The following is a 70228-nucleotide window of genomic DNA, read 5'->3' on the forward strand; positions in this document are numbered from 1 at the left end:
GTAGCACCTGGCAGTGCAGAATTGCCAGGGACTCCTGCTCCTGAACCACTGAAGACAGTGGTACTTGGTTATAACAAGTGCACTCCTAGAAGAGGCACTGGAGAGCCTTGAATCTACTTTCACAGACTCTTGCAAGACAAGCGTCAACAAGCACGGCATGGATACAGACAAGATCAATGAGACATGAACTAAGGAAAATATTGCAGTTACAGGGTGTCTTGCAGGACTCAAGGTTGCAGGAGAAGACATAGAATGCAACTTCCCTCAGAGGTACTCAGGTTCTGAGAAGCTGAAAGACAGAAACTGGAAGACACAATTTCATCAGCTTTTCTGCACAACTACACCACACAAGAAATCAGTTGCAGCTCCTATTTAAGGGGTGGAAACCGCAAATCACATGTTGGGAGCACTGAAGGTGCCTGGTTTTAGAAGCAACCAGCCACCTGAAGCAGGATGGAGAATGCATGAGAGGGTTCCAAGCACCAACAAAGAACAGCAAATGTGCTCACATTCAGAAATGAACTTGTTGGATTTAGTTAACTCATTCTCAGGGGTTGATGGCAGTTTCTCCATTAACTTGAATCCCTTGGGGAGTCCTGCTTTCCAGTTTTCTTGAATTCAGAGTGATTTGAAGGAAAAGACTTATCTGCACCAGTCAAATAAAGGCAAGAAGTCTAGAAAGGAATACTGACAAAGTGAAATGCAGAAACGCAGAGGAAGTGCTACCAGCTGTGACAATACAGGAAGAGAGAATTAATCCTACCAGAAGTGGGATTCTACCTGGGCAGAATTAAGGAAGACTACAAAGCCCTGGGGGTGCAAGTGGAAAATATTGGTGCCCAAGTTATCTTATCCTCCATTTTACCAGTTAGAGGAAAGGGAGCAGCCAGAAACAGACGTATAATGGAAATCAACTCTTGGCTTCATGGCTGGTGCTGTCATGAGGGTTTTGGCTTTTATGACAATGGGACACTCTTTGACAGCTATAACCTCTTAGGGAGGGGTGGAATCCACCTGTCTAAAAGAGGCAAGGGAATCTTTGGCAGCAGGCTGGCCAACTTGGTGAGGTGGGCTTTAAACTGAAGAACTCGGAGGGTGGGGTCCAGAGTGGCAATGCTCATGCCATCGCTTCCAATGGAGGAATAAGCCAGGCCAATCAGAACAGTGAGAAATATTCCTTAGCTGCCTCCCAAGATGGGAATCAGAAGGCCAACCACCTCAAGGGTATGTCTAGATATGGTGGATCCTCTTGCATGTCTCCTGGGCAACCTGCATACTTGACTACCTCTCTGAAATGCCTGTACACCAACACCTGCAGCATGGGGAATAAACAGGAAGAATGAGAGATCTATGTGCAGTCGCAGGGCCATGATCTCATTGCAATTACAGAGACATGGTGGGATAGCTGACATGACTGGGATGCTGTCGTGGATGGGTATGTACTTTTTAGGAAGGACAGGCCAGCAAGGCAAGGAGGTGGAGTGGCCCTTTATGTCAGAGAGCAACTGGAATGTATCAAGCTCTGCCTAGGGGTGGATGAAGAACGAGTTGAGAGCTTATGGGTAAGAATTAAGGGGCAGGCTAATACAGATGACACTGTTGTAGGGGTTAGTACAGGCCATCTGACCAGGAAGAGGAAGTAGATGAGGCCTTCTACAGACAGCTGGAAGTAGCCTCACAATCACAGTTCCCGTTTCTCATAGGGGACTTCAATCACCCCGATACCTGCTGGAAAGACAACACAGCTAGGCTCCCACAGTCCAGGAGGTTCCTGCAGAGCGTTGACGATAACTTTTTGACACAGGTGGTGGAGGAGCCAATGTGGAGAGGTGCGCCTCTAGACCTTGTGCTAACAAATAAAGAAGGTCTGGTTGGGGATGTGAAGGTTGGGGGCAGCCTTGCCTGCAATGACCGTGAGATGGTGGAGTTCAGGATCCTGCGTGGAGGAAGCAGGGCAATAAGTAGGATTACAACCCTGGACTTCAGGAGAGCTAACTTTGGCCTCTTCAAGGACCTACTTGGGGTTATCCCATGGGTTAGGGCTCTACAAGGTAGGGCGGTCCGAGAGAGCTGGTTAATGTTCAAGCATCACTTCCTTCAAGGTCAAGATCGGTGTGTCCCTATGAGTAAGAAATCAAGCAAAGGGGGCAGGACACCTTCATGGATGAGCAAGGAGCTTTTGGCAAAACTTAAATGGAAGAAGGAAGTTTATGGAATGTGGAAAAAGGGACAGACCACTTGGGAGGAATATAGGAAGGTTGTCAGACTATGCAGGGATGTGACAAGGAAGGCTAAGGACCACTTGGAATCAAGTCTGACAAGGGGCATCAAAGACAACAAGAAGGCCTTCTTCAAGTACATCAGCAGCAAAAGGAAGACTAGGGAAAACGTGGGCCTGCTGCAGAATGAGGAGGGTGCCCTGGTGATGGAGGATATAGAGAAGGCGGAGCTACTGAATGCCACCTTTGCTTCAGTCTTTACTGCTAAGGCCAGCCCTCAGGAATCTCAGGCCCTGGAGGTAAGAGAGAAAGTCTGGAGAAAGGAAGACTTTCCCTTGATCAAGGAGGATCAAGTCAGAGATCATTTAGGCAAACTGGACACCCACAAATCTATGGGCCCCGATGGGATGCACCCACGAGTGCTGAGGGAGCTGGCAGATGTTATTGCTAAGCCACGCTCCATCATCTTTGAAAGGTCATGGAGAACAGGAAAGGTGCCTGAGGACTGAAGGAAAGCCAATGTTACTCCAGTCTTCAAAAAGGGCAAGAAGGAGGACCCAGGAAACTATAGGATGGTCAGCCTCACCTCCATCCCTGGAAAGGTGATGGAACAGCTTGTTCTGGATGCCATCTCTAAGCATGTGTAGGAAAAGGAGGTTATCAGGACTAGTCAACATGGATCCACCAAGGGGAAACCATGCTTGACCAATCTGATGGCCTTCTATGATGACATGACTGGCTGGGTAGATGAGGGGAGAGCAGTGGATGTTGTCTACCTTGACTTCAGGAAGGCTTTTGATACTGTCTCCCATAACATCCCCATAGGAAAGCTCAGGAAGTGTGGGTTAGAAGAGTGGACAGCGAGGTGGATTGAGAACTGGCTGAATGGCAGAGCTCAGTGGCGCAGAGGCTAGCTGGAGGCCTGTAGCTAGCGGTGTTCCCCAAGGGTCAGTACTGGGTCCAGTCTTCTTCGACTTATTCATCAGCGACCTAGATGAAGAGACAGAGTGTACCCTCAGCAAGTTTGCTGATGATACAAAACTGGGAGGAGTGGCCGATACACCAGAAGGCTGTGCTGCCATTCAGCGAGATCTGGACAGGCTGGAGAGTCGGGCAGAGAGGAACCTTATGAAGTTCAACAAAGGCAAGTGTAGGGTCCTACACCTAGGGAGGAATAACCTCATGCACCAGTACAGGTTGGGGGTTGACCTGCTGGAAAGCAGCTCTGCAGAGAAGGACCTGGGAGTCCTGGTGGACAACAAGTTCACCATGAGCCAACAATGTGCCCTTGTGGCCAGGAAGGCCAATGGTATCCTGGGGTGCATTGGGAACAGTGTGTCCAGCAGGTCAAGGGAGGTTATCCTCCCCTTCTACTCTGCCCTAGTGAGGCCACATCTGGAGTACTGTGTCCAGTTCTGGGCCCCCCAGTTCAAGAAAGACAAGGAACTACTGGAGAGAGTCCAGCACAGGGCTACAAAGATGATCAGAGGACTGGAGCATCTCTTTTATGAGGAAAGGCTGAGAAAGCTGGGTCTGTTTAGCCTGGAGAAGAGAAGACTGAAAGGGGATCTTATCAATGCTTACAAATACCTTAGGGGCCAGTGTCAAGAGGATGGGGCCAGAGTCTTTTCAGAGATGCCCAGCAGCAGGACAAGGGGCAATGGGCACAAACCGAAACATGAAAAGTTCCATCTGAATATGAGGAAAAACTTCTTTACTTTGAGGGTGACAGAGCACTGGAACAGGCTGCCCAGGGAGGTTTGGAGTCTCCTCTGGAGATATTCAAAACCCGCCTGGATGCGCCCTGTGCAACGTGCTCTAGGTGAACCTGTTTTAGCAGGGGATTGGACTAGATGATCTCCAGAGGTCCCTTCCAACCCCAAGAATTCTGTTATTCTGTGATTCTGAAGTTCTTCCCAATGTGCCTGTTTGCTTTGCACCTTCAAGGACTGAAGACCAGCTCCACAGTCCTGAGCCCCAGCAGTATGTATGAGAGTGCAGCTAACAGAGGCAGCCAGCAGGCTTAGCAGTTTGTGCAGCAGTTTCCAAGCTTTGTTTTCAGCAGCAAAGTACAAGCAATCTAGGAGGTTTCTGGACTGCCTTGATGATAACTTCCTGACACCAGTTATGAAGGACTTGATGAGGAGATATGCTTTTCTGGATCTCACAATAACAAATGAGGAAGAATTGGTTTGGGATGTAAAGGCTGGGTACAGACTTGGCTGCAGTGACTATGAGATGTTGGAGTTCAGGATCTTGTGAGGAGGGAGCAGAGCAAAACCCAGGATCACAACCAGAGACTTCAGGAGAGCAGACACTGGCCGATTTGAGGATTTGCTTGGAAGGCTCCTATGGGAAGTCTCCCGCTTACCTGATGTGCTTCTGTATTGATCACCACCATGTGGAAGCCTAACCCTGTGCTGGTGTCCTTGCTTTCATTCCAGGACATCTGTTCAGCCAATATGTAGTAGCAGCATTTTTGAAAGCATCTCCAGCCCATCATGCAGCACATCTAGCCTTGCACTGGGTAGCGATAGCAGGCCACAGAGTGAACGCTACCAAGAAGAGAGAGAGGGAATATAGCCTGTTTTCTGGAGAGTCACCCAAGGCATAAGGACAACACTGGATTGTTCTCTGTAGGTTATCACCCAGGCAGCTGACCATACCACTAACCACGTGTCCAAATAAGCTACAGGAAAAAGCCAATCTCATTGCAAAGTCAGTGTCTTTGACAGGCTGCAGTAATTGAGACAAGCTTCCTATGCCTTGAAAAGGCAAATGGAGCATCTTTTGGAGCATCTTTCATATGAGCAGAGGCTGAGACAGTTAGAACTGTTCAGCCTGGAGAAGAGAAGGTTGGTGCTCACCAACTGCCTGACCGTATCCCTTCCACTCAATATTCCCACTCAGTAGAGTGAAAGCTGCAGGCTCCAGCATTCATACCCGTTGCAAAAATCCTCTTTGTTCTTGTCAGGTCACTGCTGATCTCTCAGTTTTACTCAGGATGAGGTTTCCTCCATTAGACAGTTGAGATGCTGCAGCTTCAGAAATTTGAAGACAATGGCTCTCATTCATGTGGAAGACTCTTCCAGCTCTGGTGTACTTCTGCCTTCCGGTGGATTACAATACATGCTTCATCATTCACATTAGTCAGTTTCCATAGCATCCAGAACTGGAGACATGTTACCTTCCAGCGTGGCCTTGTCAAGCATTGCAGGGAAAGGTCAGGTCCAGGGCTCAGAGTAATACGGAGATGGACTCTTCCAGATGCTGATTCATCCAGAAACCCCTGGATGAATAACCCCTATCCTCCTACTTCTCTAATCCCACTGGCATCAGTCCTACATGGAAACCTGTCTTCTTCCTACAGCCAAGACAAGAGAGACATGTTCAGACCTGGCAGGCAGTGCTGCTCACCACAGGTCACCCCAGGCTCTCCACACCCAGCAGAGGGAACTGCTGGTCAGCTCTGTCATTCAAGGGTTTTAACACCTTCAGCTAGCTTTACCACTGTAGGCTTAACCTTCCCTCTCTTGGTTTGGCTCTTTTCTGGAGGAGGAAAGAAAGGAAATCTGCTCTTTGTTATTCTTGTGTGCTAAGAATTATCGCAGACTGAGGGTTAAAGGGGAGTCCTGAGCAGCAAAAGCCAGAAACTAGTGGGAACATTGCTAAAGGCTCCAGACAAGGAGGTCCCCTCCAGGCAGACCTGAGCCCAGGACCCCAGGATGGGGTTGAGAAGAGCTGTGCCACTATAGAGGATACTTTCTAGCTCGCAGATGAAGAGGCCCTCACTTGCAGGGCCAGGAGGAGGTACTGTCTCATGTCACCCTTCTTGAAATAACAGTGCAAAAGGCCAGGCAGGACCTGGGTCTATGAGAGCTCATCTTCTGCATGCTTCAGGAAGAAAGCCTCACCCCAGGACTCCTGTGCAGGAAGAACTCTCAAGGAAGGTGGAGAGCCTATCTGTGAAGTGACAGGATGCAGCTGGATCACCACCACTGGGTTTCTTTTGCTCCCTATCTAGTTTTTCAGGGTCTATTCAAAAGGAGGCAAAACATGTGCTATTTCATTTCACTAATGCAAAACCAAAAGCCCCATGAGGAGGAAAAGTCAATAACCAGTCAAAGAGCAGGAACAGCAATGAAAACTCGAGAAGGGACAAGTCAAAAGGACAAGAAACAAGCTGGGAGGACAAGTGATGTGGAAACTAGAGAAATTAACTAAAAACAGAGAAGATAAAATCCTTGGAAGGCAGACGCAGACCATTACACCATGGAGGAGAAATTCAACATGGAAATAAACCCTGGGAGAAGTGGCTAAAATGCTGCTTTGCAGGGGTGAGTTGGGCCCTCATAAAACCACCTAAAGAAAGGAGGAAACTTTTTGTCCGACAGTGGGTCTCCAAGGGAGGCATATTAACTCTAGGGCTAGATGTACAATATAGGAAGAAAGAGGTAAATTGTGCTGTTCTGCTCACAGCTAGAGCATTGGGCTTAGTCAGAGCCAGAGGGGAATGGTGGGAGTCCAAGGCAAAGTAAGCAAAAGAGTGAAAAGAAATCTGTTAAGTAGGACCTGTGAGGAAAGCTGAGGCTTGGCACTGGGAAAAAGCAGTTGGAAGAGGGGAGGAGAGAAGCATCTTGGCCACAAAGAGGCTGTGAAGAACACAGTGCTCATGTATCCACCAGAGGACACTGGAGGACATTAACTCAAGTGGCAGGAGAGAACATCTTTTGAGCCTGCTTATACAAAACACCTCAAGCTGAGAGAGGGAAAGAGAAAGAGAGAGACACACACAGCGCAGAGACTTTTTCATTGGTCTAATATTATATTTTTTCCTGCATAAGAATTTGGTATTTGTTCAACAAAACAGCGCAACTAGGGGACTTTCTCTGCGTGCCTCAACAAAAAGCAGACACCTCTGCTCAAGGAGACAAAGGAAATTGCAGCTCTGAACATGTGTCTTCCATTCTTGTGTCTTCTTCCTGGAGAACTCAACCTCTTTTCAGTCAGTGGCTGCCGGATGCTCTCAGAGAGAAGAGGACACAAGAGTGCAGCACCTGCTTTGATGACCCTGAGCCTTCATGTGTTAGCTGAGTTGATATGTCCACTGGGGATGCTGGACACAGGGTAATGTAACTTCCACTCGCATCGTCCCACTCAGCACAGTGAAGATGCAGGCTCCAGGGCCCCCCACGCCTCCCAACACAGCCCTGCGCTGTTCCCAGCTCACTGCTCATCTCTCAGTTTTACTCAGGATGAGGGTATCTCCATCACACAGTTACTGCTGCAGCTTCACAAATTCGATAATGTCTCTCGCATTTGATATCGTTCCAGTTGTTGGGTATATCTGACTTCGTATGGATTACAACACACTTCTGATCATCCGTATCGCTTGGTTCCCCTCTCCGCCAGAACCTGAGATGGAGACAGACATGTTACTCCTCAGCATACCCCGTAGAGCACTGCTGGAAAAGTCCACAGCAGGATGCGAGGCTTGGAGGGGAGAGAGCAAATTTCCAGATGCAGATTCACAGACAGGAGCAGTACCCTTCCTCCGGCTCTGCTACCCCACTGACACCAGTCTTATGTGGAAACCTGCCTTCTTCCTACAGCCAACACAACGGGGCCCTGCTCAGTCCTGGTGGGGGTAGCTGCTCACCACCACTCACCCCATGCGCTTCACACCCAGCAAAGGCATGATTCTGCCTCTGGGACAAGTTTGTCCTCCAGAAGGAGACACAGCAAGGACAGCCCTCGTCATCTCACCCTGTGCCAAATCTCTCCCAAGCATCACAGCACTGGCCTTGCCCATGCATACACATGCACATCATAGGCTTGGTGGGGGCCATATGGAGGTCAGGCAAGGCTGGTCATCTCTGAAGGGTTCTTCCTGCTGGCGAGGTGCAACTTATTCTGTGCCTACAGCATTGATGGCCACATCACAGGTAGTTCATTAATAACCACTAACCAGCATGGATGGGGCCATGTGAACCTCATGTCCTACACAGCCCTCTCCTGCTCCATCATTGTCCTCTCACAAGGACTTGTCTTACCTCCCTCTCATGCACCAACAGACACCCTCACATCTCTCCTACTTTCTTATACTACCAGCAGCCACACCAAACACTCTCCATCCGGGGATACTCACGCTGCTGTCTCATTAAATGGAGTCTGGTCCACCCATTGCCACTGGCCCACCTTCTGTGCGCTCAGACCGATGTAGTAATTCTCTCCTCTTGGAGATGGTTGTAGTAGCTTCTTAGAGAGGAACTCCTGGAAATCAGGGAGAGTGCAATGTCCATGAGGTGCAGGACTGAGCAGAGGGAGGTGGCAGGAGTGTCCGTGGGGTGGGGCTGGTGGCAGAGGGGAGCTGGTACTGAAGGGAAGCAGAAAGGCCATCTTCCCTCCCCTGCAGGACTGAGGAGGGGCTCTGAGTCCCCTCCAGGGCCTGGCACTGTGTCCCTGGCTGCTGTGCCCCTCTCTCGGCCCTGCACCTACCTGCTCTGCTCTGCTGTTGATCACCACCAGGTGGGAACCCATCCCAGTGCAGTTCTGCTCACTCTCAACACTGGACATCATATCATCCGACAGATAATAGCATCTTTTTTGAAATTGTTTCCAGCCCGTTGGGCAGCACATCCAGCCTCGCCCTGTGCAGGGAGAGATCACAGAAATGAATGGTATTAATGAGAGAGATGGTGCCTGCCAGGGTCCCTGTTCTCCAGGGACAATGCTCACGTTCTCCTCAGATCACTTTTCCTGACAGAAAGTGCTTGCAAAAACAAGGATAGTACAGATATTTCTTCCAATTGCTTTGGGAAAGGACCAGGGAGCTTTGTATACACAAATCCATGGTGATCCTTGCAACGTGATCTCAGGTCTTGACACAGACAAAGTTATGTTGGTGATCTGGTTTGACTTCTCCTTGTACAGTGTCCTTTAGGCCTTTAGCCCCAGGGAAGAGGGAATATTGCTTCTTTCCATGACTAGAGCTGCACTTTTATTATTGCTCCATTGTTAACCTTCCTGTGCCTCTGTACGCTGTCCCTTTTGTTTTGTCAGTGTTCACAGCCACCCTGCCCTCCCAGGACGTCATTAACATGGCCCTCTCCTCCCCTGAGCTGTTAGCAGGAAATCCTTTTTCTCCCCACCTCCCTCCTCTGGAGACAGTCTGCTCCCACTGCTGCTTGCTGTCAGAGCAGGCTCCAGCATTCACTGTCCCTGTCCCAAAGACCTCCTGCACCCCTGCCAGCACTACTGACCTTTGTCTTGTGGCACCGCCGAGACGCACCGCCACTCTGTGAATTTCTGCTGCAGGGCTGTGGGTTGGTCACCGCTATGGGAGAAGGGAGCGACTGGAAAGGGAGAGGAAAAGCGGCAGGATTACCTCTTCCTCGTGGCTCCTCACACACCATCTCTGGGCTTCACTCTTTTTTCCCCATTTCCCCACCAAGCAGTCTCTCAGCATCGCCTCTCCTCAGGCTGTCTCTTTGCATTTCACAAGTGGTAACTGCCATCCTCTCAGCAAAGGGAACAGGCATTTCTGCTCCCAGCATCCCACAGATGCCTGCAAGGACTCCTCCACCCACTGACTGACAAGGTCTAGTCAGGATGAGCTGGCCAACAAAGCTAGAGAAGCCGTGAGCCACCCAAGCAGTGCCTGGTGGCCGTAGCCAGCCTGTGGTTTGTCAACAGAGTCTGTCCCAGCACCAAGCAGCTGACATCAGGCCCCCTCAGGTGCTGTGGAGCTGAAGGTGTGGGGTTAGTGTATCCCTGGTCTAAGGCTCTGAGAAAACTGGCCCAAACAAGTGGTATGGCTGCCTTCCTAGGCAGAAAGAGACAATCTTCCATGTCAGAGAGCAGAAGGACCACTGGGAGGACATCACACTGAGGACATGCCAGACACAGTGGGATTGATTCCACCCAACCACAGGCATTTACCATGTGCATACCTACAGCCAAGCTGCCTGTCTAAATCTTTTTACAATCAGTGAATAAAAAGTAGCCCTTCAGTGGCACATCTCTTCCTAAGCTAGACATCAACAGTAGTTTGAATGAGTAACACATTAGATGGGCCTATTTCATCAGCAACAAAAACAGTCCAGGTCATGTTAATCACATACAGCTAGAGCTGCTGAAACCAGGCTGGAAGGTAAACTCATAGGACTTACTAGCCAGTTTATGGGGAATAATAATGTTGGTGACAAGTGTCAGCAGGCCACACCCACAACCTGAAGGACTGTAGAGTTATCACTAACTCAAACTCACAGGGATATTGACTGGAAGCTGATCAGGGTGTGCTAAGTAATACAGATGTCTATTTTTATCAATGTTTCATTTAGAAATATTGTTATCAGTGAGGAGGGCAGAGCAATCATAGTGGCCTCTGTGCTTGATGAGTGAATTCCTATAACAGAGGAAAGCTCAGAGGAGATGGGCAAGGGTGATGCGTGACTGACCACACCTGTTGCAAAGAAAGGTGACCTCATCTCAACACACAGGGGACCATACAGTGGCCTTTGTTCTAGGTCAGCTGAGTGAATCAACCAGTTGTATCAGCTGAGTGAATTGACCAGCTGTGTAACTCTTCATCCCTCTAAAAAAATCAAAAAGAGGGCAATATCTTCCTAAGTTAGCCAGACCAGCATGGGTCTATACGTGGCTCAGCCCAAAATAGTGTAAAAAACAGAATGACTAACAAAAACATCTCTGAAGAAAGCAATGGGCCTGAGCTGGCTTTAACCCACATATTCCTTCTGGGTCATTGGGGACTCCCAGTGTCTTGATGTTGAGCATATTGCAGAGACTAGTAATGAGAATCATATTTGTATTGTGATTCACCTGTGCATTGCAATTGCTACCCTCTGCTAAGTGCAATTTGTACTTGTATTTTTATTTAAATGCATTGCTGTATCACTCTTCTAAATCATGGACAGACATGGACAAAATCAGGGCAGAAAAGCCTGAGACCTTACAGAAAGTCCAAGCAACCCTGAAATTCAGAAAACAGCCATGCTTCAAGTAGGGCATTAGACTAGAGACCTCCAGAAGTCCCTTCCCTCCTAACTCTTTCTGTCATTCTAAGAGGATGTGTACAACAGAACCATCTGGCATAATGCTGTGGTAGTCCTAGATCCCGCATACCAGCTGCGCAAAACACCTGGTTTGGCTGGCCTGCAAGAGAGAAGTTTGTGTCATGTTGCAATGGTACCCTTAAATCCCCAATGTTTAAGTACTCAGAGAAGATTTTGCTCCTAAACATAACTTTCAAATATTCAACATTCAGGTTTTCCAAGCCCAAATGTTGGCACTTGCATACTTTCTCATGACAAAACTGTTCCTGAGTAAAAGCTCCCTCTTGGTTGGAAGACGTTCCCCTTTGGGCTCTGATTTCTCTGCTTTTCTCCCAGCATTTCCCCCAGACCTCTCTCCTGTAAGCAGCCTGCAAGTACTCACCAAAGAAAGCAATAACGAGGGCAATGCACACAAAGAGAAGCAGCAGTGAGATCAGCCATGGGAGCCAAGGTGGGTATTTCTGGGGATGGTGCTCTTGCTTCTTCGTCTCAGGAGGTACTAAAAGTGAAGGAACACACCAAACACACCACCACAGTCAATTATGCTTCAGTCAGCCCACATACCAAGGATGTATTCAAGGGAGAGCTGCTCAAAAAAATGCAGTTTCATTTCTGATGTGGAAGTTACATAGTGTGGGAGAGGGGCAGATAGGGACAGAGCAGGGGACCTCTGAGGTTTCTGGAGAAGGTCAGGTTCCGTGACACTGTTCACAGCCGCAGCCCCACTGGTGAGCTAGCAATGCTAATTGCTGGTGTTTGGGGGTGAGGCCTTCACATGGCCTCAAATTCTGGAGTGAAACCGTGTCTTTCTAGATTGAGCCCAGAGCTACCAAATACAACATTGCTCTATCTGATACTTCAGACATTCACATGAAGATTTCATGTTGACTTCTCCCCAGAAAACTTTCTACGCCTGCTTCAGTTCCTTCTTAGCTTTTTGGACTTTCTGTGTAGAAGGTGGCTGGTGTAAGCTGAATGAGGGCAGGAGACAAAACATGTGCAAAGCAATGATGGCACGTAATCACTGGAAGAGAAAAAAATTTTTTACCTTCCATCTCTGCTTTCCAAGTTAGGGTTCAGAGATTTGCTGTACCCATACTAGGCTGTGCTAGGCTGGATGCCTGGGGAGAACAAAGGGCTGTGTCCAGCAGCCCAAGTAAAGTATCCCACTCAGATACAGACTTGCCAGGGCCTGACTTTTGTCTAGAGGGATACTGCCAGTACTGAGGAGGTTTGGGAGCAGGCAGGAGAACAGGTCACAGGGAAGGAAAAGCAAACACTTGTTAGGAGACTGTTCTAGGTTGTGGCAGGTACACAAGCCAGGGCAAACAGGTGGGTAAAGAGACAGCAGCACTCACTGCAGGACAGGAGTAAAGAAGTTTTGAGAGAGACTGATATTAATGATAAGATTTAGAGAGACCTCATTCATTATTAGAAGAGGCTTCAGCATGGGAAAAGTCAGGTGAGCTTAGACATTACCAACATGGAGTCTGCGTGGCCAGAGTAACCACTCAGAAGGACCACAGAGCAGCAAGACTCTCTCAATCTTTCAGTAATTTTCAGTCATAACTCTTGTCCTATAGGCATACCATGAGGCTGTGAGAGACATTAGCACTGTATGCAATGGTACTACTGGACACTTCTGTGAATTCAAAGTATAAGCTAAGCGTGTGATCCCTTGGATAGATGCACTCAAAGACAGATCCTGAGCACACACCCAAACCTATAGCATGAGCCTGACGTGAACCCGGCATCAGCAGCTCAAGCAAACATGGCTGGATCAGGTGTCTTTGGAACAGGTCATTGGGAACTCAATGGGGAATGTCCACCACCCTTACCTCACCATGATGGAAATGCTAGCTGTAACCAGAAACAGCTAATCTTGGTGCATCAAAAACAGTGAACTTTCAAGCCAGTCAGGAGTATGTACATTCTTTATTTCCATGACTCATGCCTCAGAGCAGGCAAGGAATAACCTGGAGCTGATGCCTGCTCTGTTTGGGATCGTAAAACTGAGGTAAAGCAGTAAATAGGCAAGTTAATATCTTTAGCAGCAATAATAATTTATTTATTCATTCATTCATTTACGCAAACATACTTTCACCCTTCTGGAACCTGTTGTTGTGTAGGGTCCTGTATCTAAGGGTGGAAACAATGAGCCATACATGGAACATCTCTATGTGTTCCTACTTGTGGCATAATTACTACAGAATACATACTGATCAGAACATGTCTTAAATTTGCATGAAGCCTAGTAAAGGCACTATTTCACAACTGTGATTTTTAATAGCAATAAAAATTTGTTTGGTGTGTTAATTATTTTTCAGGAGTGTAGACATCAATCACAGAATTGGATCTTCCTCCAGATCTTAGATAATTCTTCCTCTGTCTATTTAAGGGTGTTCTGATCAAGCCTATTCTTCCTTTTAACTTTTGTGTCTCTCTTCTCCAAGCACCATTTCTCAGTCAACCAAGGACAACGGGGCTATAAGTTTTTGCAGCCAGTAACAGCTCTCATGAAGCTGCAGAGGGCAACAGACTGCTCTACTGCAAGGAGGCATGTTGATTCTCTACTTCTGCTCTCTCCATAAGCAGGAATCTGTAGCCTCACTCTCTCAGAGGCAAGAGCAGTAGCAGACAGGGCTTGGGCTTATTTGCTGCCATTTTCTGCCCTGGGAGCCCCTCCACTTTTGTGACAGATCAGATTGTTTGTAATAAACCATAGTCTCTATTACTGGTACTCAGTATTTGTCCAAAAATGACTCATCCAAGACTAGATAACACAGAGAGATAGCTACTGCTTGCATTGTACCAGAGCTAAGCACTCATCCTGGACCCTCTATCATTCACCACTGTTGGTGTTGCAACCAGGAGACTAAGGGAGCCCAAATATGTTCCTTACTGAATGCTCACTTGAAACCTACTGTTTGTGCTCCCAGAAGTCATCTTTGTTCATGTTACAACTCCAGCTACCTAAACGTTCCCACCTCTCCTCTTGTAGACATTCCTTGACCCTCTTACTTCAAAACTCCTCCAGTCTCCTGCTCATGTAGTGGTAGACAACTCCTTTTTCTCACCAATTTGTCGAGACCAGGTAGGAACCAGAGTCACAGAAGGAAAAGTCTCCATTCCCTGTTCTTCAGCCCCCTGCCCTCCAGGTCCCTTTCCCCTGAATAACCCACCCATTCCTTACCTTTGACCTCTGCAGCCGGTGATGCATTCTTGAACTGCACCTCCGCGTAGGTGATTTCTGATGCCATTTAATCACAGTGTGATCACTGATCCCTGTCCTTAGTTTTGCTATGTAAAAGGTGGGCCTTTTTGGTCCCCGGTTCCAGAGGGAGACACTAATAAGTTACTGAGCCTTTCCCATCTGCTCATTCACCCTCTGTCAAAGAAGGCTGGGTTGAGCACTGGAAGCACAGGTGATAACCTGAGAATTCCTGGGAGCTCAGAAATGCTCTGAACAGATCTTCAGTTTCTTAGCCCAGGAAGTCAGACCCAGCACTATGGAAACTTCTGAGAAAGAAAAGAAAAATGAGAAGCTAACAACGGAAAAGGAAGTTGCAGTCCTCCTTCCCCATATCAGATTCTCAGCTGATAGGTTTCCTTTTTAAGATTTCATGTTTTTTTCTTTTTTTATCCTTCTTTTTTTACTCTCTCTCCTTCCCTTATCTTCATGCCTTTCTTTGTCTGTTAGTAACTGCCATTGCTCTTAGGTTTGCAGCTATCATGGGTCTTAGCCCAGTTTAACCTGCAGCGCAGACCAATACAAAATGCATTCTGCCCTCACTTGTCTTTTGTAGTAAAACTGCATTTGCTACGTCAAATATTGCATGCTATGTCCCATGCTGGGAAGTCAGCCCTAGTTGGCAGCTAGCACTAGAACAAACCTTAAATGAGGAACTGTTCCCGTAGAAGTGAGACTGGGGAGTCACAGCCTTAGGCAGAGGAATAGAAATAATCAGAAGTTGGATATATCCAAGGAGAAACAGAGGAGGATGAGGCCAGGGTCGGGGAGGAGAACAAGCAAAGTGGGGAAAAAAAATTGTGTCGGTGGTTTGAGAGGTTATTGGGAAAAGCACACACAGAGACCTCTCTATCAACCTGATTTACAGCTGTGGAAGTTCAGAGCAGTGCTTGCTTCAGGGAGTCAGGCTCCATTTCCGAGGCTGAAAACGGCTGGTTTATATTTTTTGCTCCAACACAGTCATTTATCTCCCTTTCCTGCTTTCTGGTAAAGGGTGCTGATATTACCTTGGAGAAAATGTCAGACTACTGTTTAGTCTGATTTCAAGCTGGGGCAGATGTCGAAAGGAGACAGTCAAGGGAAATGTCTGCTGAGATACATGCTGAATCAGAAAGACTTCTGAGAAGAAATGCCAATGAGTCAGGATACCCTGGAGAAAAAGGGTGAGAAGAGTTCAGTCAGCAGATAGGACTGAGGAATCACAGAATGGTTTTGGTTGGAAGGGACCTTCAAAGATCATCTAGTCCAACACCCATGCTGTGGGCAGGGGACATCTTTCACTAGATCGTGTTGCTCTAAAGCCCTGTCCAATCCGGCCTTGAACACTTCAGAGGATGGGGCACCCACAACTTCTCTCGGCAACCTGTTTCAGTGTCTTACCACCCTCATCTTGAAGAATTTCTTCCTTGTATCTAATCTAGATCTAGCTTCTTTCAGTTTAAAACCTTTGCCCCTTGTCCTGTCACTACAGGTGCTGGTAAAAAGTGTCTCTCCATCTTCCTTATAAAAAGTCTTTCTCTATCTTCTTATAAGCCCCCTCTAAGTATTGAAAAGCCACAATAAGGTCTCCAAAACAACCAGAAGGAAGAAGTTTTGCTTGGTTAGTTTGGCTGGCTGGAGTTTCCTCAAGGCAGACCAGAATGGCACACTAGCAGGACATCCAGGGAGCTAGCACATAGAGTACACAGGGCAGAGTTGGAGGTGAGGTAGGACAGTGCAAGGAAGAACATGCATCAGACATCAGAGGAGAACAATGTGGCAGAAGGCAAAGGGCAAGGGAGGATGTAGTGGGTATCCGAACACAGGTTATGGAGAACTGCCCCTAAACAGAATGGGGCATATGTAGATGGATTTCTTTGCCAAGGAGCCTCCTCATGTCTCGTGTCCACTGATCTGGCTTCACTTCTCCTTTTTGTATTGTGTGCAAAGAAGGTGACTTTTATACAAGAGCAGCTGCAGGAAAGAAGCCTGGTCCCTTGAGAAGATACATGCTGCCTGCTTTTCTTTCCAACATCCTTCCAGCACTTTCCTTTGTCTTCAGCCTTGGCCCTCTCACTGGAATTAAGCCTCCCCAAGTGTTTGCTGAAACCTAGTTATGCCCTCAAATTTTATACTGAGATTTCAGTCAGAGTAATCCTCTGCTTGCTTCCCCCTTGCTTCCAGCCAACCAAGCCACATGAGACTCACAGTCTCAAGGGGAAAAGGCTTACTTCCTGGCAGGGTTTCAAACTTTCCAGTGTGAAGAAATGGGAAATACAATCAGCACACAGAGAAGGAAGTCACAGTGTAGCTTCATGAGATTTTTGCCATTGAAACACATCTCCAAACACAGCTGAAGCATTTCAAATGCAAATTCAGGATCTAGCTGCTGATTTTATTAGAATACACTAGATATTGAGCTGTCTCCTGATGTTTGAGCACAATTCTCTCTTCTCAGCCAACGGAGTTCCTGCTTGCTGTCAAAATTCAACCCTGAACCGTGCATCCATAGGATAAAATGCTGGGCTCTTGTGCAACAACAGTGAGGTGATATTCCTGAGGGCAAAATTTGTGCTTTGAATTTCATATGCACTGATGGCATGTAAATGGGTGGGAGATAGGGAGAATTGAGCCCACCAGTTAGTTGCAGGGCTGAAAATAGAAAAAAAAAAGAAAATCTTGCTTAAAAAAAACACCAAAACTCACACTTTGTTTCCTTGCATTCCCACTGCTGTTCCTCAGTTCCTTCCTTCCCCCTCCACCTGTGTTCTGCCCACCCCGTGCAGTACACCCTTGTCCTCCCACAATACCTGTGTTTCCCCACAGACATCTTTATCTCAAACCCACTCAGCACTGCCAGGCACCTCCCATGCTCCTAACTCCCACGTACCTCGCAAGCCCCAGCTCCTTCCTAGGACTCCATATGTTTGCTCACTACAACAGTCCTGCTTTCCCTCCTTACTCATGTTCCAGCTGCTGCCTTTAGGTGGTTGCAGTGCAAGCTGTGCAGGCACCATTTGGCTAGCTGACCCAAACAGAAGGCAGCACAGGCATTACTGCTCTTTCTCCCCTACCTGTCAATGAAGTTGGAGTAAGTATCTGCAAGCCTTTCATCTCACAGCCAGTTTCACCCAATTTAGCAAGCAAGTTCATGTAACAACTGATGAGACAGCACCATTGCACCTGCCTTAGTTCTGTTGAAAATCAAGCTGAACCTGCTGAGTTAAAATTAAATTCATAAGCAAAGAGAAGGACTTGAATCATAAAGGTGTGATCCCACACATTCCAAAAAAAAATCCCCTTTTCCAGTTGAGCACAGCTGTGGTGGGAGCTGCAGGGAAGTGGGACACTTGTTACAAGCCAGTCAGAATGGAGAGAGGCAGCTGAGGGAATTCAGTCATCACAGGTGGCAGGGAGGTAACACAGGGACATCACATTGGCAGCCCAAAGCCAATACCTAGCAGCTCTTTAGAATATTTGACAAAAGGCAAAAGGAAGCCGACGGCTAAAATGTCGAGCCAAAGGGAATCCCAGTATGCATTCTTCAAAAAGCTGACCTTGCATTCAAATGAGGAAAATTGAAATGACCATGATCTCAATTAAATATAAAACCACAACAAAGCAAAAGTAAAAGAGAGTCTGAAAAACAACTAGCAGAAGCCATCAGAACTAGTAATAAATCCTTTCCTATAGATCCTGAAAGCAGAAACCTTTTCACAAGCTTTGAGGACAACTGAAGAGCAGGGTATGAAAGAAGCAGTCAGAGAGAACAAGGACATTGAAACAAAGCTAAAGTAACTATTTGTGACAGTGGAAGAAACTGGAGAAATTCTCACAGAAGAACCCTGTTTTGTGAGGAACTAAACCAAAGGACCTGTCCAAAATAAAAGTTATTGTGCAAAAGGTATGGAATTAGCAAGTCTGGGCAAGATAGTCCCAGAGGTTCCCAAGAAACTTGGGGGTGAAACAGTGCTAAGAGCAATGGATGGCCTGTTGCCTTAAACCGCCTTTTAATTACCGAATCACAGGATGGCAAGGAATATACAAAGAGGGAGGAGGGGAGAAGTCTAGGGAGATTTAAGAAGGTAAAAGTTTGACATCTGCAGTGGCCAAGTTAATAGAAATTATAACAAAAGAATAAAATTAATGGACATGTCTGTAAGTGTCATGTACTTTGGGAAGAGTCGATACAACCCTTGTAAGGAAATCATGCTTCTTGTAGTTCTTAGAAGGGGTCAATAATCACATGTGTGAGAATAATCCAGCTACCTGTGAAGTTCCTCAGCAAACAATTCTAAGGAACGTGGGCGGCCATGGGATAAGAAGGCAGACCTTTTCATCATAAGGAGACAGGAAAGTTGTCTAGGAATTAACGGTCAGTTCCCTCAGTGGACAGAAAGCACCTACAGAACTCTACCACATCTGTAATAGGACCCTAGCTGCCCTAGCTGATAGGACAGTCTTGCCATCACCTGCTCTTATGGCACCTCTAGCTAGTGCAGTCCCCCAGGTCACTCAGCTAAAGACAGCCTAAACCCAGTCCTGGTTTTCTGTCCCTATACCTGGGTGAGGAGAGCATCAGAAGTTAATACATGCCACCCTCTTGGTCTTCCCTCCCCACATCACCTTGCTCCTCTCCTAGGGATTAAGGCAGAACTGTCCATGGAGGTAATAAAGGGAAAGCAGAGCCCTTGCAGGCAAGGGAAGAGCATAAAAAGGCACTGAAGCATGGGGAATGGGGCCCCCAGGCCTGGCACTGAGCGGTGAGTAAGGGATGGCAGGTATCAATCAAAGGGATTCAGGCAGCAAGATCTCCTTGAGAGCTCTTGAGGAATTTGGCTGGTTAGAGGGGATATAGCAATAAGTGATCCCACTGTGTACCCTGCTACAAGGAACTGGCTAGGAAAGGGAGGGACAGGATGCTGCAGTTCTCACTGCAGGAGCTGAGTTCCCCAGCTCTAAGGGACAGTGTGAGAGCACTGCAGCCTGCTGGGACCTGAGAGAAAAGCATCCTACACCCTTCTCACGCATGGCTGACAACACTGGCCAGAGGTGCAGGGAGAAGAGACCTTCTGGGAGGCAGTCACCCCTGCCGATGACAGAAGGTGAACCAGGGTGACATACAGATACACTAGGACGTCTACAAAGAAATGGGTTATATGGAGCTGTGAAAGCTCAGAGAAAAGGACATTTGAGCACCCAGGGGTGAAGGGGAAACTGAGAAAAACTGAATGGAAAGTGAGAAAAGGAGATGAGAACAAAGAGTGGGAGGGATAAAACAGGAGGTAGCACTGCAAAGCCACACTTATTTCTGGCAGGTGGCAGCACATCACCACAGGCAGTCCTGAGTCAGCAGCAACACTTTGTGTCCTGAACAGAACCACCTAGAGTAGCACTCTAGCATTTTGTCAGAGCCCAGCATCTCCCCAAACTGCTATGGTTACAGTACCATGGAGAACATGGTGGAAGGAAACAAAAGTAGGAAAAATGAGAAAGAGATGTTCCTACCCAAAAGGGTTTGTGCATTCCACCCCTACCCACATCTCTGCCAAGTTTCAGGAAGAGCTGAGGGTTTCAAGCAGAATGCACCATGTCCCAAAGCTATCCAAGCTGAGGGAGCTCAAACTCATTTAGCTTCAGAAAGGGAAAGTCATGTGCTCACCTGTGATGACAGGCTCCTGAAATTCTTCAGGTATAAGGGAAGGAATAAGAGAAGGAAGAACAGTATCCAGGGAAGCTTCAAACAGACAAGAAATCCCAGCCCACCCCTTTACATATACCATTAGCCCGGGATTGTTTCTTCAGAAGAGAATTAACAAATTATCCAATCAAAGCCAACAGAGGACACATTCAGATGCATTATCTCACATCTTTGTTTCATGCCATTACTGGGACCATCACACCTTCACCCCCTTCTTCTTTTGGGTCTGAGACACAAGTCTCGAGGCCAGAAATTGTTGGAGATCAGTTCCAGATACTGTGGTTGCTTGCCACAGCTGCACATCTGACTCAAAACCTGGGCCAGATCCAAGTCCTGGTCAGACCCAGTGGCCTGTTTCAGAGGCAGGGCCATGAAGTTTAGCTTCTTACAGTTCGCTTCTTGCATGAACAAGCTGTGGCCACGTAACACCTCCCCACAGAAGCGATCCTTCATGCTTCATTGTCAGTTCTGTCCAACGATCACACGGATCTCAACGGGCTTGAATTCAGTTTGGCTACACCTCTGCTCAGTGAGATGAATGCACCTCATCTCTCTCTTTTGAAGGGGGAGCGGAAAGAAAAGCACAAAAATGGACAACAATCAATCACAGTCACCAAGCAAGCATGGGGGCTATCAGGAAAGGTCACCCAGATCCTTGCTGTAACCTTGGGGCCACTCTTATTTGATCTCAAGCTCTTTCCCTCCACATCCTCGCATCCTCTCTGTGCACATGCAGTAAAGCCTTCTCAGAGGGAGGTTTTTGAGCAAGCTGCACTGGTTAGGCTGTCCTGCCAGATGGCACTGGGACAGCAGCCCAAACCTCCCAGGCCCTGCAGCGCTTGCCTCAGCGCTGGCATGGTGTGGCTCCCTCACGCTGCTCCTATTCTCAAGGGTAGATTTATCAGGAAGATTGTAAATGGCCTGTGCTGACCCTTACCCTGTGCCCTGTAGCCAAGAAGGCCCTGCATGCCATTTGGAGCTTCTGTGCCCATCACACACTATGCTCTCACCGTCCTGCAGCGGGGCGAGGGAGACCACCAGCCTCCAGAGCAGCACAGCCGTCCTACGTGTCTAGCCAGGATGGGACAAGGCAAAAGCCATTGGAAACAACTGCAGAAAGCTGAATTAAACCCAGGGGGTACAGTCACCTCAGTCGGACACCCCCTGGGACTTCATCACTGAAATACGCTGGGGACATTTTAATGCCAGGCAGCAAGGGCTCTGGCTTTGGGGTTCAACCGCAAGCAGGAGCCTCCTCACGACATAGACGTCAACGCAGTCAGATGGGGAAGGACACTTTTTGTTCCTCTCCAGGTGCCTGCGTCAGCCGCTTTTACCACGCTATGGCACTGAAGTCAGCATCAGCACAGTAAAGCAAAGGGTGGGCAAACAGTGCTTCCAGGTGCCAGCCTCCAGCATGGAGCCGGTGTTGACTCAGAGTGCAAAGGGCCCCGGCTGCTGCCTCCCTGCAGGCCCTGGAGGTGCCACCTGGGACTGACGCAGAGGGCAAAGTGATCCTTGCTGACTCATGCTGGCGTGCACCACCATGGCCCACGCCTCAGACTCTGCCTCCAGTTCACGTTTATTTGCACATTTAGCATTTTAAGACCAGGCAGGCACAGCACACCACGCTGGTCCTTGCACAGCCTCTGCCCTTCCTGACCTGAAGGAACACCGTCAGACCTCAGCATTCCCCACCACCTACCAAACCCTCATATCAGATGTCTCACCAGATGCTGCTGGCCTACTGCAGGACCCACCTCACCACAGCCAAGCACAGAAGTTGTGCAAGGAAATAGTTCAGGTTGGAGGTTCAACCATTGCTCAAAGCAGGGCTGCTTCTGAAGCTAGACCAGACTACCCAGGGCAGGTTCTCCACTTACAGAAATCCTATTTCTGTATGGAATATATTGCTTAAAGTCTTCCCAAAAAGTATGCAGTGGTCATTTCCAAGCATGCTTTGTACATGTACCCACGGTATTGACTTCAGCTTTAGGTACTAGTGACAGCAGCCCCTAACTCTGGGCTATGGCCCCTTAGCACATACTCTTCACAGAAAATGCTCTCCTACCTTTCTCCTCTTGGCACTGCTGCTCACTGAATTTAGTTCCTTGTCCCTGCCAGCTAACCAAAGCAATGGTTTGTGTAGCACTACTGATGTAGCATCTCCACACGTCTTTGAACAGTTTGCTTAACACTCTAAGCTCATGGACAAGTGCTTAGACTTCACTTCAAAAAAGACCAGTAGTAGTTCAGTTCCTATGGGCCAAACTTTAAAGACAACACACATACACACATGCATACACACTGGCAGACCACAGGACTGAGACATCTCGATTCTAAGCCCTACGCTACACTGTGCATGAGGGCATTAGGATAGCAGAACATGTCTGCATTTGGAAGCACCAGTTGCATTACTGCCAAACTGTCAAGAGGCGGGGGGGGGATAATCTTTAAACTGTGCTTCTGTAAACTTGACCAGGCGTCAGTTTTAAACCATTCAGGAAAGCATTTGAATGACAAGCTATGATACCGGTGGACATGAAGTCAGAGCTGCTATTGGACTGAGGGAAGCATTCAATAAAAGCCCACAGAAACTGCTATCACTCAAAGCTGTTCTGGTCTGTTTTAAACCAGACCCACCAAAGTCCTTGTTCTGTCATCTTAAGGTTGCTCGCCTTTGTGCCAAAGACACCCTTTCCATTCCCCTCCATCTCAGATGCTCCTGGGGACACCTCCAGATGCTGCAGTTCTGCTTTGTGGCTTGTTCCATACCCAGGTCCAGCCCTTGCCCACATCCCACCCTCAGGCACAGGTCTCCCTTGCCCAGGGGAGGTCACTGCAGACAGCCAACCCAGGAGTCAGCACACTCTTGCTGACAGATGCCAGCTACGATTACTTTTCAGAGAGCTAGTGCTACCATTTCACCAGTGCTAGCCAGTTCCCAGGTGATGTTTGCCTGCATCCCCTGCTCCCAGCTGCTGGGGGCCCAGCCGGTCCCTGGAGATGGCAACTAAGCCCAGGGATTGCCAGAAGCCCTGCAACAAGGGGATTCAGCAGCAGCAGGTGGCAGCACATGGTCATGGGTGAGACTGAATCTGCAAGCGCTGGTCGCAGGTGTCACCAACCCAGCCAGGCTTGCCCACCAGGCTGGGAGGGCAGGGGAGCACCACGCCTCTTTACATCCATCCCTAGAGCACATGACTCAACACAATGGCTGCAAGTTACAGGCAGCTCCCTCCTTCAGGGAATGTCTCTTCCAACTGCTTCAAGGATTAAAAAGCTGGTCTCCTAAGCAAGCCAGCTGCCTCCGCCCCAACATGCAGGAGCTGCCATCCTACAATGCCTGGGAAAGAAAAGGGAAAGCAGGCCATTGCACGTTACCTGGCTGGCCTGCCCCAAACACAAGGGATGCAAGAAGTCCACCACAGGGTCTCAGCAGTGACAGCTGGCAAAATGTGGCTCTGGTTGGGAGCCACCACAGGCACCAGCTGCTGCTGACTGATCTTGCCATGCTCAGAGGCAGCTTCAAGGAACGTCTGTCAGAGTCCCAACTCTGGATGAGGACACACAGCTATAGCTAATGGCAGCTGGAAAAATTAAGCTATCAAACTAGGTCACTCATCCTGCAATGTGCTTTTCCTGACTATTAGCACGGACAAAGCTATTAACTTGGAAGAAAGAGACCTAAAATGGTCTCTAGACTGAGAATCTATTGTTCATTTAATGTAATTAGCACTCAATGGATTGCCTAGACCTCGTGGCATTACAATGTGTGTTAACTACATAGGCCCCAGAGCTCTGTTTTTATGTATTAACAGGCCAGTTGTGCTTCCTCCTAGAGCTTTGGAGGTTTATGCTGATTTAACAGGATGAGTTCAGGTTCAGATCCTGTTTCCTCATCACCAGAGCTCAGGAAGATTTTGGAGTTTTTGGTTTCTTGTTTGGTTTTTATTTTGTTGTTTTCTCCAATGGACATCTCTTCCTCTCCATTTCTTCAGGAATCCACGCACAGCACCAAGGCTTTGTGAAAGCTAGCAAGTTTGTGCCTACAATCCGTACTGTGTGGCTGTAGTAGGACCAGTTACTGCACGGCTGTGAGACAGGAGTTTTAAGTCACAGAACACAGAACTGAATTAACGGGGGAAGGAGAGGGAACTCTCACATGCCATCTCAACTACAGCTCTCGCAAAAGAAACAACCAATAAGCAGACAAAACTGGGATCTTCCCTTTGATGCTTGTTTCTTGACTCTTTCTATGTGCTACAATCTGTCTCCCATTTGGCATGAACTCTTCTCCCCCTTTGACCATTGCCCCTCTCAGACTGAGGGCAACTCTTACCTAGCTGCCTAAGGAAACCAGTTGATCTGCTACGTGGAACATAATAAATGTTCAGGAGATAATTGCTCAGTTTGATATGTTGATACACATTAAATGGCCTTAATCCTTTACCTAGAGAATGCTATTCTCTGCAACATCAGAGACTGTAGGTCTGAAGCAGCCTGCACACTGGCTTCTGCTACATTAGAAGAAACCACCGGCAACAGAAAGTGCAGGAAGAGATGGGAGGATTCAGCCAGCCCAGTCACATGCCAAGTCATTTCACCAGTAACTTACTGTCACAGCAAACTTCTCCCACTGGGGACAGAAAGATTGTTCCTGATGGTTGACAAGAAGGGGGAGAGGATTTACACAAGACACATCAAGCTGTTGCATTCTAGCAGGCCTCACTGCGAGCAACGACATGGGGACTGGGAAGATCTCCAGAGAGGACTAAGCTGTCCCTCATGAACTGTTTCCCAGTCTTCTATGCTTCTCTATGCACAAGCAGGAGTATATCCCAGCACCTCCCTTAGGTACGCACTCACCTGAAAATCCTCCTACTCTGGAGAAATACCCTCTTAGGCTATCCAACTCTTTTTGCTGCAAGTACCTACTGAAAAGTCACAGAAGCTTCACCATAGCTCATGGACAAGATCCTTCACCTTCTGCCTGACCAGGACCTATGCAACATATCCACCCTATTCACCAAAACAGAGTAATAGCTTTGCTCCTAGATCTGAAGAAATGAAGAGAGGTTTTTTTTTTGGCCACCACAGATGCTAGAATATTTGACAATGACACCAGTGTTAACTGGTGTCATTCAAACAGCTGACTTAAAAGGTTAAGATTTCTCATCTTTACCCAGGCCACAAGACTTTCATTGTACTTTCAACACAACTGTATGTAGAGCTTTGCTGCCTGGCAGAGGAACACCAAGCAAGTGTGGCTGTGCAAGAAGAGATAGCTGTAAGCAGGCTTGCCAGAAGAACGCCAGGGCCCTGAGCATATTCTCCCGTCTTCTGGGGGACTGGCTGCCTGGACTCAGGTCCAGCTTAAATAATGTGTCTGGATTTGAGAAAACTCAGCAAGGTAGCAAGGTTTGCCTGTAAGCTTATCTCAGCTAAAGTTCTCACCCTTGATCCCTGCCTGAGCTAGTGCAGCCAAGCCCATGCCTGGCCATGTACCCTGCTGATCTAAATTCTCAGCCTGACCTGCTCTTATCTTCCTGCTTAGGTACAGTGGGACTGTTGGTTTGTCAGCGAGGCCAGGGCTCCTGCCTGCCTTGCTGTGACTCAGCTTCCAGCTTGCTCTCCTTTTCAGAGCAGCCTGCCCTTGCTGCTCCCTGACAAAGGGCCCACTCAGCTCACCTTGCTCATCTCTGCAGTCAGCAGAGAGACTGCTTCCCATTTACTAGCATGGCAAGAATCAATTCTGTAAACATCCTGCAGGGTGTAGAAGTCTCTAATGCCTGAACTGCTCAATGGCAGGGCAACTAAGTTTTCTCATTTGCTAATTTTATCCACATTCTTATCAAGCATCACACACCCCGCTACAGTCAGGCCTGTTTCCATGTTGGTTTGTTGTGGTTGTTTTGGTTGTTATTTGTTTGGTTGGTTGTTTTTTTTTAACCCTGATTTGGAACAGCCATAGGTCATTTTTGTGTCCTTCTTCCATGACCCTACTTTTTCGCCTAGACAGAGCCTGAACCTGTTCACTCCTAAAGCTGCTCTTGTCCAGTCTGCAGGCCATACACACTTGTAGAAGGATAAGCAGGCTACTAGGATCTTGCCAGAGACATAAAGACCTTCAATCTGCAGGGCTTCCAAAGCAACAACTTAGAAGACTCATGACATTCTTTTCCCCAGTATTACTTGTTTAATTACCATTTGCACCAGTACATCTTATGCTTTATATACATATATCTTTAATTTTTGCTTCTTCATCTTTTCAAATACATAATATATTATCTCCAGAATACTAATTAAGACAATACAGAAGAGGCTCCTAGTTAGTTGTTAATTGGGGCCATGAACTTCGTTTGGGGAACTGATACATAGTTGAAATGACAGGACCTCACAATGATTTCAGAAAAAAAAGAAAAAGAAAGCAAAAAGCCAACCAGCAGAGTCCATGACTTTGCTAGCAGATTATAGCCACCTACAAATTCAGAGGGGGCAGGGAGTTAACGTACAATGAGACTGCAGGAGTGACTATGAAGGCGGGGGAAGGGCAGCAGGGGGAACACCAAGAGAGCCAGGGGATCAGGATTAAATGACTTAAAATACATCCAAGAGCAGTCTGGTCCCCACTTCCACAAGTGGAAGTGCAGCAGCTTTAGAGCTATTTTCAAGAATTTTGCTTCCCAGAGGGATGGTCTAAGTCAAACATTGTCTCCAAAATGCCCTCAGTGTAGTAAGACGACAAAAAGGACAGAGACCTTTGCAAGTACAAGGTGCATACAGCTAACTACTGTCTTTTAAAAGCCTCACAAGGGAATCTTTGCCTAAAGCGAAAAATTTACTTGCACAGCTGTGCTAGCAGAGTGTACCCCAGTTACAAAAGTGTCACTGCTGGTTGAGTGTTCAAAACAGGAAGAAGCCTTCCAGTGAAGTACCAAAACCCTAGTGTTCCAGTAACTGGGTATGGCCGTAGAAAGGTCACTGAGCCCACCATCCCAGCTAGTGTTTTGGCTTATCAGCTAGCACAGAGGGTAGCTAGCATTGTGAGGTCTCCAGCCTGCCCATGGGCTTTGCCCAGAGTAATCAGCAGACTTACACCCCAGATCACATCCATAACTGCTGAGGACAGAATAGTGTCCAGATCAAAGGGCCTTAGGAAACGCTCTCTGCTGTTCTCTTTAGGAGAAATGGCCTTCTACCTCTTTCTAACCCCCTAAACCACACAGGAAATAGAGGAAGCTTGGGGCACATTAAAAATAAAAAAAAAAAATCCAAGATACAATAACCAGCTCACATCCCTAGAAAGCCAGCCGCAGAAAAGCCATAGGAAGGAACATAGGTGGGAGAATTTTGCTGCCACAGTTCTCAAGATTGGGCCTACTATACATTTCTTGCCCAAATGACAAGTGTGATCTGAAAAGGGGAAGGAGATTGTCCCTTCACCAGAGAATAATCCACTGTCCCATCATAGTTCTTACTGTGGCATTGATATGCAATACTTGTAACAGTGCCAAGTCACAACACAAGGCCAGGGCTCAGGATAGTGATGCAGGAACATGAAATGCTGAGTGGTGGGATTACCTGGTTGTCATGTAGTGCAAGTAACTACCAAATTATAAAAACTGGCTTTTTTTTAAAGCTATTTCCAGTTAAAACAGCTCAACGACAATGAGGCCTTTGCATGGGGTGGGAGGGAGAAAGGAGTGAAAATGAGAGAAGTTCCTCCAGTGAACCTGCAAACCAAACAAGGAGCCTCAAGATAGGGTGCCCACCTGGAGCTACAGCACAATGGCAGCAGGTTTACTCAAGGACTTGTATGACTCCTCCCACAAGAGCACAGGAACATCCAGCACTATCAAGAATTGCACCAAAGAGAGGAAGAGTAGTGCGTGCATGGGGAGGTTCACTCCTCACCACAGACATAATCAAAGAGGGTTTTGTGTTGAAACAAGACCTACTTCCTCACAGCTTCCATTTATAAGCTGCAGCCAAATGCAGCTGCCCTCAGCATTGCAGGCCAAGCTGCAGAGACTTGACTCACTATTGAAAGCAGCCACAAAAAGCAACAGTCTAACCAGAGAAAATTTAAAAGGACAAAGAACCCAGAGGCACCTACCCAGTCTCTTCCTATACCCACCTTCTTCAGGATTCTTGCTTTCCCTGTATGGAAAGACATGGAAAAAGAGCTAGGATGTGCCATGTAACAGCAAAGTGGGTGGAAGAGATGAGGATACCTCTCTCCTCCTTGCCCACCTCATGAGGAGTCAGTATGTTCTCTTTAGGTTCAGTGGTTTCACTGTGGGATGAAAAAAAGTAAGTTTTGACTGAAGTGAAGATCTGATTTAAAAAGGAAGGATTGTCCCGGTTTGTTTTTGATTGAAGATTAGAGAGGTTTGTGCCCCCTCTGATCCCATTTCGTGCCTCTAAAGCCTCTTGGTCATCAGTTTGTCCCATTCCACTGCTTTGACCATTCAGAACTGGACCCAGTTGGACTGCTGAGGAGCCTGATTGGGAACAGCACTGAAATAAAGAAAGGACAATCAAAGGAGTAGATCTAATAAGACTTCTTAACTTACGGCTCTTCCAGTGCCCATCAGGACACTACACTTCTGTGCAGTTCCATTCACCACAGTTTACCTGGATGCAGTGCTGAAGTCTCCCCAGAGGTCTGTGGTAGCTGACGCTGGTGCCTTGGATGCAGATGCAGGAGCATCTAAGTCTAATAGAATATCTAAGGCAGCAGGGGGGGGAAAAGAAAAAAAAAAAAAAAAAAAATCAAGCTAATCAAGAAGAAAACCCCACAGGCATTTAAACTGTCACCTTACACAAACTGCTGGATGCATGGGCCAAGAATCTTTGAAGGGACTCCAGCTCTCCCTCCAGAAGAAAGAAGTTAAGCTTTTTAAGGATTTTGTTATAACAGCAGGTCCTTTAGCTGAATGTGCACTGAACCTCCAGCTCCTGCTACAGGGGTACATCGTCTTCAAGAACTATTCAGCCTCCACCTAGGATACCAACTGGCAGATCTGTGACATGTTACCTCTCCCAATAGAAACAAGGCTCAGACTCAGCCCAAGCTCAGCAATCGTTAACAGCTGGCAAGCAAGCATCACCTTAACAGTACAAATCACGCACTGGAGCCCAGCCCTGTTCAGAAGCTTGTGGTTTCTTCTCACTCTGATCTCTGTACAGCACTGCTAAAGTCTCTGCCTTCACCAGAGTATCATCAGCTCTCCAGACACCTCTGTATGGTCACACTAAAAGTGTGTACAGCATCCAGAAGACTGCAGCAATCTCTGCTATAGAATCACTGAAGGTCCCTTCCAACCCAACCTGTTCTAAGATCATCTAGTCCAATCCCCCTGCCATGGGCAGGGACATCTTCAACTAGATCAGGTTGCTCAAAGCCCCATCCAATCCGGCCTTGAATGATTCCAGTAATGGGGCACCCACAACTTCTCTTGGCAACCTGTTCCAGTGTCTCATTACCCTCACTGTAAAAAATTTTGTCCTTATATCCAATGTGAATCTACCCTCTTTCAGTTTAAAACCGTTGCCCCTTGTCCTATTCACTACAGGCCCTGGTAAAAAGTCTTTCTCCATCTTGTTTACAGGCCCCCTTTATATACTGAAAGGCCGCAATAAGGTCTCCCTGGAGCCTTCTCTTCTCGAAGCTGAACAACCCCAACTCTCTCAGCCTTTCTCCATAGTAGAGATGTTCCAGCCCTCTGATCATTTCAGTGGCCCTCCTCTGGACCCGCTGTAACAGATCCACATCTTTCTTGTACTGGAGACCCCAGAGCTGGATGCAGTACTTCAGATGGGGTCTCATGAGAGTGGGGCAGAGGGAGAGAATCACCTCCCTTGACCTGCTGGCCACACTTCTCTTGGTGCAGCCCAGGATATGATTGGCTTTCTGGGCTGCAAGCACACATTGGTGGCTCATATCCATTTTCTCATCCACCAGTATCCCTAAGTCCTTGTCAGCAGGGCTGCTCTCAATCCATTCATCCTCCAGTCTGTACTGATACTGGTGATTGCCCCACCGCAGGTGCAGGACCTTGAACCTGGCCTTGTTGAACTTCACACATACATACATATATGTATGTATGTATTTATGTATGTATGTATGAAATTCAACATATATATATTTTTATATATAAATTTTATATAAAATTTATATACATATTTTTAAAATAACCCACTATACCCACAATCCCACTATACTTTGCACCTCTTTCTGCTGCTCATACTAAAGCTTCTTCTCTCCCTATTCAAAGCCACTCAATAAATGCTCTTCCTGCGTCTTTCAGCAACAACCACGAGTCTATCCATATTTTTCTGCAGAAAGCAAGTGACTGTGTGGTACTTCCCAGACACTCTACACAGCTCTGCCAGTGCCCCTAAAGTACAAACAAGTTCAGAAAAATGCAACTATCTAAATTTCATACCCACCCCCTCCAGATCATTTTGACCAAGTTGTTTGTTTCTCCTTCTGCAAGGACAGGAGCTACAGCGCTGTCCTCCTTGCAAGGAGAACAAGCAGGTATTATTAAACAAGCATGGAGATCCTCAGGTCAAAGAGAACAAAGCCCTCAGGATGCATCATGTCTCACAGGGCACTGCTGGCACTAGATTGAACACCGGTTCCCTGAAGCAGGCCTCAGTCCTCTCTATACATCTACTAGTGTCTGACAGACTGTTTGCTCTGTGCTAATGTTTACCTGCACTGCTCATGTTACTGGATTTCAGCACGGGTGGTGGTGTGACATGGTTGGCAATGGCTGTGGAAGAAGGGGGAGGTATAGGAGGGACTGCAATTTTGCCTCCTGGTGGGGGTGGCAGCAGGCTTAGGCCCCCTGACCCAGACACACGGGGCTTGGCTGCTCCTCCTTTCTTTGTCGTCATGTTCTGTATAAAAGGAAAAGACAAGTAAGGAATAGTCTCCACTGGCATATCCAGAGAAAGAACCAGGGTAAAGTGGGCTGCTCACCCCAATGTTCAGTTTGATAGTCTGCCCTTCCTTAAACCCTAAGTCTAATTTGGGACGTGTGTCAGCTTCCTGGGTCTCCTTGGAGATCTCTGTTTCCTGCTTCACCCACCTAAAAAGAACATAGGAAAACATAAGACCCTGTGGCAAAGGGAAACAGGGTTTCAGAAAAATTCATGGTTCCTCTCCCTACCCCACCAAAGATCTACCTTGCCTTGACAAACCAGCTACCTCCCTACTCCCAGTGTAGTACAGCAAAAAGCTGGGACCACCACAAACCCAAGAGACTAATACTGCACCTGTAGCATCACAGGATCTAAGCTTAAGACTTACATACCTGACCCTGCAGGACTCAGCTTGCATGACAGTTGGCAGCACACTGAAGTGTCCCTGATGGAGCCAGAGCAGGGCTTCATGACCATCCCAAGGAAGCCAGCACTAAATGAACATGCACCACCACCCACCATGTTGTACAGGGCAGAGGAAAAACAGCATTCCAGAAAAGCACAACTCACTTGAAGTGATCCTGCAAAGAGACGTTGAAGTCAAAGGCATCACCACGATCCGTGAAGCCAATGCCTATAAAAGCACTTCGTCCTAGCAAGGAGACAGGAGTCGTCATTGACAGTGCCCTGCAAATGGGCTCTTGTGTTCATTCACTCCAAAATCCTTCTGCTCCTCCTAAACCACTCTGTGCTACCTCCCTCTGACACACCTGCAGCTGGACACCAGCAGCTCACTGTAGTTCATTGTTCCTAGCCTTCAGGATGCATCCTTCTTCCCATGCGGCACTCTCAGAAACAGAACGTTCCTTCCCAACCCCTGAACTCTGTGCAATGTAGAGAACCCTCCTCTGTTAACCTTGCCTTCCTGCCCCTCCAGGCACACTACCCAGCCTTTTCAGCACTCCCAACACCATTTCAATCCACCTGGCATACACCCAGTTCCATCAGGCTAAGTCTCCTCCACCCCTAGCACTTGGCACATACATGACCCCTCAACTCACCAGTCCCATCCTGAATTCGAATGACAAAATAGCGGCTGGAATCCGTCACAGTCTCTACTGCAATGCCAGGGTACTGATCTATAGGAGCCTGGGCAAAGAGTTCTCCTGCAGACAAAGGAGAGCAACCTCTTGCTAAAGTGTGTCCAGGGCTGCCATGCACAGCTCTGAGCAGGCTTAGAAGTGCAGGCCCATAAGCAGCAATCATAGTCACAGTCTTGCCAAGCCACAGCCTTTCCCTTACCTGAAACCTTATCCTCCAGTTTTATGTATGCAGTTTTGCCTTTGGAGGTGACACGAAGCCGCCCTGTCCAGTCCGGATGGTCCAGTTTCCAGTCAGATGCTCTGAAAATAAAAGCAACTGTTCACTGAGCACACATCAACCCCTCCACTTCTGCCCAACCATCTCAGCAAAAGTCTCTGCTCCCAAACATTCAACACCTGCAGCTGCCTTATTCCACTGCTCTCCCCAAACAATATATGACATCTCGGCTCCTCTCTGTTGCTGCCAATCCACACACATGGCTCTGACTGGCCCCTCTTTCCTCTGGGTAAAGGGAAATAGACACAGTCCAGAGAATATCAACTCTGTCTTTACCTTTATAAGCTTGCAGAAGAGGGGAGACTGAAACCCAGAAACTCACTTGGAACGGTAAACCCAAAAGTGATGACTAAGCGATTTGTGAGCATAAGGAAGACCCCAAAAATTAATTAATAGCATGCTGAAAAGCCACTCCACTATTCTACCCTGTTGATGTAAAATAATATCAAGTATCTCTGAACCCAGAGCCAGCTAGCTTACGCTAGGTAAAACATCACACACACTGTCATCTTGACTAGCCCATCAAACTCTTTGCTACAGACTGTTGTAAAGAGAAAAAAGAAAAGGAAAAAAAAAAGAGAGAGAGAAAACAAACCCCAGCCTACAGGATTCTACAACTGGAAACAAACATCTGCAGCCAGGTGCAGCAGCCACAGCGGCAACAGTCTGCCAGGTTCAGCGAGTACCACTGACACCCATCAGTGCTTCAGGGCACAAACCCATTTCTCCTGAAAGCCTGTGGGCACACCTTACAAAGTCACACCCCACCGGTTTCAGCTAAAGAGAGGAAAGGCATTTCTGACTCCAGCTCCTGCAATCTCTTCTTAATAACCATTCTGAACTCCTTCTGGCTTCCTCCCCGCTACTGCAAGAGCCACCAGGCCAAATCCAACACACCGTTATACCACATCAGACTCAGTCCCGGGGAACTGGGCAAACTGGGAGCGGAGGTCAGCTCTGCCTGGAGAAGCAAGTTGCTCAGGTGCCCTCACCTCCTGCACACGATTAACACAGCAGCCCCTGCTCCTCCACAGCAGGGAGCCGAGGCTCCCGCTTTTAGGCACAAACCACTTACAAGAGGTGACTCAAGCCGGTACATCCCCCAGAGCTGCAGCTGGGGGGGGGCTAAGGCCTCAGGGAACAGGGCCTGACCTGCTTGCGGCCACAGGCCACGGCCTCCCAAGGCCCCGCTCGGGGCGAGGACGCCCCTTCCCAGGCCCAGCCCCTGTCTGCCCTGCCCGCGGGACTGCGGCCATAGCCCCGCGGGCAGGGCGATCCTGGGCGCCGCACACTCCCTCACCTGTACCCGCGGTTGGAGGTGCGCGGCGGGATGCGATAGACGTTGACATCGGGCTTCACGCAGAGAACAGACTCGTACTCCAGCTCAGCCGCCGCCATCTCGGCCGCGAACCGCAACGAGCCGGCGAGAAGCGAGGGGCGGGAGCCTAATAACCGGGGGCGCTTCCGCCCGCCATCTTTGATGAGGGCAGAAGCCGCCTAGGGGCCCTGGGGCAGCCGGGCGGGAAGCGAGGCACGTCGAAGGCGTGGAGGAAGGCATCTTGCTGGCAGCAAAGCGCGGGGGCGGGGCGGTGGCCATCTTGGAGCCGGTTCTGACACAGCAGCGGGGGCCGGCGCCATCTTGGACCCTGGCAGTTCTCTCCCCCCAGGGCCTGGCGCGGCCATGTTTGGTTCGGGCTGATGAAGTGGTGCCGGGCGCCACCCTGGACGCGGGGGCAGCCGTGCCGGGAGCGGGCGGAGCCGGGCGCGTTGACCTCCACCTGGGGAGGCCGGGTTCCCGCCCTGAGTGCTGGGGAGGCCCTGAGCTGCCACCAGCCCCGCTGGGGCGCGGCGGCGGGCAGGAAGGGCGAGGGGCGCCGAGCCCTGAGCTGCCGCCTCCCGCCAGCCCGGTACGCGGGAGGGGGACGCCGGCCACCGGCTGCAGACCGCGGTGGCACCGAGCAAAAGGCGCTGGTGTCACGCCGAGAGCTGGGAAGGCATGACTGGGCCGTGCCGAAACATGGGGCTGGGTTTTGTGCCACCACACGAATATCTCGTGGGGCATGTGGCTCCCTGCGTGTCCTTGGCAGTGGGCCTGGGCGCTTCTCCCCTGCGTGTCTTGGGTGAAAGCTTGGGTTTGAAGTGAAAACGGATGTTCGTGTGGCCTATGGTGCTGGGATCGGGAGGCCTTTGGTAAAACAGCAAACTGAAGAGAAAACACAACACAAACCACTACAAGTTTTGCAGCTAGAAGTGGTGAAAATGCCTGCTATTTAAAGGTTAATTTCAGGAGTGTGAATTCCCAGAAACGTGGCCAAAAATAGTGTATAGATACTAGTTTATTTATCAAATATGATAAAGACTAGAAGCATTTAAACTGCTATTTTTTTAGTAGTCAGTGATTTCCCGATGGGGACTGGTGTTGAAGTGCACTGCTATGCAGCAGCCTGTGGCTGAGTCTATCTAAGTACTATATATTTACTCTGAAAACAGGAAGAAAAGGTGTAGGAAAAGTTTCAAAGTTACATATCCACAGAGTCAGGGGTGGGCATAGCACGAGCTAATTGTCCTAGGAAGTAATTTAAGCTCCTCATGGAAGGCTGAGGGCAGTTTATTGCTGAGGGTAAAGAAAAAAGTGAATGAAACAGCACTACGTTTGAGGATTTTTTTTTTCTCGGTATGGAATAGTGTTAGTTAATGCAGCGTGAGCTGAAATGGTATCAGGATTTGTTTCTTGCTGTTTCCAGAGATAAGTGGAACAGGATGGTAACGAACCACAGCCATAGCAGTCAAGCTGTCCTCCCATCAGGTCAAATGTCCAACTAGGCCGGCATTGTATCTCTGAAAGTGCCTGGTGCAGAAAAACTTTGAAACGAAGAAAGGGAGTCTGCGCTGCTGATTCCATGGATCTGGTTAAGATGCTATTTTGAAGCCAAGGATAGGAATAGTCTTGGGTCATTAAGACTAACAAAGCAGGATAGTTGTAATTTAACCAGCATATCTAAATGTAACTGGCCTAGTTTTCCCCAAGAATTATGTTGACAGTTGTATGAGTAGATACACAGGAAAGATGCATGACTGGTGTGAGCTAAGTACCTGAATAGATGGGGAGTGACGCAAACACGCAGCTTCCTTTTCCCCTTTCCCTCTGCCAGCTTGCTCTGCCTCCCTGCAGCGGGAGGGAGGGGCTGACACACACTGCTTTGTGGCAGATCTTGATGCCTCAGGGAGCAGGGGCCCTGAGGCTCTGGTGTGTGAGTGCCCTGCCCTGCTGCTCCCTGGGGCTCACAGATACCTGCCCGGGAAGAGAGATTTGAACCCTTTCACGCAGCCTTCAAAGAACTAGCAGGAATACATGGCACTGATACTTAATGCAGATATGTGCCACAGTGTGAAAGAAGGCTCTGCCTCCGTGCTTGCAATACACCAGTGTTATGTTGCTTGCCAGACTGCCAGAGTTAAGGCAAAGAGGTTAATGACAGGCAAGCCTTGGAGAACAGAGCTGCTTAAAGAAAGCCGATAAAACAGTACAGAATTACACTTTCCTAGTATACTAGCCTAGCAATCTGTAGTGTAAAGGCTTTGTGGGCCAGAGGTTTGGTGTGCCTTTGTTAGCAATATTTTATAGACTTTCCTTCTATGGATTAATCTAAATTTTTTTTTTAAATAAATTTTTTAATTTATTTATACTTTTGGCTACCCGTAGCATCCCTGGAGCTATGAATCTAATTGTGCAATATGAAAAAAGTGTAATTTTTTGTTTAAAAAGTTTTACCTGACATTTCATTTGATACCTCCTAGTTCTTGTGCTGTAAGAATTCATGTGTCACCTTCTCCATATGTCTCTCATAGTGCCACTTAGATGTCTCTTTCCTGAGGTGAAGCACTCTTCTCTGTTTAGCTTGTCCACCAAAAGAAGCCGTTCTGAGCCATGGCTGTCTAATCACCACTTTCTGTATCATTTCTGATTCTATAATTCAATTCTTTTTAAGATCAAGGACCACCACAGCATTCAGTATTCAAGAAGCAACTGAATACTTCCTGTTATATTTACACGTTGACATGATTTTTCATGGAACTTCCTGCAGTGACTGCTAAGTTTTTTTCTTTGGCTGGTAATAAGTTCTCTAGAGTACATCACTCTGTATGTATAGTTATGGTTGCTTTTCCAAATTCAATAATTCACAATTAGCAATACTAAATTTCGCCTGCCTCTTTATTGTGCTGTCATTCAGTGTGCCACAATCCTCCTACAGTTCTTCTAGAAGGAGAGCATCTAAGACAAGAGAGTGGCAAAGGGCCAACTTCTTATAAGGCACGTGAGGAAAGATGCACAAGCAGGACCGGGACACCAGGAATACATCTCCCATTCAACTGAGGCTTAACCAGCAGAGAACATAACATTTTTTTGTCTTTTTTCAAAAAGCTCTTGCCAAAGTGTTTTGGAGACAACCTGCATACTCTTGCAGGAGGGAGGCTCTTGCAAATATCCTGATCACATTTTTAGAATTGTATATAGGTGTAACTATTTTTCTGGGCCAAGAAAACACAAAGCATTGCCAGTAATAGCTAACATTTTTTATTTTGGGGGGTTTTTTTTAAAGCACAGAGGTTGAAATATTGAAGGAGAACATATTTTAACTCTGACTATGAAAGCAATGGAGGATCCATATTCTTCCCACATGGAAATCTTCAATGAATGAAAACCAAGGAATAGCAGAAATCTTGGATGGAACTCCACAATGTTCAATCATATGAGGTGTGCAAATCACAGAACCAATCACAGAAGCAACCAGGTTGGAAGAGACCTCTGGGATCATCGAGTCCAACCATTGCCCTGACACCACCATGTCAACTAGACCATGGCACTAAGTGCCATGTCCAGTCTTTTCTTAAACACATCCAGAGATGGTGACTCCACCACCTCCCTGGGCAGCCCGTTCCAATGTCTAATAACCCTTTCTGAAAAGAAATTCTTCCTAATGTCCAACCTGAACCTCCCCTGGCGAAGCTTGAGGCTGTGTCCTCTTGTCCTATCGCTAGTTGCCCGGGAAAAGAGGCCAACTCCCACTTCACTACAACCTCCCTTCAGGTAGTTGTAGACTGCAATAAGGTCACCTCTGAGCCTCCTCTTCTCCAGGCTAAACAACCCCAGCTCCCTCAGCCGTTCCTCATAGGTCAGACCCTCCAGATCCTTCACCAGCTTGGTCGCCCTCCTCTGGACTTGCTCCAACACCTCAACATCTTTCCAACAAAATAAAAAGGCCTGCACAAGTAGAGTAAAATGCACAGTTCATGCCAATCTGTAGGTAGCCTGACAATAAACCATGCAGAATAATTATTTGGGCTTTTGCTTTGCTTTTTGCTTTGTTTATTTAAGAAAAAAGTAGGGCATCATTCAGGAATGTACATAATGGATGGACCCAACATTTGGAATTTTCCTTCTCTCTGCACAAAAGGTACAAGGGAAACCAGTCTCACAAAACAACTCCTTAGATAACTTAAAGGTTAATCCCAAGATGAGCATTTTTACAAAACAGTCCAAATACTATTTCAAATGCTGCTTCCACCACATCTGACCTGAACACCGTTCCCAGTACTGAGAACCTGTTACTGTGGAGAGCTACTTTTTAATTATGTATGATCTATGTATGTACCAGTTTTGCCAAGCTTTTTTCCCTGCTTGGTGTCCAAAGCTTGTGCTTACCTGAGCTTATTCAGCAATGTACAAAAATACCTTGGAGTCATTCAGTGGATTTTCTGAGAGGAAGGTCTGAGGAATACCCATGCAGGGCAACCCTGCAGATACCTGATGTTACTGGAGAGTCCCTGTGAAACTATGTGCACGGTTGTGATGAGGAAAACAAGCGCATAGCACAGACTGGCCAGCAAACCACTGCAGTATGCTTTCGAGAGAAACAGTTGTGCTACTTATGGCTAAGATTTATAGGGAGAGTTTTGGACAGGTTTTTTAGGAAAATGGGTTTGCCATATACCCAAGGAACATTCAGGGTCTGTGAAAGAGCATAGCTGCCTAGTCGCTCCACCTGCAGAGAAACAAATGCGAGATCTGAGAGGGGCTGGAAAGCTTTGTAGAACTGCAGAAGTAGTAGAAATATGAAATACAAATGGAATTCTCAGCTCTTGCCAAAGTGTATACTCTTGCAGAAGGGAGGCTTTTGTAAATATACTGATCACAGTTTATAAATTGTGTGTGGGTGTAACTATTTAGTAACTGATAGACTGGTGCAGTTTTGTAGTAACAAACCTGAAACAGCAATATAAGTGGTAACTTGCATTAAGGTTTTGGCCAACTTGTTGTGGTGGCCAGTTGAGTTTATACATCAAGATTAACTTCAATATGAACATCCTCATAGACAAGCTGATGGAATATGGGCTAGATAAGCAGACAGTGAGGTTGGTTGAATAGCAGCTGAACTGCTGAGCTCAGAGGGTAGTGATCAGAAGAACTAAGTCCAGCAGGAGACCAGTCACTGGTGGTGTCCAGCTGCAGTTGACACTGGTTCCAGTACTGTTTAACTCTTCATTATGACCTGGATGACGAAGCAATGTGCTCCCTCAGCAAGTTTGCAGATGATACAAAACTGGTAGGAGTGGCTGATGTACCAAGCATCTCTGCTACCATTCAGAGGAACCTAGACATGCTGGAGAATTGGACAGACAGGAACTTCATGAAGTTCAGCAAGAAGTGCAAAGTAAGTCCTGCACCTGGGGAGGAACAACCCCATGCACTGGAGTGAAACTTGTGGAGAGCAAAGAATGCCAATAGCTGCCAGGGCTAGATTAGGAGTGTTGCCATCAGGTCAACAGAGGTGATCCTTCCTCTCTACTCAGCACTTGTGGAGAGCCACTAAGTTATTAAGGGACTGGTATGCCTGTCATGCAAGGAGAGGCTGAGAGAGCTGGAACTGTTCAGCCTGGAGAAGAGAAGGCTCAGGGGGATCTTACAGTCCATCTATCTGATGGGAGTGTTTAATGGAGATGGAGCCAGGCTCTTCTCAGTGGTGACAGGACAAGAGACAATGGGCATAAACTGAAACACAGGAAGTTCCATCTGAACACAATAAAACAGTTTTTTACTGTGAGGGTGGTTGAACACTGGAACAGGTTGCCTGGAGATTTTGTGGAGTCTCCTTCTGTGGAGATACTCAAACCCAACTGGATGCAGTCCTGGGCAATCTTCTCTGGCTGACCCTGCTTTGAGCAATGAGATTGGGTGAGACAGTATCCAGACAGTCTTCCAACTTCAACTATTCAGTGATTCTGTGAATTAGAGCCTTTCTAAGCTAACTCTGTTTATCACAAGGGGAAGGGAGAGATCCAGAAGAGAAGAAAAGAATGCAGTGTGATGATTTGGGATTACTATCAAAGCTGCAAGTCAGAGGTCTGGTGTGATCTAAGTAACCATTTGATGAAAGTAACAAAATGTCTCTTTTTCCTCCTTGCATCTCCTTTGAGTGTCTGCATCATTTGGCCCCTCATGCTTAGACGCAAAACACTTCACTAGTCAAACTGCTTAAAAGGTTCATTGATCTGGAAATCTATACAGAGAGGTACCACATGAAGGGCAACAAAGCTGATGAAGGATCTGGAGAACATGTTGTGTGAGGAGCAGTTGAGAGAACTGGGGTTGTTTAGTCTGGAGAAAAGAAGGCTCAGGGGAGACCTTATTGCTGTCTACAACTACCTGAAAGGAGATTGTAGCTAGATGGGTGTCAGTCTCTTCTGACAGGTAGCAAGTGATAAGACGAGAGGAAATGGCCTCAAGGTGCGCCAGGGGAGGTTTAGATTGGATATTAGGAAAAAATTTTTCACCAAAAGGGTTATCAGGCATTGAAACAGGCTGCCCAGGGAAGTGGTGGAGTCACCATCCCTGGAGGTATTTAAAAGAGAGTAGGTGTGGTGCTTAGGGACATGGTTTAGTGGTGGACTTGGTAGCATTAGGTTAATGGCTGGACTCAGTGATCTTAAAGGCCCTTTCCAACCAAAACAATTCTATGATCCTATGATCCTATCTCATCACTGTCCCAGGTGAGCTGGCTGGACTAAAGAAAAAGTGCTTGCTGTGTCAAGGTTGGCTGCAGGGGAGAGGTTTTAACTGAGAGGATCAGAGCTGGCCAACTGGTGGAGAAGGACCTTCTTGCAAAGGAGAGTTTGACTAGAGCTAGCGAGTCATATGGTGGTGAAAAGGCCCTTCACCAGCAGGAGCCAATAGGAGTACCCTCCTATCAGCACTTTCTGTCTGGGTCTGAGGAGTTCCCCAAGGAAAGATGGCAGCTGAGAATAAGATGCAGCTATGGAAATTTTCCTGGCAGGCTGCTGACAGCCCGTCTGTCTTTGGGGGTACAGCCCAGCCCTGGCTTGCGTTCATCTCTGGTTTCATGGCTTTTGTGTTGGAGGCAGCATTCGTGTGTTTCACAGAGACATGCTCAGGAGCAGAACTCTGCTCCATCCTGGTTTGTTTTCTAGACCGAAACCAAAATACTGAGGCTGATTCTTGCATGTCTGGGCTTTGCAATTTCTGCGAGCAATCTTGACTTCCCAGACTGGGAAGGGTGAGGGGAAACGCTATCGTTGCACATTTGAAATGCCTTGCCCAGTGTGTCTTTTCTTTTTATAGCCTTGCCACATTTTGTGCCATCAGCATTTCAGTTAACCACTTCTAATTTTCATCAGTCAAGTTCCTTCTTTAAAAAAAAAAAAACCAAAACCCAACAACAAAACTTTAAATACCCTGAAAAGTAAAAAATCAGATTAAAATCCCTTTGACCTGAACAATTATAGTTTCCTGCGTACAATGTTCTGTATTTGGTGAACTAAGCTGTCTCAGGCTGGGACAGAAGCTGATCTGGATTGATAAGAATCCCAGAAATGGGATTAGCTAGGTGAATGTGCTGATCTGATAAAACATGGAAGTGGCTACAAGACAGACACCTGATGGCAGGATTTGGAATTACGAATTACATCAAGCAAAGGTCAGTGTTATGCTAATAGGCAAGCCATCTGATTCAGTTGCATTATGGAACCTATCATTCCATTGCTTTCTGTTATTCTTTGACTCAGGGCACTATATTATTTTGATGGTGCTGGGACAGTTTATTTTGGTTTGACTGTTTATTTTATAAGCAGATCATATCTAAAACTTCAAATATGAGTCATTCTAAGCCTTTCCGGCAGGGCACACTTAGCAGACACACGCACATAGAGGAAAAAATCAGTTCCTAAAATGTCATGTGAGTTTCATTTTTCAGTCACTCCAGAAACAGGACTGATGGTTCTTGCTCCCTGACACACCAGAATATCTGCTTCATTCAGGTAGGTATAATAAGCTGCAGAATTCTGCTTTCGTCTTCAACTTGCAATTTCTTATTCTTCACTTTTGAAAACCTCTCTCTCCCCGCCAGTTCCCCCTTCCATCTTCATAACCATATAGCAGCCTTTTTAGCACTCTTGAAAACAGCCCGGGCAGTATCTTCTTACTCATTCATCCCTCAGTTTGCTTTGGAGTAGGGTTTGTATTATTATCTTTATGCATTCCTTGATTACCTGTCCTCTTCATACCATCTTCTGTAGCTATATGGGGAGGCAGCAAGATTCAGCTCTTGCAGCACTGTTCTCCAGTTGTTCCTGTAAAAGTCGCTTCTGCATATATCAGCAAGACCACAGAAAATGGAACAAACTTGTTAGAATTTTGTTAAGCTCCCAGCTGCCTTCCAGTTCATAGCTCTCCTTGCAGGTCACCCTCACCTAAAAGCCTCTTAGCGTTTGTTACCAAAAAGTGGTAAATTGCAATGTTTGTTACAACTGTTTATCTCATTTTCTTTCTAACACTTACACATCGCTGCACACTTAGACTATATGTTATGGAAGAAAGAGATTGATGATTTGGATTTTTTTTAATAATACTGATATTTAGTCCTGCACACAACAGTCCCCGCTTGGCATTTAAGTATTGGTGTAATAGAGGTTAGAATAGAATCAGTCTGGGTTGTCTTATTCATATCTCCTCAGTTGTTCCTGTGGGCTGTATTCAGCTCTTACTGCAGTTTCCTTGCACTCTGGTAATGCTTTTAGGGACCTTTCAGCAACACAACTGTCTTCATTGATTCAGCAAGGGTTTAGTTAGCAGGGATTTTATAAACAATTCTATTCATGCCTAAAGAATGAAGATCAGGCTCTTTTACTCAGAACTGCATACTAATTTGGTTTCTGTTTTATAGCTACAGAATGCATCGACTCCTGAATAACAGCAGTTCACATGAAGAGGCTGCTGTATATTATGCATCAGAATCCATTGTCTCCATTGCTGTCTTCATCATCGTTTTCATCATAGGTATCCCAGGCAATGGATTGGTGATCTGGGTAGCTGGTCTGAAAATGAAAAGGACTGTGAACGTTGTCTGGTTCCTAAACCTTGCTGTGGCTGACTTCATGTGCTGCTTGTCCTTGCCATTTTCCATTGTTCACCTGGCCCTCCATGAACACTGGCCGTATGGTTGGTTCCTCTGCAAAGTCATTCCATCAGTCATAATCTTCACCATGTTTGCTAGTGTCTTCCTACTCGTGGCCATCAGCATTGACCGGTGCGTCCTTGTGATGAAACCTGTCTGGTGTCAAAATCATCGAACAGTGAAATTTATATCACTAATATGCAGTGGCATTTGGATCCTGGCCTTCATTTTTTGCTGTCCTGTCTTCTACTACCGTGAGACTAGCACTTATGACGGCAAAACTGAGTGTGGGTACAATTTTGGAGATGACGAAGTGCTAGATTATATTGATGATTCTGTAAATGAATTATTGGAAAAATACTCACCTTTACACTACAATGGTAACAACTCGTGGGGAAATTTCTATGAAGGTGATGATTATTCTACACCCCTTGCCTCAGCGGTAATAAACATAACCCGGGCTGTCTTTGGCTTTGTACTCCCCTTTGGCATAATGGCAGTTTGCTACGCCCTTATTGCTGTCAGAACGTGTGCAAATCACTTTCACAAGCCACGCAACAGGATGCTGCGAACAATTGTGCTAGTAGTAGCTGCCTTCTTCATCTGCTGGTCTCCGTACCATGTAGTTGGGATTCTGTCCCTTGTACCTACTCTTGGAACAGGACTGAGGGAGTCATTGATCCTCTGGGATCACCTCTCTACAGCGCTTGCGTATGCCAACAGCTGCATCAACCCGCTGCTCTATGTTTTTGTGGGACGGGACTTCAGGGCAAAAGCACGGCAATCAGTGCAAGGATTCTTGGAAGGTGCCTTTACTGAGGAATCAACACGTCCCATCCCTTACCCCCTTAACAGAAGCAAGTCTTCAACTGAGAAGGATGTTAGCAGCACAGTGTAATGCAGGACTTCAGATCACCACTATAGAAAGAGCGGCCTATGGCCCTGCACATCAATCACTCTCCTCTGAACAGTTTTTCTTTGCTCCAATACATTTGATTAACCTGCAGATCCACACACAGGGCACTGAGGTGTTCAGATCAGAACAGCTAAACCACCTTTATATCCTACTCGAGAGAGATGGGAAGTTGGAAGTACCCAGAGTAATAATCTGAGGGAAGACTGGTGAAGCAGGAGACAAAGAGTAATTTAACCTTTAAAGAAGAAAGCATCATTTGTGGTGCAATCATGTAGTTTAACCCCTGAATTGCTAGATGAGAATGTCATTAGAGTTATTTGCATATGTCTATGTTCTACCTCTCCTGTCTCTGATAAATTGCAGATGAAACTAACTTTGATGTCTCTCCTTGGAATCTGTCATCCCATCTTTCCTCTGTTTTGTCTCTGTTTGGGGTCTGAGGGTTTTTTTCCTGAAGATTTCCCTAGACGGTAGATCTTCATTTTCTTACAGCAGTGCATTAGAACAGCACTTGCCCCAGTCAGATGCATTTAACTGACTTTAATGTCTGGTAGATGGCCAAGATACTTCCTTGTCCCAGCAAATACATCGCTGTACAGTAGTAACGGATCCAATGCACACGCTGTAGCTATGATCATTAGCACGCACTGACTCACTGTCTCCCCAGCACCCCCTCCACCACCAGAGCCCCAAATCTTTCCTTTTAGGAAGTAAACCAAGACTATCCAAGTTACCTACTGCATTTTAAGATGCAGACGAGCAGAATTTGAGCAACTGCAGTCATTGATGAACCAGATTAGGTGGCTGCTGGACTATCAGCCATTTGGTAAAACCTTGGCATTGAGAAGTGATAACCTCTAGTCTGACTCGAAGAAGGTGGGGAACTAGCCTTTTCCGGCACAGTCATATCCTGCTCTCTGCAAGAGAGATGTGCTTCTCATGTCTTTCTGGTGGAAGAAGATAAAGATTTCATCCAGTCAGGCTGTTTGGGGGTGTTTTCCAAGGTTGAATGTTCCGTGCTCCTAGAAAGCAGAAGTATGTTTACGAGGTACTCTAAGGAAGTGGTTTAAAATTTCCTTTTTGTGATAGTCCTTTAAAGGAGTAAGGTCAACAAATGGTATGACAAACAGCCACTAAGCATCGATATAGTTTTCACTTTGCCTTTCTGGCAAGCATGAGTTGAAAGACAAGTGGTGTCCCCAGATGTCCGTATTGGAACTAGTACTGTTTAATACCTTCATCAATGACATAGTGAGATCGAGTGCACCCTCAGCAAGTTTGCAGATGACACCAGGCTGAGCGGTGTGGTTGACATCCCTGAGGGATGGGATGTCATCCAGAGGGACCTGGACAACCTCGAGAAGTGTGCCCATGTGAACCTCATGACGTTCAACAAGGCCAGGTTCAAGGTCCTGCACCTGGGTCGGGGCAATTCCCAGTATCAATACAGGCTGGGGAGGAAGGGATTGAGAGCAGTCTTGTGGAAAAGGACTTGGGAGTCCCAGTGGATGAAAAGCTGGACATAAGCTGGCAACGTGCACTGGCAGCCCATAAAGCCAACCGTATCCTGGGCTGCATCAAAAGGAGCATGGCCAGCAAATCGAGGGAGGTGATTCTGCCCCTCTACTCCACTCTGGTGAGACCGCACCTAGAGTACTGCTCTGGGGTCCTCAGCACAGGAAAGATATGGACCTGTTGGAGTGGGGCCGAAGGAGGGCCATGAAGATGATCAGAGGGCTGGGGCACCTCTCCTGTGAGGGAAGGCTGAGAGAGTTGGGGCTGTTCAGCCTGGAGAAGAGAAGGCTCCAGGGACACCTTACTGCAGCCTTTCAGTACTTGAAGGGGGCCTACAAGGTAGGGACAAACTTTTTAGCAGGTTCAGTTGCAATAGGACAAGGGATAATGGTTTTAAACTAAGACAAGGTAGATTCAGACTAGATGTAAGGAAGAAATTTTTTATGATGAGGGTGGTGAGACACTGGAACAGGTTGCCCAGAGAGGTGGTAGATGCCTCATCCCTGGAAACATTCAAGGTCAGGTTGGACGGGGCTCTGAGCAACCTGATCCAGTTGAAGATGTCCCTGCTCAATGCAGCAGGGGATCGGACTAGATGACCTTTAAAGGTCCCTTCAAACGCAAACCATTTCATGATTCTATGACTAACTGATCTCACTGCTGTGAGAACAGCCAGCTGTGAGAACTTCTGACTCTTTCTCTTGACATCCTAAGAAGTCTCAGCCATAAAGTACATATAGGTGTGGGCTGTTAATTTAGCAATATGCACAGCCAAATTCTGTTTCTAAGGTAAGTAGGTGGGAACCGAGCCCACCTGACAGGCGCTGCTGAAAAAAAATTCAATACTGGCACCAGAAGAGTTAAACCATAAACATTCACTTTTTCTTTTTATTAAGAAAGCATGCACAAAAATAAACTCGTGAGACCACGCCCCTCTCTCCCTGACTACTGCCACAGAGCATGGGGGGCCAGACCACCCTGGGGTGGGCCACACCATGCTGGAGGGGCCTGCAAGAACCCCTCTCAGGGACAGGCTGGCACCCCCTGCCCTGCAGGCCGGTACCCACGCACCCTGCAGAGCTCCACGCTGCCCACCCGATGCCTTCCCACGCACTAACAACACACATTTATTTCAGGGGCAGAGGAACGAGGCTAATTTGCACACTGACCGGCATGTATTTACATATGCAAATGAGGCACAACTTAATATGCAAATGAGGCAAATATGCAAATGAGGAGCACTTGGATACGCAGAAGGAGCCATCTTGGTTTGTTTTTCTTCCGGTCATGTTTTCAGACTTCCACAGGGCCGGCTCTCAGCAATATCCTCTGCAAAGCCCTAACGGGCACCTACCAGAGGTCATCGCTCATGGTTGCCTCCAGTGCCCCTCTCCACAGAAACCCATGGCACATGCTTCCCATTTGTATCACTCCCATCCTGAGGCAGCAGAGATAACAGCTGACTCCATGTTGAAGTTGGCTCTGGGATTCCTCATTTCTCTTGGAAACACTCAGTGATGAACTCCCCTCCCAAAACACACTTAAAAAAGAAAAAGAAAAAAAAAAAAAAAAAGAAAAATGTCCCCCCCCCCCGCCACACAATGAGACTCCATTCACTTCCCTGACAAAGATCCAATTGGTTTATCCCTACAGCAAATTTAAAAAGCAATGCTAGTTCCCCACCTTCCTGCAGTCAGAGTAGAGGTTATTACTCCTCTGCCCCAGGTCTGTCAAGCGGCCATGGTATTTCCATCTTGGTTCCCTTCACTGCTAAACAGGGGATAAGGGCTAGGGGGAGGCTTTGCAAAACATTAAGAGGAAACAAGAGGTTTGACAAAACAGAGCCATACCAGAAAAAAGAGGAACACCGGACACAGCTTTGGGGAGCAGGCATCTCAACACTCACTCTTGCTCCTGCACCTTTTCCACTTTCGTGATTTGAAAATGCTGACAAAACTCATCCTTCAGGATTTACACGATTCCATCGTCTCCCCAGCTGAACTGCAAGGGGTCTGACCCACCCTCCTCCCTTTTATACTACACTCTTTGGCTGTTCAGTTTAAAAATCTGCCCCACTTTGTCCTCTCTTCTAATGCACCTCTTACAAAAACCCCTTGTGAGGGTGCCTCCCAGTTACCGGACCAGAGGGTCCAGCTCCTAGACCAGAAGTCCCCTAATTCACCTCCACTCTCAGCAGCAGCTTCCTCTTCCCACCATTAGCCCATTCATAAAGTGGGAACCACTGACTGAGAATCTGCACCAACACAACAAGACTCCTGTGGGTGGCACTCCCAAACCACAGGCAAGGACAGCCTCCACAGAAATACGAGGGGCAGAGGGCCAAATAACAACTGAACAAATAGTGATGGGAGAAAACTTCCAAATTTGCATATGCAAGTAAGAGCCTCACTACATATTTTGAAGAAGGGCTTGAAGGGGTTGGGGGAGTGAAATTAAAAGCTCTGTGGAACAGAATTTGCTGAACCACATGTGACACCCCTGACTGCTGCTTTTACCTGATGGGTATGTAGGCTTCACCTGGAGACTGCAAAAGGCAGTGTAGAAAATAGGTCAGGATTCCCTCAACATCTCTCTCAGTCCTTGCAGATGGCACTGCATTCTGAAACCCAACTTCTCTGCTGAAACACCATCTCTGCTACGTTCTCCTTTCTCCAAACTCAGGTCTACCCTCCCAGCTCAGCTCAGTTCTCCCTACCTCAGGGATTACCCTCTCTTCATACTTGGGAACTCTACTTCTTTTCTTGCTTTTCCTGCTGGTGCGAGAAAGTTCACAGAGCTAAAATCACCCCTCCAGTGTCCCTTTAGCCCCCTGACCTTTACAACATTTACGAAACAACATAACTACAGGCTCCCAGGGTCCACTAGGCTCTCTCACTCCAGTAGCCAATACGACAGATTCACCGGCCACCTTGAAGGGAAAGAGGGATTGTTAAACGCAAAATGATGGAGGCAGAGAAAGATGCACTCGAGGATTCAGCCTTCCGAGGTCTTTTCATGGCACCAAGGACCCATCTTTCCGCCCTCCACAGGGCGCCACGCAACACGAAAGAGCCAATCTGATGCGTCTGAGGCCACCAAAGGAGGGGGAGGGCTGTGCTCAATTATTGGTAATAATAATAATAACAATAATAATAATAAACAAAAGAAGAAAAAGAAGATAAAACAGGACGCAAGGAAGGATTATCATCGGCAGCATCTTGCGGTGGCTTCTCTGGCGGAGATAGAGAATATATATCTATATACAGGCAAGGCAGGGAGGCTGGGGAGGGTGGTGCGAGCACCATTCACCCCATGTCCCCCTCCCCTCCCGCGTCCTTCACAAAGGACGGGCTATCAAGTCTGTAACTCGCTAGGTGATCAAGTCCCAGTCGAAATCATCGGGGATTTCCTCATTGGCGCCTGGAGGAGGCCCTGGAGGCCGAGGGACCAGATGGTGAGCTGAGCCAAAAACAAGAAAAAAGAAGAGGAAGGAAAGAGAACAGTTAGAATAAAAAATGTCATGCTTTTTCACCGTGGGCCCTTGGGCAAAAGAAAGCATAAGGGATTCAGGCATTCTCCCTTCCAACAGTCTAACAAGCAAGAACAGCACTGGCATGAATTTCTCCCTGTCAGACAGCACCTACCAGTGTCTGTAGGTGGTCTGCTGTGAAATTCTCCACAGCAACTTCTACAGAGGTTAAGTTTCAGCCCCCTTAACTTTCCTTACAGCTGACTGCTGATAGAGCACAAAGGACTTCTTCATGTAGCTTCTCATGTAAAGCTGCCTTCAAGCAACCAACTGACATGAGGCTGAGCTAGAAGACTATTTATGTGAAATAAAATAAATCAGGCCACTGAAATCCTAAACCTTGCCAGAGCTATGTCAGAGCCCTAAATGGAGGGTCCCTGGAAGTCCAGGCTCCCTCTCTACCCTCAGTGCTCCATTTGATTAGTAAGTGCTTTGGGAGAAATGCACAAAGGGCTTAGGAACTGGTTCTTTAACGTTCTTTGGTAGAATATGCCTTAATGTCACCTCTTACCTGGACGACTATATCCTGGAGAGTCCTGGGTGGAAATCTGGTACATAGGAGATGGCCCGGAGAAGAGATGGGGAGGCTGGGGCTGACCATAGGAGTTCACTGTGAAAGGAAAGGAATAAAAACAACCCAACCTGTTAACATTCTAGTCGGTTGTCTTGGCCCTGACTGGGTGGCAGCTCAGCCACAGAGCAACTCACTCAGACCCACGGGATACTGAGGAGGTGTTCAGCTGTTGGGTCCTAACTGCAAGCTATAGCTTGGTCAGGGATCTTGTTCTTGGAACCAGCAGGAGTTTCTCTATTGTTGTAAAAGAAGAAAATTTTCATCCAGAAACACCACAAGCTGGCTCAATACCGTCCATTTAGTTCAGTTCTAGATGACACACACCATCACAGTTCTATCATGACCACAATAACCTCTGTGCTCTCCTCAGAGTGCATCCTCCTACTCCTTGTCCAGTCAGTACCTCTCCAACATGGGTGCAAGAGCCACCTTCTTTACAGCTTCTACAGCTCTTGCCATCTGGAACAGCAGTCTCTCTACCTTGCCATTCCTTTCTATTGGTCATCTACAAAAACCACCATCCCCTTCTCCTCTTACAGGTTTACCTTTTAAATGTATTTCTGCCTGGAGAGGCTGCTTGTCAATGGTATGCACCACATAATAAAGGTCTGTCTAGGCCACAGGCATAAGACATCCTAATTCTTTAAAGCCAGAGGAAGCTGAGTTGCTATGAGTAGCTCTGACAGCCCAGCCCTGAGTTGCTCAGTGCTACATTGCCTGGCAAGGCAGCAAGTAGTTCAGGATATTCACAGAACTGGGCCTTCATTTACATGTCATTTTAGTCTCCCTCCTAATTACCTTGGTTCATGGATTGCTCCTGTTTGCCACTGTTCAGGGCACAAGAATCAGAGATTCGGGGGGGCTGCTGTGGGCCAACCAGATGGGGGAGCTGACCAGTCTGGGTAAGGAAGTGATTAAGGGAGTCACAGAGGTTGGCAATATGGTGTTGATCCAGCGTCCAGTTCTTCCGTTCAGCCTGGCGCAGACTCTCCATCAGCTCTGCAGGGGACAAAGGACAATGTCAAAGACAGCACTCACACTGGGGTCTTCCCTGCAAAGAGCTTCTGTCTTCTACCCCTAAATCCTACTTTCTCCCCGCAAACCCAACTTTGTAACTTTGAATCTGTCACCAAACTCCTGGAGAGCTCCATCTCTAGGATACTGTCTCACTGACGCAAGTAGGGGAGGGGAAGTGTAGGAGGGAAAAAAATCTCAGCTTTCTGATATACTTTTATGCATTAATTCCCCCTGCCCCAAATTCCTACAGTCTTCAAGTGCTTCAGGGTCTTTAACAGAACCCATGAAGTAGGACACCTCATTTTACAAATGGAAGAGTTGAGTCACTGAGAAACCCATGGACCTGACATGGTTACATTGAAAAAAGATCTGGGCACACCACTCACATATTCTAGACTACAGCCCTTGTCACTGAGTCACTAGACCTAGTCACTAGGCCAACACTGACCTGAGAATTGGGAGTGCTCAATGCTAGACCAGTTCAGCCGGTTTACCATCTTGAAGCTTTCCTTCAGGGAATCGATGTTGGAGCACCAATCAGGAGGAAATGCTGGAATGAAATGGGGACAAGATTATTCCAATACAGACCACCCTTTCCCTCCACCCCTTAGTATAAAATGATTGACCCCTCTTCACCAAAGAGCCTGATGCTACAGTAGCTAGAAATCCCTCCTCCCTTGGACGACTGTGGATGGTGCCTCCTTTTTCATTTAGCCCCTGACTTCACCCTGCATCCCTAAACAGAATCCCAAAGCCCGTGTGGATGTATCCTCCTTTCCTTCAGTAAGGAAACAATTTTCCTCTCAGATTTCAATCATAACTGGCTTTCACCCTTTTCCTACACACAATGTAGAGGCACTACTCAGGGAAAGCTCACTTGTGGAATTTCTGTCTGGGGGCTCCTCACTGCTCCCTTTTCCCCAGCTGTTCTTTCCATCACCCCTGACTCACCAAAGCCAGCACTGTTGATTGAAGCCTGTGACTGCTGCTGCTGCTGGTGCTGATGTGGCTGCTGCTGTGGGTGGGAGTGCGGGTGATGTTGTTGATGCTGGTGGTAGCCTCCATGCTGCATTGGAGGTGGGTGCATGGACATCACTGGTGGGGGACCATAACCTTCACCACCCTGCTGCTTTCCCCCTTGGGATGGGCAACCCTCTGGGGCTGGAGTGTGGAGTGGGGGAGCAGCACCCACTGATGAGGGGCCTTGCTGCTGCTGCTGCTGGTACATGTAGTAGTTGTGGTTGGAGGGCTGCATGTCACCAAGGAGAGAAGAGAAACCTGCCGAGTAAAAGAAAGAGGAGGGAGCTTTAAGAGCTGCCTGGATCAGACCTCTGCTTAAATTATCCATCTCTAATTTCACACTGCTCATCCTGCTATTTATGAAGCTTTTGCAGTGCCCTCTACAGGCTGCCAACAACCAGCACCTGCACAGTTATGCATTGACTGTGCTCCATGTTCTGTTCAAAGCAAAAGGCTCTACAACAAAGCCTCAGCAGGAGTTAAACTTCTAGTACGGAGTTAGGCACTTAAATTCCTCCCTGGATTTTTCCTATATTTACCAATGTAACCCAAGCTCTCCTGAAATTTCATGCACGTGGTGTTTTCCTAGAAATGGCCATTAAGCAAACTTAAAACAACAAAACATTTAGAAAACAGATAATTGATAAATCTGACACTGTTTCCAAAAGCTCCCTTCAGTTCCCATCTTACAAGCAGCTTGGTCAGAAACCTTCACAATTTTTCTCACACAGATCACTAGAGGTCACACATCCTACTGCTTTTGTACACAGAGCACGTTGCACGCATCAGGGCTCCTTTATTACTTTCATTCCTCCCCTTGCCTTGTGGAACCTCTGGGAAAAATCACAATGAAGGGCATTACGTGTCACTAATTTGAGCTACCCATTTCTTACTTTGAGTACCCTTACCCGATCATCTGCAAGCAAGCCTCAGTTTTTCACTAGATCCAAAATCAACCCTTAGGACATCCTAGTACTGCAACGGGGCAAAAGGATGAATACTGCCATCCTGACTCAAAAGTTGCCCTCAGAATTTCCTCAGAAATTGCAAGTTTTCCTAGACTACCCTACAGCTGAAAACTTGGGAAAAAAAAAACAGACCACTGCTAAGCTTTTACAAACAGAGGCACACACTGAGTCAAGGTTCTTCTCTACATTTTTGTTGCTTGCCCATTCTACAACATCTCACACAACAGGCTCCTACTAGGAATCTCAAGGGCCGGCATGATAAAAGCAGTAAAAGTAATAGATTTTTATTTCACTGAAGCTACAAGTTCAGGAGGCTTCTCCTACAGCAGCAAACTTTTCCTGCACTGTATGATGGCTGACAGCACAGGTGAGAGGCTCATCTAATAATATACTCCTTTTCACACCAGACTAATATTTACAAGAGCGTTTAAAGGCGGGAACAACAAATGGGGATTTTTCAAAGTGTTTTCCGTGGACGTCTCTCCTCCTTCCTCCAGCGGTTCTGCCCTCTGGTGGCTGCTTCCTCAGTGCCAGAAACACAAACTATGAATGGAGCTGTAGGCTCTCTCTGCCGCGGTCTCAATCCACAAAGCTCAATTCTCCACGGCCTTGTACAATCCCAGTTTTAACAGATCTGAGAAATTATGACTTTCCACTCTCCTTTCGGAGAAACTCCACTGCCTACATACAACAATCCCCTCCCTCTTATGGTTTCTAGCCTGACAGATTGTGAATACTTCTCCGACGTGCTTTTCTTCAGGACTTCACTTCTCTAAGCTTCTGCCGCTTTAGTATTTGCTTCTGTATCAACACAAGGTATTTTTAAATCATTATCCTCTTTATGCTGAGAGAATTGGGGGGAGCAATAGATAAAGGACATGCAGATTTCTTATCTGCTCCTGGGAGAACTAATTATGGCATGCCAAAGAAGGAAAGTCTGTTTGCACAGGCTCCTAAATGAGGAATGATCTGAGAGATACCAAGGATAGATCAGTGGACAAGACTGTGTGGGCAGATACCTGCCCACCCCACATGACGCACATGGTTACTCACCGTGCTGAGAGGAAGATGATTTCTCCAGCATGGATTTGTAGAGATTTCGGAAGGACCAGCTAAGATCCTGGAAGTTGATCTCAGAGTAGGAGAACTTGAAGTCATGGTTGGCACTGTACAGCGGGGTTGGCACGTCAGCCCCTTCACGGCCCTGTCCCCCTGCTACAGTAGAGGCAACATCCACAGGCCCTGCACCCTGCTAAGGAAGGCAGAAGTAAGGCCTTTCGTTTACACTAGGTGTTGTAACTTGAGACAGGGATCCAGAGACTAGATACAGGTAGAACATGCACTGATATCCCGTATCACTTCGCTCATCTCCCAACAAATCTTCCCAAATGCCATTTTCCTTGAGGAAAATCAACCACCACCCTCCCTCTGCAGCACACTGGCTCCAGCCTATTCTTCAGCTATCTAACGCCATTATACCTTTAACCGTATCCCCATCCAGCCCCTTGTTAAAATTCACCTCCTCCTTATTTTCTGTCTGTGCAATTTCAGCTTCTTCCCTTCTTTTTGTTTTTGCTTCCATATCACCATTTTCACAATTCCCTCTCTTCTCACCACTTTGCTTTTCCATTCACGCACTCCTCCCCCTCTTTTTCCCTCTCCGCCCACCATAAGGCTTCTATCCTTTTCCCTGCTGCTCACCTGACTGTAGTTGGCAATTGGGGTGGTGCTCTGGAGTGGCAGCTGAGGGGTGGCCTCAGGTGGCAATGAGGCTTCTGTGCTGACTGGAACAGCCCCTCGGGGGCTTTTACTTGCCTCTTGCTCTGGGGAGTCTTGTGGTATCTGTGGATGGGGAAGAAAGAGAAAAGGAAAGGAGCCAAAATCAAGAACAGATGGAGAAGTGAAACTGCAGATGGGAAGCTAGCTCCCCCACTGTAGAAGTTCAAGGCTTAGAAACGAGGAGGACTGGGCCTTAGTCACTAAAGGGTCAGGATAAAGGACTTAAGATTAGCTTTGCTACTGAACAGTAGCAAAACCAGCCAATCAGCAGGACATACATGCTAGTTCATTCAGTCCTAGCCTTTGTCTCCCCATCTATATACTCTGCCCCCAAAACAATACCACAGTCTGGTGCTGGAAGGACTCCTTGGACCAAGAAAGGAACTCCCCCCTCCTGCTCCGTGCTGTCTGGAAAGAACAACACTCACGTCATCATCTGGAGGATGCCGCCTCTTGCGAGATATATCTGGACACGTATCTATTGTCCAATAAGAGCCCTGGAAAGAAGACCCATTGGTGAATGCATGATTAAATCAGAGAGCTTCCTGAAGCAGGAGGTTACTGACTCAAAGAATGCAGCACCAACTAAACATTAGGACCACAAGGACCACCCTCCAGAACATCAGACAACAGAGACTTGTGTGTTGGAAAGAGATTCCTCTCTTGCACTGGGTTGTATTGAACAATGAGGTACGATGCCACCGGTGGAAGGCAAAATGCTCTACATTTCCATCGCTCTGAGACAGGACACCAAGAAGAGCAAAGGACGTTTTGATCCAAGCTAGGCCAACTCTTTTGGGCCTGCACATCCCCTTCAGTACCTTCCTCACAACATGAATTTGTTATTGACTGATGAGAACCAACTCGATGTTCAGACTGGGCAGAGACAGCTAGAAGGATCACTCTTATTCCATGCTTGTGAGAGTCCACTTTGAGTACTGTGCCCATTTGGGTGGTTCCCAGTGCAAGACAGACACTGACATGCTAGAATGCATCCAAAGAAGGGACACCATGATGGTTAAGAACTAAAACACATGATGTACAAGCAGTTCACACAGAGAGATCTCTTTAGCCTGGCCAAGAGAAAGCTAAGGGGATCTAAACAACTTTCTTCAACTGTGTAAGGAGATTACAAAGAAGATAGAACCAAACACCTCAAAAATGTACAGCACAAGAGGCAACAAACACAAGTTACAGCAAGAGAAATTACAATCAGATATGAAGAAAAAATTCTTCACAATCATGGTAGTGCAGCACTGGAACAAGTGCCTAGTTGTGGTATCTCCATCCTTGGAGATATTAAAAACTCAACAAAGACCTCAACAACTCAATCTAATTGTCCCTGTCTGGGAGGGGGGTGGGGGTACGTGTTGACCTTCACAGGTCCCTTTCAACATAAAATAGCCTATAATTAAGTCTGTTGTTTTCTGAATCAGTATAAAGAGAACTCTAGAGTGTGATTTAGCTCATTTTAACCTCCAATTGAAATCTGAATAATCAGTGACAAGCACAGGACAGGTTTTCATTAAACCCAGCCCAACATGCCAATGAACACCTGCAAACATATACACCAAAGTCAGTTAGGATTTCCTGGAATAAGCCATATAATCAATGGTATTTTTGAGCAGTGATCTTCAAAGATCTATTACTTCCATTTATAGATGCCAACTGAGCACCACTCAGTCCTTTAAATATAACCTGAAATAAAAGGCCTGCACAAGTGGCCCTTTCTGGTAACTTTAGGATGCGGGGGAGGAGACAATCTTTCTGTCTAAATACATAGGTTCTTGTCCCCACCATCTCCTTCTGCTTGTTTGTTTTTTAACAGTAATAATACCTGCATGCCAAGATGCCAAGTCTTGGTTTTGCTAGCAATTCCCCTTTACAATCTGTATATCCTAACAGAGCTTTATTAGCCCTTACTTAGCCAACAAATTCCCAAACTCTTGAGTTTTACATGTAACTGATTTCTACAGATTTGAACTATCTGATGGTGACATTTTTTTCCCAACACCAAATGTTCTGCAGTTTAAATAGGTAGTAGTTCTTCTCTCACTTCCGTGGATCTTGCCTCCATGAAACCCATGATGTCATGTCATAGTCCTGCCATTCACCAGCAGCCACTATGGTCTTTCATAATAGAACAGGTTGAACTAGACCCACATTTTACACATAAAAATCCAGATGAAACAAAACTAATAAAGTACATTCAACTCAATTTTTAGCTTCTTCCAGTATCTTTAAAGTCAACTGAAGATCACAGATAAGAAAAATAATTGCTAAAACCATTAAGGCCCCTTTACAAGTTCCCTTTAAGTGAATGCTTGTGTAGCCAAAGTCCTGCAGTAAATCTTACTACTGCTTCCATTTCTGCCTACACTTTAGGTTTCAAATTCCAACCATGAGTTAGAAAGGGCAACCCCGGCTTATTCCCTGTAGTTTTAAATTGCTTGCCCAGGAGCATGCAGATTTCTTACCTTCCCAGGATCATCTCTCGGTCGAGGCACCTTCCGAAAACATTTATTCAGAGAGAGGTTATGACGAATAGAGTTCTGATGAGAGATTAAGAGATACGGGTAAGTGCTACAACAAAAACGTACAGCCTCTGAGTATGTCCAGGAGCAGGTAGAGAAAAATAGAAGGAACGTGCATACTCAAAAGCCAAAGCTCGCTACATATACCTGGAACAGAGCAGAAGAGAAGCTGTGGATAGGAAAGGGATGGATTGGGATGAGTAATATGGAGCTGAACCACCTATACACCTACAGAAGGTGCAATGAAAATAGTATCAGTGTGATACAGAGGTTGGCAGTGATGTGGCGTTTGTGGAGGTTTTTTGGTTTGTTTTTCTTGGTTGGTGGTCGTGTTTTTTTTGCAGGCTCCTTCTTAAGGGGCCACCACATACATACAATAAAATTCACACAGAAAATGGGACTTCTGGCTCTGCATTTTCTCCAGTTGGTCAACTTTGTTTCACATGTCTTTTTATTGTGCTCAGTGAGGATATTTTGCACAGAATTAAGAAAATAAGTTTGTAATTAGACAAAAAGGGTACTTTAGTGATGCAAGTCCTCACCTTCCAACCAATACCGGCATTTTTGTAGTAGGGAAAGTTGTCACAGATCCAACGGTAGATCTCACTAAGTGTCATCTTCTTGGCAGGTGATGAGTTGATGGCATATGTGATCAAAGTGGCATAGCTGTAACGTGGCTTCCCATCTTGGTGCACTGCAGCCTCATCCTTACTGAGGGTGGCATTGGGATCTGTCGGTGAGCCTGGGGGACACTTTCGGGCAGCCCCTGGAGGTCCTGCTTGTGAGGAACCCCCTAATTTTTCAATAGTAGCCCTTAAAGTAAGCTGCGGTAGCCAGTCTATGGAAGTGAGGCTGCTTTCCAGGTCAGAGGCCATGATGCTGGAAGCAGGAGTATCTGTGAGGAGAAGGAGCATAAAGGGAACTCCTGAGATATGACCAAGATGAACCCTAAGAACAGAAACATCCACTTGCATCCCTCCTCTGCTTCTCCCTGTATCATAAATACCTATGTGAAGATCATCCTACTTCATATACCTTACTCACAGCCAGACAGAATAATCCAAAAAGGCCCATAACTGTCTCTGGGAGGACCACCCTTGCTGATCGTAGCTGGGACAGTGCTGATGGTAACATTGCTTGGACAGTCTTACCCAGGGCATCCCAACTGTTCCCAGGTAAAGAACTAAGATCTGTTCAAAGGAAGTGGAGCTGTATCACATTCACTCCTTTACTACATAAGCAATATAACCTTGGGACTCTTCACCAAGATTACCTGTAATCCAGTAGTTCACTGTGTCAGGTAAGAGGAAAATCATTGCTAAAAGAGAATACTCCTTCATGCCATATATAACCCACAATTTAAATAGATCATCTGGAAAAGTCAGGACTGTGACTATCTTAATTTGGGGGGAAATTCGTTTCTCTCTAAGGCCTAGCCTCTCTTTTTGCATCAGGTGACATTATAATGAATCCTATTCCTCAGAGCTAGGATTACATATCTCATTTTAAAACACCAAGATCATGCATAATACTATATATAGATAATTACATCTACCATGTCGAGGTGAAACAGACTATATTAAGCTCATAATAGTTAAAGCTTTGCCTACCGTAACCCTTTTTTCCTAAACATACACATCATTTTATTGAATTAAATCTTGCTTAATTCACAATATAACAGGCAAGTATTTTCCCCAAATCTGAGACAAGAAAAACTTAGTTGTCCAAGGTCACACACAAGTTCGCTACAGGGTGGAAACCAATTCAGGATCTTTCCTCTCATAAATATTATATATTACCCCTCATAAATATTATATATTTCCCCTCATAAAAACAAAACACACCTGTCCAACATGGCTAGCACTTGTACCCAGGGTTTTCTACTTAACAATTATTTTATATGAAGAAAATATTTAGCAGCATGGACTTGTATGAACTTGTACACTTAGCACACAAACTTGTATGCTGTCTTTTCTAGTAGTCAAGGCAGCAGAAACATCACCATTCTTACTCATAATTGGCTGCATCACTATACTAAGAGCAATCCCTTGAAGTCTGGACTGAGGTAGCTAAGCTTCCATGGCCACAACCTGCACTGCTCTGCACTTATTCTTTGCACAAAGAGAAGAATCATGTCTTGAAGGGCTGCAAGTTTCGCATCTTTCATTTTTGAAATTAATCTTTTTAGAGGATTATATGATACTACCTTTGAGCATGCTAGTGCATACAAAAGGTAAATGCACAAACACACACGCATGTACTTATGTATACGCTCATGTAGCAAATTAAACACATACATGTCAGAGAGAACAGACTGACATGAACACACTCTGCTTAGGAAAGATTCATCAGCAGATACCTCCCACCAAGTGCATCAGTCAGATGAGTGGATCAGATGAGACAGGGAGACACCCATCTGCATGAATACCAATTAGATACTCATTCTAAAAATAGGTGTTTGACAATAACACAGTGGATGCACAGATCCAGAGACAGATGCACCCACCATTTTGACACAGAAGCTCCCCGTTCTTCCCCCACTACCACATGCATTATACTTTGCGCTTCTGCACTGAAGTGCTCTCACAGCACAAAAGCGCTTAAGAGTCCACACTCCAACACGTTTTTATGCACTAAACCTTCAATTTTCATGCATGTGCTCATCATACTTCTTACGGCTCAAACACCTACACAATACCCCAACAAAATCCATCCCTCAACCACCAGAAGCAGCAGCTCCAAAGCCTTGGATCAGAAAACACATCCCAACTGCACAGCTAACATCACCACTCACACACAGGCACGCACAGGCTGAAAAGTAAAACCGCAGCACTACAGTATCTGTAGCGAGTGGAAACATTTTCTGTCTGTGGAGGAAAGGAAAAGCCCAACTGCTACTAACTTATCTATCTACTCATCTGCCATACTATCACATACCATAGCGATGCGTACTTGCTATACAGCTAACTAGACAATCAGAGCTGCAAAAGGCTTTCTGTTATCCACCCTCCTCAAGTAGTTGTTCACTGAATATAGCTCATTTTGGCTGAATTGATCTAACCTCAAACATTTTAAATAAATTAAAAAAAAAAGCAGCACTATTCCTTTCTGAATTATACAAGGGTAACGCAACAATGTATTTTTATCCAGTGAGGATGGACAGACTGCTGAGGTACCCATGTAACTGAAACACAGCTACATTTGCATGGTAACTTTAGGGGTACAGCCCTCACTGAAAGTAGTATTCAACTTGGGAGAAAACAAACATGAACTAAGTATCAGTTGAGTGCTTAATTTTGTAAGTGTGCTTCATACAAATTTTCATTTCCACAGTGCAATCAGAGAACAAATTATTGCTGCTTATCATATGCATGTTAAACCATTATGAAATATCAGTTGTGCTAACAACACAAAACAAATACAAATTTCCCAGCCACCCCCCCGCCCCTTTTTTTTAAGGCAAACACAGAAATCAAGAAAATTAGGTTATAAAAGCCTATGGCAGATTAAGATATCAATCTGAAACTCCAGAAATTCAAGAAGCAGAAGAAAACACTGCAGTTTTCACAGAGCTTCAGATTTGCCCAGGTTATGTCAGCAGAGCATTTGGGATGATTGGCTATGCAGTAAAATGTAAGCCAATCGTCAAACACACAAGGTTTTGTGTATTTATGTAAAATACACTTGTCAGGGAGACAAGAAAGGTTAGAACTGGGTCACGTTACACCCACACTAAGAATCTGAACATTTTCATTCCCTGGTTTATAAAAATCTTTGACGAGAAAACAAAAATCCCAAAATCTTAAATAAAAAAATTCTGTGTATACATATGCACTAATCACCCAGTACTGAAACAACTACTTTTCAGTAAAATACAGCAGCTCTTTAAGAATATATATGCTAGACAGTAATTCAGGACAGAAAGTGAAGACTCAGACCCAATAACAATCACATGGGAAATTTCAAAGCAGTGAAATAAGATTTTTTTTTCCAAGTTTAAACTTGATCATGTAATAATCAGGCATAGTCAAACCTTAGGCAAGGTAACAATTCCAGAACACTGTTAGTACAAAAATAATTTGGTGTAATTGGCTACTAAATTATTTGAAAGAATACTTACTATAATAGTAATACTTGCTATAATTTTTGCTGCATATCTCATTCACCTGATCCAAGCAGTACACCAGCTTGACACTACTTAATGGTACAATAAAACAAGACTGCAGCCAAACCAGAGCAGCTGATGATTCTTCCAACTTTCCCTTCCCAGTTTATTGCCTGGCAAATCTTCTTTCAAACTCTTCTCTTATGATCCCACTCAAACAAAGAAAAAAAAAATACTAATGACTAACAAACACACTGAACTGAAATCAAGGGTGTTTAAAAAAAATCCTACCACATTAGCAAGCCAGAATTAACTTTGAACAAATAAAAAGAAAGTCGAAGACCAGAATTCATAATCTCCCACTTTACACGGTAAATGGTATCTGCTTATGTATTTGGCTGACTTTAAAAACCAAGGGGAAGGTAGCCAAGTCATAACCACCATCAACAGCTGGAAACTGACTGCAGAATCTTCATTTCTCAAGCACTAACTAGTTCCAATACAACCCCAAGTCAAGACAGGTCAGAGAGATGCAAAAATGACAGCCAAGCACCGATCCAAAACGACAATTAAACAGATGAGAATCCGTCTGATTCACAAGGAAAAGGTATTAATCATTAAAGAAAATCCTGAATACCTTTTAATAACCACTAATTCACTTGGGACTAGTAATACTTCGCTACAGCATTCCAGGAAAGCTACTGCTGTACTTTGAATATTTGCAACTAGCAAATTGAACCTCAGGCTGAAAATGCAAGGCGGTCTTCTGTCTATCAGATCGTATTATCCTGTCGCTGGACTGAAGAAATCTGTACTTTGCCTGGCCTGCTATTTTGCAAATGCTTGCTCTCAGCCAGTCAGATCTTATCCAAGTTCGCTGCTACTTATATATCAGGACTGAAAAATGTATGAAATGTGAGGAACAGCGCTCTAAGGGTCATATTGAATGCAGTTAATAAACATTTATAGCCTGAAACATTCTCTAAGGCTGATCTCAAAGGCTGGCCAGTCAGAATCAGTTACGAGTGAAGCAGAGTCATACGATGAATGAAACTATGCTGTGCACAGCCTACAGAACATGCATATTCTAGAATAAATATCTACATTTACTTTTCTATATTTACTTTCACTGTTGCTTTATTTGCTGCTATTCCAATCCAATGACATACCACTGGCAAAACATTCAAAGGAGACTCAACTTAGGTTTCTCAACATAAACTTCGATAAGGAAGAAATGCACAACAGACTACCAAGCAGTGAGAGACATTGCTGTAGAACACCTATAAAAATAAGGCCACTTCTATTTAGGTGCCTGAAACACAGATCCAGTGATCTAACAAACAATATCCATCTAACATACTCAGAGATACACCTAGCTTCTAAGGTATTTAACAAACAAAAAACCTCAAACCCAATAAACTGGCAAGAAAGAACCATCTGACTGCAATCTTTCTGAAACAGCAAGGTGAAGGGGATGTCAATTAGAGGAAATTGCCTCAAAAAGTAAGGAAGAAAAGTACCACATAAGAATACCACATGCATGGAGAAATGGATAGCTTCTACTTTGATGGAAAAAGGCAATTTTGACATACTTGTGTAAATTACACATGCAAGAAACCTTTATTCTTATGCCAATACAGAAAGGGGAAAAGGATCAATTTTTCTAACTCTGGCAGGAAGAGAAATTTGCCATTTTAAGACCTGCGCTTTCCCTCAAAAATAAGGAGGTGTGAACTAAGAAGGCAGGAACAAAACACTTTAAAATCTTACCATCTTCTCTAAGCAAACACCCTCCCTGAGAGAGATTTGTTTCACGTAAGAAATTAGAGAAAAGAATTAAATAGAATAAATTTAATTATAAAAAATTATAAAAATAAATATAAAATTATAAAAAAATAAAGAAGAATAAAAAAGAAATTAGAAAACTGATTACCTGCATAGTCTGAAATTGTTAGCCATCATTTTGGTAATTACTTGCGAGAACCTTCAGGAAATGTTTCATGTTTCTGGAATCAAATCCAGAAGACGGAGAGAGGCTCCTGGGTATTGTTCACAAAATGAAACTTAACATGGAAGGAGTGGTAGGTGTCATGTTAGTATAACAGCAAACCAAAAGAAAAGCACTGCAGTTTGAAAGTACACTTCTGTCTGCAGTGCCACATGAAAGGAGGAAAACCGCTCCCCAGGGCAAAGAGGTAAGAGAAATCATCATACCCTAGAACCATGTTTCCTTTCCTTGGGAGCAGTAAAACAAGGCGAAAAACATTTTCCCAATAAACTATAGGCTTGCAGATGTGGTAACAGGTGGCACAAGGTTCCCACTAGTCATGAACCATAAAGGAAAAAAGAATTCAACCGGAGAAAGTTACTGTCACCTAAGAACACCAACTCTCAGGTGGTATAGGTGGTATCACCTATATGAATATGAACTGTCACAATCTGTGCCTGTCCATGTCACCGTCGTCTGACTCTGTACCCCTGCTCAAAACTACTTAGTGCACAAGATGGAATGGCTTTGAATGTTCAACGCTATTTTGTGTAAAAGAACACAGGTGGTACGGTAATTATGGCATCCTGAACTGGAAATTTGCTAGAAGTTACAACACAGCACTCTAAGATGGTACTGAAAAATCAGAGTTAGAGGAAGATGAAAACTTTTAGACCATGTATAGCTTAATATAAATCATTGGACTAATTGTTTTGTTGTAATTAAATTGTTATACAGATATGGTTTTCCTTTAACAAACAGAAATCTCAACAACATAAGGTTCATATTAAAGTCTTGAGGAAAAATAAAAAAACAAATTCATTTTCATAATAGTTACTAATGACATAAATATCATAACAGCACATTTTAACGCAGGACCTTTCAATTCCCTCCATTTTGTGAAAGGTGCACGAGCAGGGTATAATTTTGTATTTAGAATTTAGTGAATGAACGGCACTGACTGTACATGCATTCTTGGCACTAATGAAGCATGAAGACTTGTGGGGACCATAAAGTCACCAAAACCCCCATGTTGGAAGTGCATCAGGATCCAATTCCAAAAGCAATTATGTACTAGTTTTGTACAAAACTGACAAAATGGTATAGTTTACAAAACCTGACCTGCTTATTTAAATTTATCAACAGATGGCATTACAGCCGAAGTCTAAAATATTCTCATGTCAAGGGAGACAGTATCTTTACAGGCATAAAAGGCTAGGATCAAGCATAGCGAGTGCCTTGCCAGATTTTAATAAGACCAACCAATCAAATATTTTTATTGTCTGCTATATAAACACACAGTAAAAACGCAGAGAGAAATACTACACAAACATTGCAGAGACCCCTCAGACAGTGTGAAAATATGTGTTCAAAGTTAAGATTAGTTCGCTTATTTATGGCGCTGCATAAGTGAAAGTGGGGAATATGTAACACCTGTCAAAAGAAACAGCAAATGATATTGAGAATACTAGTATGCCTAAAATACTTTTGAGCTGAAAATTATTTTCTTTGTAATAAGACTACTATAAAAGATTTATTATAATAATAAGCCAAACGTCCCATGACAACCCTCCCACTAACAGATTTGAAGTAAAAAGTAAACCAAGTACTTTGAAGAAGCACAATGAAAATACATTATCACAGTAGAAATGCCTCTGCAGCATCCCTCCACCCTCAGTACCACTATGCAGTATTTTACCACTGGAAGTAGGAGCTGTAGTTATAAACATACGCCAAGGCAGGCAAGAAAAATCTTTGGCATTTGCTTTAAGAATATTAACACAACAATTACTCTTACACTGAGAAAGGTATTGGGTATTGGTTTTGGAATAATTCAGATTTATGAGCACATATCTGAAATTAAATTTTCCCTTGGAAACCAGGAAGTCTGTGGTAGAGAAACTGTATCTAAGAGAAGGTATTTCCCACAGCCTTGTGTGAGCACCCAGGTTGAAGAGAAGGATTTCAGTTTTAGCTGCCTATCAGAATCACATCCAGTAGCAAACCTTCAGTACAGGATATGCAAACACTGATACGATACCCAGATTGTCTCTGAAATTAGAGACAACATCAGAAGTAGATCAGCATGCAGAATATCCTGCTTAGAAGACCTTCACATTGTTGCAAAGATAGGTACAGAAACATATGTTAAAAAAATGCAACATGCACTTACAAATGAAAACTGCATTCTTATTCCCATTAAAAAATGGGTCTATCAGTGAAAAATGACTGTTAACCTTGCAGTTTAATAATAGTAACACTACAAAGCTTCTATGCAAGAGAGCTCCCAGGGCTAAATGAATGCCAGCCAGGCAGAGTGAAAATGAAAATCTGACTGCAAGTGGTCAGAACCTGTTCACCAAAGGCTGAACCACTGAAAAGAGATAAGTCAATACGAACTCTGCAATAGTTGCTGAAACAAGCCACAACCCATTCCGTCCCACTTGTGGAAATGGGTATCAAGCACTAGCAAGAACTATGTACTGAATTCATAGAAAGTACGGAAATCAGTATCGAGTGCAGATTAGTCGTATACCACGTGGCCAAAATGTACATACAGCAGATGCTCCCAGAGTCAAGATTACCAAAGCACTGCAGAAAAGCCTGTTAAAGAGGAGTTTGGAAGCAAAGTGCAGCTGAAATTGAAGCTGGAGAATGATCAGAAGAATCAAGTAATCCTGCGTGAAGCTCATAAACTACATCTCAACCACTGTTTTAACATAATTCCTTTTCACTATTCTGTTAGCTGTTATTCTGAACTAAAGTGACTGAACTGTCTTCCAGGAGACAAAACACCTGGCAATCCCTAGCCAGGCTCACAACTTGTAAAGATTTGTACCGAGCTTGAAGGTCAAGGGGATTCAGAACTACACTAGCAAGGAACACACACCCATTAACAGTTTCTTCTAGCTTAAAACACTAGTATTGCTACTCGGCTTTCTTCATTCTACTCATAAAATGCTTCGTTTTGTGTATCAACCTCAAACTAAACTCCTGTTCATTTTCTTACAGGTACTGAAAGAGGCCCCTTTCTTCCACACACATACTTGCCACAGTTGCCACCTTGCAACTGCCAGTAAATATTATTCTGCTCCAACTCTAACCTTCCTAGTCTTTGAGATGTTGTGTCTTTGCTTATTATGATCTTTATTTACTTTTGAAATCATCCTTCTTTACAAAAGAAGCTAGGGAGAGGAGTGTACATGTAATAAAACAACTACCTCTGAGTATCAGTTAGACCTTTTGAATAACTTTCAAATATGCAAATAAGTAGTTTCCAGTAAGTCTGGCCTCTATTGGCTGGCAATTTTCCTACATGTATCAAGGTATGAGTCAGCTGAGGAAGAGTGTGAAGAGATGATCGTGCAAGAAATGGAAAGGCACAATGCCATGCTTGTGTTGCTGGCAGAGCAAAGGACAATACAGTAAGAGACAACGACAGATAGGGAAGAAACATAAATGTTAAGGCCCCTTAGACCGAGTAGAAGCTGGAACCTTATGTGGTGGATGACAGCCAGTGAACAGGCTTGTCAAGGAGGAGATGGCAACAGATTGAGAAAACATGCAGGAGGATAGCTTCAGTAATTGTGTTTTTAAAAAGGCAAGAAGGTAATACAGTTGTCAGAGGCCATCAAGATCAGCTAGCAGTAACCGAGACAGTAAATGAAGGAGAAAGCGTAAGGGTTACCCAAAGAGACTAAGAAAGAAGAAGAGGGAGATTCAGGCCGTGAAACTGGAGAATGAGTCCCTATCCTGTATATGCAAAGCAAGAAAAGTGAGAGAAAACCCATGTTATAGGCCCAACTGTGTAGGCTCACAACAGACGAAAGCAGGAAACAAAGGGAAATCTCAAAGGAGCTTTCTGGAGTTCCATCTTGGCTTCAGAGGTCTTAAACTTGAAGCAAATAATTTTAAAAATATGTTAAAGTAGTATGCCAAATTGCATAATTTAATATCACTGGCATGAAGGAGGTAAAGAAAAGCAAAGAGAGGACACCAGAGGTGGGTCTTTGTGTCTAACTAATGAAAAAAATAAATGCAGGAAGGTAAATAGCTTAGTGCAGAAGCTACTGAATGAATGACTAGAACAGTAGGAGGGAAACCAGGAAAATATGGACACAAAAGTCAAGGGAGGACAAGATTTCAAGACTGGCCATGATCAAGTGTCAAAAACAGCAGGGAAGCCAAGAAGGATGAAGATGGAATAGAGACCCTGAGACCTGGCCAAGAAAAGGTCATTAGAGATCTTAGGAGAAGCTTCAAGGGAGTCAGAATATCTATACTTCAGTCAGCTTAAAAAACAGTTCTAGGCTGCAGACATGGTACAGGATCTTTCAGTTTTGGAGTCACAGGTCCTTCTATGAAACAAAAATTAAGTGGGGCATCATGCTTTCACTGTTTCTTAATGCCACAAAAAGCGGCATATAGAGGTTTTGAGTTCAGTATCACATTGTAATTAACATAATTAACAGCAAGAAGAATAGCCAGCCTTTATAAAGTGTTTTTCATCCTTATACTTTGGAACCCTTATAAAGGATCAATAGCCTATTCCAGGGTAAATGGGAAGTCATGCATGGAGAAGCACAGAGACCAAGGTCAGACAGCAAAGGAGTAGCAGAACCATGCAGAGAACACAGGTCTCCCAAATCCCAGACCAGTTCTCTACATTCAAAGCTTGTCTGCTTTGTTCAGCTAGAGATAAAGGGAATTTCAGAGGTACCTATTTCGGCAGCTTGTTTATTTTTCTCTGCAAGTTCCTGATGGGGAGGGAAAATTGTTTTGGTTTTACTTAACAATAGTTTTTTTGGGGAAACTGAGAATTCAGAAACTTTGCTCCTTTAATTTATGACCACAAAAAGTTCAGATTCCTTCCCAATTATTCAGATTTGAACTTTTAACAGTAATTACATATTTCTGCTATAATCAGCCACAGTCTTTATAGAGCAGAGAGCATAAACAAAATTTGAATTGCTAATTGTAAAAAACAAGAAAGCAAATATCTTTTTCCTCGAGGTATAAAAGCTCTCGCTCCTCATCTCTCCCTCATTACTCAGCCTCTATCATACATAAAAAAGGGCCAAAAAAAGAACACACATTTCCTTATTTCTTGACTTCAGATCAAGTAAACTGACCAGGTTAGAAAGAAAAGGAATGAGGTACTGGGCCCTGCACAAATTGTTCACCTCAATTCTCAAAACCAAGATCATGAAGTGCTGGAAGGAAACAGAGAACATAAGGGAAGGGCTTTTCATTCATTCTAACCAACTAAAATCCAGCTATTCCCAAGGAAGGGAAGGGGAGAAAGGAAGGTGGGAGAATGAATGAGCCAGATGGATTATGGAGACAAAGTGCCTCTCCCCAGCGCAGCAGAACTGGATATTTTCAGAGGAACAAAATTCTATTTATTATATAGTGGTATAAAAGAACAGGTTTCTTGACATAACCTTAGACAAAAAATGCTATGTGTCCACAAGCATATAATCTAATGAAAGCCAAACCAAGAATGGGTCAAAATGCAGGTGTGGAAGTTAAAAGCAGGGCCTGTGAGATGTAGTAAGAAAGGATTGCTGCCAGTGAAGAATCCTAGAGAGGAGATGTGGGATGTTTGCTTGATGAAAAGAGAAGCAGCATTTTAGGCTTATAGGGCCACAGGACAGAATGCCAAAGGGACAGCATGGAAAATGAGACGCAAAGAACAGTACAGAGAGAAATGGGAGGAGGAGTGGGGTGTAGGAGGAAATGAGAGTAAAGAAGTAGGCAGGGTGGTAACATTCTGGGCCTTAAAGGTGCGGGAGAGGAAAGTGACTGTGACACAATGCTGTGACAGGATTCAGGAAAGGGTTCACAAAGGTCAGGAACTAGCAAAATCTGTGTGTCTATGTTTAAGACACCAACTCCAAGGTTCATAATAGGATGGGGTAGAGGATGGGGCAGGTCAAAGACAGAAGGATAAAATGACAGTCTAGTCCAAATCTTGGCAAAACACCACAGTTTTGCCGGTATTTTGCATTTTCATTTCAAACTTTAAATAAAAATTTGCAATTAATTAATTGTGAAAACATACTGCAGCATGCTTGCTGTCTCTCAGTAATACACATACACAGACTGCCTTTAAAAGTGAAAACATGAGTACAAGGCAGAAATATGTTATAGGTTTTTAAGTTCATCATACATCCCTTAGAAGGAAGAAGGAAACAACAGCAGAACAGATAGCAACTAGCAATACAGACTCCTACCAAGGTGATAAGCATTTGGAGGTAGAACACATCAACTGGATATTCTTGCTAAAATAACACAATGTGCAACAGCCAGCAACAGAGAGATCTAAATGCTTTTCTTGAGGCTTCAGAGTTAACACAACTGGAGGCACTGCTCACATTTTCAAAGTTGTCTTCCACACCAAAAATGCTAGAAACAGTATTTTTTAAAGTTTAAATTCTGAAGCATCACTCATGAACAGATTCTGCAAATGGAGTACTACAAAACACAGAGGGTTCTGTGTGAAAGTCACTGGTTACAATTCTATCCAAGGTTGGGAGAAGCAAATGGAAAAATTAGTCCAAAAGCATTTCATCTTTTGGTTGCTAATGACCAAGATCTAATTCCTGTCTGACAGCTGTGTAAAATGAGATAATCATCTCAGCCCTGCTCTTGAGGGACAGCTGTCCGTATCACAGTTGCCATTAACCATAGCTCCTTTCTGACACTTGAAGGGCCAAAGATCCAAACTGTGATGCAGACTATGAAGGTTAGCTGATGTTTAGGGGAGGAGGTAGTAAGCAAAGATACTTGTACCCCTGGGGTAAGAAAAAACTTCTCCAGAGACACCAGCATTCAGCTGTATTTTTATAGGAAAAAAGAAAAAAAGCTCTACAGTAGTCCTGTCTTAGACTGGGATATTATATCCAAACTCCTCAAACTGTTTATTGTGTTTCATTCCAACTTTTCTGACTCCTTATTCTACCCTAGAAAGTTGCCTACAGAACCAGAATTCAAGATAAAACTTAAGAACTTACAGAACACATACTTAAACATTAATATAACCTCATGATCTTTCAGTAATGTAATCCTTTTCCCATAACTCTCTAAACCTTCTCATTTCATTTTACTTCAGGGCTTGACCTGAGAAATGCCACACACAGTTATCAGATGGGAGTGGAGTGCACATAGGACAGGACCAGACTGCTTCAACTTTAAAAGTCAACTTTTGGAAGGATGAATGTCCAAATCTGAATTTACAAACCCATATGCACATAACTGACTCTTTACCTAAA

The 70228-nt window shown here is 45.5% G+C and overlaps 4 protein-coding genes across 9 annotated transcripts in view; 1 reads left to right on the forward strand and 3 right to left on the reverse strand.

The window, feature by feature from the left end:
* Positions 1-7042: 7042 nt before the first annotated feature.
* Positions 7043-14575, reverse strand: LOC137663869 (C-type lectin domain family 4 member A-like). The gene is made up of 6 exons (XM_068401495.1): positions 14487-14575; positions 11676-11792; positions 9482-9574; positions 8718-8869; positions 8368-8492; positions 7043-7634 (listed from the first exon to the last, which is right to left on the reverse strand). The coding sequence occupies exons 1-6, from the start codon at positions 14551-14553 to the stop codon at positions 7490-7492; spliced, it is 699 nt and encodes a 232-aa protein (XP_068257596.1). The 5' UTR covers positions 14554-14575; the 3' UTR covers positions 7043-7489.
* On the reverse strand, positions 13306-34007 carry NECAP1 (NECAP endocytosis associated 1). 4 transcript variants are annotated; one of them, XR_011048229.1, is made up of 9 exons: positions 33842-34007; positions 32464-32564; positions 32223-32327; positions 31732-31813; positions 31220-31328; positions 30951-31137; positions 28864-28957; positions 28364-28746; positions 15616-15693 (listed from the first exon to the last, which is right to left on the reverse strand). XR_011048229.1 is itself a non-coding variant. In XM_068401493.1 (8 exons), the coding sequence occupies exons 1-8, from the start codon at positions 33937-33939 to the stop codon at positions 28698-28700; spliced, it is 825 nt and encodes a 274-aa protein (XP_068257594.1). In that variant the 5' UTR covers positions 33940-34007; the 3' UTR covers positions 26412-28697. The 4 variants fall into 4 exon arrangements, 2 of the variants coding, with proteins under 2 accessions (XP_068257595.1, XP_068257594.1); XR_011048228.1 differs by lacking the exon at positions 15616-15693 and adding an exon at positions 17093-17174; XM_068401493.1 differs by lacking the exon at positions 15616-15693 and having other exon boundaries at positions 26412-28746.
* Positions 34008-42786: 8779 nt separating this feature from the next.
* C3AR1 (complement C3a receptor 1) lies at positions 42787-43908 on the forward strand. The gene has a single exon (XM_068402310.1). It carries the CDS (start codon positions 42787-42789, stop codon positions 43906-43908), a length of 1122 nt encoding a protein of 373 aa, XP_068258411.1.
* A 2393-nt stretch (positions 43909-46301) lies between these two features.
* Positions 46302-70228, reverse strand: part of FOXJ2 (forkhead box J2) — a 27677-nt gene continuing 3750 nt past the window's right edge. For 2 of the 3 annotated variants that reach the window (XM_068401396.1, XM_068401397.1), the window contains exons 3-12: positions 57405-57757; positions 56806-56880; positions 54757-54825; positions 54251-54391; positions 53603-53801; positions 51513-51839; positions 51010-51111; positions 50343-50543; positions 49482-49580; positions 46302-48900 (exon numbers count right to left, since the gene is read on the reverse strand). In XM_068401396.1, the coding sequence (XP_068257497.1) occupies positions 48812-48900; positions 49482-49580; positions 50343-50543; positions 51010-51111; positions 51513-51839; positions 53603-53801; positions 54251-54391; positions 54757-54825; positions 56806-56880; positions 57405-57737 (1635 nt within the window). In that variant the 5' untranslated portion in view covers positions 57738-57757 and the 3' untranslated portion in view covers positions 46302-48811. The remainder of the gene's footprint in view (positions 48901-49481; positions 49581-50342; positions 50544-51009; positions 51112-51512; positions 51840-53602; positions 53802-54250; positions 54392-54756; positions 54826-56805; positions 56881-57404; positions 57758-70228) is intronic. The other variant, XM_068401398.1, reaches the window with a different exon arrangement.

The sequence above is a fragment of the Nyctibius grandis genome, chromosome 5 (genome assembly GCF_013368605.1).
Source record: "Nyctibius grandis isolate bNycGra1 chromosome 5, bNycGra1.pri, whole genome shotgun sequence".
NCBI classification, from domain to species: domain Eukaryota; kingdom Metazoa; phylum Chordata; class Aves; order Nyctibiiformes; family Nyctibiidae; genus Nyctibius; species Nyctibius grandis.

What these genes read in the sequence shown, in the direction of transcription:
- LOC137663869 (XM_068401495.1), bottom strand. Translation starts at nt 14,553, where the DNA reads ATGGCATCAGAAATCACCTACGCGGAGGTGCAGTTCAAGAATGCATCA. An exon ending in CCTCGTTATTGCTTTCTTTG is followed by an intron (nt 9,575 to 11,675) that starts GTGAGTACTTGC and finishes CTCCCTTTCCAG; the next exon opens with TCGCTCCCTTCTCCCATAGC. An exon ending in CCATTTAATGAGACAGCAGC is followed by an intron (nt 7,635 to 8,367) that starts GTGAGTATCCCC and finishes TCTCCATCTCAG; the next exon opens with GTTCTGGCGGAGAGGGGAAC.
- NECAP1 (XM_068401493.1), bottom strand. Translation starts at nt 33,939, where the DNA reads ATGGCGGCGGCTGAGCTGGAGTACGAGTCTGTTCTCTGCGTGAAGCCC. An exon ending in TCGAATTCAGGATGGGACTG is followed by an intron (nt 31,814 to 32,222) that starts GTGAGTTGAGGG and finishes TCTCCTTGCTAG; the next exon opens with GACGAAGTGCTTTTATAGGC. An exon ending in CAGTAACATGAGCAGTGCAG is followed by an intron (nt 28,958 to 30,950) that starts GTAAACATTAGC and finishes CTGCTGCCTTAG; the next exon opens with ATATTCTATTAGACTTAGAT.
- C3AR1 (XM_068402310.1), top strand. Translation starts at nt 42,787, where the DNA reads ATGCATCGACTCCTGAATAACAGCAGTTCACATGAAGAGGCTGCTGTA.